The sequence below is a fragment of the Passer montanus genome, unplaced genomic scaffold (assembly GCF_014805655.1).
Source record: "Passer montanus isolate IOZ18808 unplaced genomic scaffold, ASM1480565v1 scaffold53, whole genome shotgun sequence".
Classification (NCBI taxonomy): domain Eukaryota; kingdom Metazoa; phylum Chordata; class Aves; order Passeriformes; family Passeridae; genus Passer; species Passer montanus.
In genome coordinates, this window is record NW_024370263.1 from 6,006,653 (window position 1) to 6,078,309 (window position 71,657).

The 71,657-nt window shown below is 42.8% G+C and overlaps 2 protein-coding genes across 3 annotated transcripts in view; one reads left to right on the forward strand and one right to left on the reverse strand.

Moving 5' to 3' along the window:
• The window catches only part of P2RX4 (purinergic receptor P2X 4), a 7,455-nt gene extending 6,598 nt beyond the window's left edge, over positions 1-857 (reverse strand). Inside the window, exons 1-2 of the mRNA XM_039724469.1 lie at positions 545-857; positions 1-10 (exon numbers count right to left, since the gene is read on the reverse strand). The exon at positions 1-10 is cut by the window's left edge and continues 138 nt beyond it. Of these exons, the coding sequence (XP_039580403.1) occupies positions 1-10; positions 545-675 (141 nt within the window). The 5' untranslated portion in view covers positions 676-857. The remainder of the gene's footprint in view (positions 11-544) is intronic.
• A 13,028-nt stretch (positions 858-13,885) lies between these two features.
• IFT81 (intraflagellar transport 81) lies at positions 13,886-51,279 on the forward strand. Of its 2 annotated transcripts, none has more exons than XM_039724822.1 (18): positions 13,886-14,108; positions 14,932-15,035; positions 16,185-16,365; positions 19,232-19,321; positions 20,378-20,443; positions 20,762-20,872; positions 22,092-22,176; positions 28,243-28,406; positions 30,574-30,669; positions 32,442-32,588; positions 40,052-40,201; positions 41,580-41,708; positions 42,812-42,901; positions 43,826-43,912; positions 45,192-45,263; positions 45,352-45,437; positions 48,969-49,014; positions 49,911-51,279. In XM_039724822.1, exons 1-18 carry the CDS (start codon positions 13,965-13,967, stop codon positions 50,091-50,093), a joined length of 2,031 nt encoding a protein of 676 aa, XP_039580756.1. In that variant the 5' UTR covers positions 13,886-13,964; the 3' UTR covers positions 50,094-51,279. The 2 variants fall into 2 exon arrangements, with proteins under 2 accessions (XP_039580756.1, XP_039580757.1); XM_039724823.1 differs by lacking the exon at positions 13,886-14,108 and adding an exon at positions 14,237-14,702.
• The last annotated feature ends 20,378 nt before the right edge of the window (positions 51,280-71,657 follow it).

Consider the following 71,657-nt stretch of genomic DNA (forward strand, 5'->3'; position numbering starts at 1 on the left):
AAAAACCCACCTGAAAGAGAAGGGTTTTTTTTATTGCAAGAAAGAATAAATAAACACCATAAACAAGTTCAGGTTGGAATTTCTCCTTTTCCCATATTACCTGAAAGGGCCATTCCAGACAGTTCCACAGCTTTTCCTTACAAAAGGGTCACAAGATTGGCAACCTCCTGTCTGATTTTTGGGGTGACATTTTTTTTTACTTTCAGACTGATTTTCAGGGTCTAATTTGCTTTTATACCCAGCCCTGCTTGGGGGAACGACAATCACCTCCTCAGACGTCCCACGCCTGAGGGGCCCTTGGGCCATTCACTTAAAAGCTGGACCTGATCCTTGCGGGGTCCTTTCCAACTCGGAACATTCTGTCCACAATCGCAGTTAAGCAGTGCCAGCAAGTCCGAGTCGCCGCTGGGTGAGCTCCGGGCTGCCCTCAGCCCGCGCCGCCCTCACGGAACGGGTCCCGCGGCCCCTGAGGGAGGGGCGGCTCCCGCCCTCAGCCCCGGGCCCCCTCAGGGCGGCCGGCCCGGACTCCCCTCCGCCCGCTCACCCGATCACGTAGGCGAGGATGCCGAGCTGCACCGCGCGGTTGATGAGCCCCACTTTGCGGCTCCGGATCAGCACGATGCGCGGGGTGTCGTACTCGAAGAGGAAGCTGTGCAGAGCCCCGCACAGCGCCATGGCGGCGGCGGCGCGGGGAGGCGGCCGGCACGGAGCCGTCCCCGGCCGCGGCAGCCGCGGCCCCACAGCGCCCCGAGCCGCCCGCCGGGCGCTGCCGCAGCCCCGGGGCCGCCGCAAATTGCCCGAGGGCACCGGCAGCCACGGACTTTTCACGGCTGTTTTCACAGAATCGCAGAATCCATTAGGTTGGAAAACACTTCTGAGGTCATCGAGGCGAAAGTATGACCGAGCACCACGTTGTCAAATAGGGCAGAGCACCGAGTGCCACGCCAGTCTTTACTTAACGCTTCCAGGCTCGGTGACTCCCACACCTCCCTGGGCGGCCCGTTGCAATATTTAATCACTCTTTCTGGGAATAAATTCTTCCTAATTCTTCCCAATGCCCAACCCAAACCTACCCTGGCACAGCTTAAATCAGTGCAAGGACCAAGCAACTGCCGGCAAAAGAGAGCAGAGCATTTTGAAGACTGTCACCTTTCCATCCACAGTGACCAAATTCTTATTTATCCTCTTGCAGAATTAATCTTTGCTATAAAAGCAAAGTTCATGTACCCTCCACCTTGTTCTGAGACACCCAACACAGTCCTTATTGTAGAAACATCACTATAACCCTCCTAAGAGCAGGTAAATCATCAAGAAGAGATGAAGTGAACTGACAATGAGGCAGTGGGAATTGCAGGCAGTACAAAGCTATCAAGACCCTTTAGTTCAGCTACATATTAGTAAAATGCTTAATTTTTTTACAAAACCAGCCAAAACAAAAGACCAAAATAAGTGGGGAAATGATAGGAATATGAGTGAATATTCAGTGTAAGTTTTAAAAGGAGAATTGGTTCATACACTAGAACAGAAATGTATAAATGCCTACAGTAGTGTTTTCCCACTCTAGATATATAAGATGCTGCCATATGAATATTAACACAATTAATGCATTTTTCAATTGGAGATATAAATACAAATGGCATAATCTGCTAGCAATATATCTTAAAATGTATGTAGGGAATGGAAATGGCAAACTGCTGGGTTAGCTCAGAAAGAACAAAGCTTCATTGAAAGGAGTGCAGAACACACCTGTTACAATCCTTCTCACCTTGTTTCTACAAAAATAGAACATGTCTAAATGGAACAAAAAGAGAAAACAGAAGAGGTGTTGGAGCACAGATTAATTTACCCTGAATTTGCTGCTCCTTGGATGTACTCTGGCTGTACACATCATAGCACGAAGCTGCTCACACAAGTTCAGGGGGAGGAGGTAGAGGAGGCAAGGCCTGCTTGAAGCTAAGAGCAAACAGGAGGGCAAAGCCCCACATTTTAATTCCAATAAGTATGTAAGAAATGCCCGAAAATATTTCACAAAAATGGTAAAAGTGCTTTTCATTGTAATTCCTTGGCTCAAGCTAGAAAGAACAATACAAAGAGAACCCACTGGGCCTTTCAGAAAATGCTTTTTGTCACTGGAATTGTCTAAAATGAGTGTGTTTGATCTGGCTGGACCATGAGGCCTTCAACAGTGAGTTGTGAAACTCATTCAGTGGCCTCTCCTAGAGCCTCACAATCCAGGGCTGCAGAAAGCTGACAAGGCTGGGGCAGAAAAAGGCTCAGCACATTTTTTAGGTGATACATCCTTTGGGCTTCCTTCCTTCAGGGTCATGCATTGAGGTGACTTCTGGCTTTCTTCAGGGTGCAGTCAGACAGCACCAGGTGCTGAAACCAATTCAGGTTGTGATGTTCTGCCCTTTTTTCCTTCAGCAAGAGCTGCTCATGGTGCTTCTGAGCTGGTTGGCATTTGCCACAGCAGCACCACTTTTGGCAGTCTGGGGAAGAGGCTCCTTGTCTAAGGGTTAGCCCCAGCTCATATTCTTCATTATGATGGTTCTCATGGGACTCTCCAGTACACATCGGCGCAGATTCTTCATTTTCATGGTTCTCATTGGACTCACCAATAAACATCATCTCAGATTCTTCATTTTCTTGGTTCTCTTTGGACTGGCTGGTGCAGCAGCTTGCCAGCAGCACAAAATTTCACCGGGTGGCTCTGCAACAATTCCCAACATAAATCGAAGAAAACAGCATTTGCTTCTTCATCCAACCACCGAGAATTTTCAACAGGGATCCTCACCATTGGGCTCTGCACTTGACACAGCACAATAGGGATAATGAGGATGGATCAGCAGGTCTGGAGGAGGATTGTTTTTGTGTGTTGCCATCACCCACCCCAGCGAAACCGAATCGACACCTCACGAGTTGCTTCAACACCGACGCACTCCCGCGGGCGCGTACCCACCACAGCTAAGCAGCAATTTTTAGTTGACTCAAGAAAACACATCCTCTGGTCACAGAGTGCCCAGGCTCTGATAGCTTTAAAAGCATGTTATTCCAGACGAGCTCTGAACTGCTGAGCACACTTCAGCATTCTGGACATCAGCATCTTCCATTCTCTGATCAGTAGAAAGTGGCAAGAATCATGGGAGCCTTATCCAACTTCCAGTTTCTTATTCTATCAAAACCCTGACTTTCCTGGTGCACAGCTCATATCAGCTTATGGATCAATAGGCAGTCATGGAGCACGAAGCAAAAGAGCCTTTAAATGTGACAATGAAAAGCTAGCAGTGCAGACAAAAATAATTATATTAAAATGAAAGACCTACTATACTACACAACGACACCAATATCCAAACTCTGATAATAACACCCATATGCTTTCTGTCTCAGACATGCTGGCAGGACTCAAAGTGCTGCATCGTTCTTGACTGACCTCTAAGCCCTGTTCACCTTCATATAAATAAATAATTTGAATAGGAATTTGCTTAGCTGAAGGGTCAGTTCCAGGAGTGGCAGATACTCATAGATCCTTCTATCATTGCTATTCAAAATTTGTTCTACAGTTGGTTGCCTGTTCAAGTAGCAAAAGAGGAAACTGTTTAAGAAGATATGCCAGGTGTAAAAGCTAGCAGCTCAGCCTTCTGCTTGCTACCATCTCCAGATACTCCGAAGATAGAGACACCTAAAGAAAAATTCATTTTCCTCCTTTCATTTTGGGTTCAGTCCCTGCTGCTCTGCTTTGCCATCTTGATGCCAACAAACCAGTGCAGAGCAAGCTTTTAATTGATTCCACTCTCTCCTGCACATCCTACTGCAAGCTAAGTTTGGGAGACTCTGAGTGGTTTAATCAGAGTTCCTGAGATCACACGATCATTGCTTCCCATTCACCAGTATATGATTTGTATTCTCTGAAGGCAGTGACTCACTCCATACACCACACTGGGACATGTTCTTCTATCTTCTTGCTTGCACAGACATGAAATGCCCTTTTTTTTGTGTTCAGTGGTTCCATAGATATTTTTATGGGCCAGCTTTTAGCCTGCAGGTCAGTCAGGTTTTATTTGAGAGTTTTCCTAACTCCTTCCAGGATCAGAGGTTTCTTCTAGCCCTCAGGGTAGAGGTTGTTTCCCATCTGCTCTTGGTGAAATAGAAAGAAGCCTCCTCTGTAGCAGCTTTGTGCCCAGAGCTGACCTGTTCAGAGCTGTCTTATCTCTGTCTAGAACCTGTGTTACATCTGCTCACTTTGTAAACATATGAATTTTTTTGTTTGTAGCTTCCAGATATATGTGGCCCTAACTGGGATCTGGGAATTAAGATGAATTCTTTACTCTTTGGATATTGCCACCAGCAAAATTTTATCTGTGTAGACAAAACCCTTTCACCCTATTTGAGTCACACATCTGTTGTGCCATAGTGATTTTACCCTAATATAAACCAGTATAGCTGAATAAGCAATTCTACTGACCACTGCATGGGAGAAATAATTTTGCTGAGAGGCTGTGTTTCCAAGCTTTCCTTATTTCCCTCGGTTCCTGGAGGATCAATAAGACTACAAAAATATAGAAACTTTCCATTTGTCACTCAGGCAGATGCAGTCCTGAATGCACATCCTTTTTGAGTAAATAATGCCAATTTCCACAATTTTTTCAGAGCACTACTACTTACTCTTCAGAAAGCATTGAGGAGTGTTTGCACTTACAAGGTGTAATTAAATTTCGGGAAGTGAATGTTACGCTTATTGGCACAGTGAAATCTTCAGAACTCCTCAGAACCTCAGGCCAAAAAAGAAACATCAAATTAACTAACTTCTTTTACTTAAATACATCAAAGTTATGCCACTATACTATTACCTGGGAAGCTGTCAGTGGGAGGAATATGTTGCTAAGAATAACAGGGAGTTAGGTGGCTCAGGAGAGCAAGAAAGATATGGGTGGTTTTCTTAGTTTTGGGCATCAATTGTTCTCTCTTTATTGCACTTGTTTGTGTGGGCCAAGCCTAAATCAAGTCTCTAATTACAGCTGAAATATGAACAGGAGGCTTCTGATATAAATCTTGCTATAGAATAGTAGTGAGAATTTACACCATTTGACAGCTGCTGATCTCTGTTCATGAACTGGCAGTTTCACTGCTGCTCCCCACAGCCATGTGGGCACTTACACCAGAGCTGCACCAGCTACTAAAAGGGTAAGGATCAGGAGAATTGGAATTTCCATCAAGACACCCATTCCAAGGAGGAAAACCAATCTTCCAAGCAGTCATCCTTGTAAAGGACAGTGCTCCTAAGCAGGAAATATTTTTCCTATCATTGCATTTTGAGCAATGCCTTGCACCAGAGATGTGTGATGACAAACAGCACATTAGCTGGATGATGTGTAGCTTCCATGAGGGACTTCTCATGTCTTCTAAACCAAATTAATGAATGAGATTTAATTGCAAACCAAATCAACCTTTGTGGATGCTACATGAGCAGGAAAGTCACTCAATAGTTCACTGTGTAACACTCAAGACATTAATTATGTGTGTTAATTTTTAAAGAACTAAAAATTAATGAACCTGTAACGGGAAACTGTTGATCATCATCCACTGGGGAGCATCTGGAACCTGATCCAAAGATTTTCTGAAAAAGGTGTTACAAAAACCAGTCCTTCAGCCAGCTAATCCAGCAACAGTGCCCTGCCTCAGGCAGAAATGAACAATCCAAAATAAAAAACCTTCTTGCCAACATGCAATTGTTCAGCTCCTGCCATAACTAACAGGAAGGAAAAGGAGGCCTCCTGTGTAGCTCATGAGATTTACCTTCCAAAGGAATTTGGTCAATGAAGACAATCATGGGTGTAACCAAAGCCCCACATTGCTACCTCAATATCTCAACCACATGGCAGAGCTTCCTGGGCTCTGACCTTGGTATTGTTCTGGTAGAAAATAAACACTCAGCTTGCTTTTTTAGTGATTCTTCCAGTTTTTATTCTTGCCAATGGAACTTGTGAAGGAACTTTATACATCAGAGGTTTGGACCAAACCCCTCATCCATTATTTTTGGTGCCTGTAGTGACCAACTCCTGGCATGTTAGAGGAAGGTTAGGGAACAAGGCAGAATGTGTCACCTGTGCAATGTAATTGAAAGCAAAACCTCCTCAGTAACATCCCAGCAGGAGCCTACACGGGGTGACATTTCAAAATGACTGGCAGTCACTGAAACCCTATAACAAACCCTTAGGATTTCATTAACTCAGGAAGCTCATGCATATCTTTCCCGGATACTGTATGAACAATTACAGCCTTCCTGTTGTTGGACAAAGCCTTTTTCAGACCATAACTCTGTCCACATGAGAAGGGAATGGAATTTGCTCTCAAGTGCTGAAAAACCTCAGCAGAAGGAGCTCTAGGAGGCATTGTGGGCACTGGAGGGGACCTGGCAGTGGAAAAACTGCTCTGTTTAAGCAGAAAACCCCAAATTAGGAAGAAGATGAGATAGAAAAGTAGAAACTTATATGTATCTTATATTTTATATATATGGGTTTGTAAATGAGCTAATGTAAGTGCTAATTGACATAGTTTCTTATGCATATATTTCAAAGCTGGCTGAGAGGAACTAAAATTCATTACAATTCACTTCTTTAGAGTATCAATTCCATAATTTCAATTGAAATAAAATAGTTTCTAATTTTTTTTTCATTCTTTGGCTGCTACAGACTAGAAAGAGAACATTTTTATCTTGGATATTGTACAGTCATGGGCTTACAACAAAAGAGGCCCTTCCATCCTACTCTGGGTCACAGCAGCATTGTTCCATGGAGTCTTTCTCCTAGAGTTTTCTTATCTCACTGTTTGAGATTGCCAGCATTGAGGCTTTCATGATCTGTGTAGGGAGGATGAAGAGATTGTTCTTTGGTCTGAGGAGGATCCCCAAACACCAGCCTGCAGCACAAAGCACAGACAACGAATCTACCCCATGGTGAAGTGAAAAAAAAACCTCAATGTGATAAATGAACCCACAGAGAACTTCCACATTTTCTTTGCAGAAGAAACCCCACATTAGGAAACTTTTTTCAAAAATTATTTCAGTTCCTGATTAAAGCTCTCTTACGTGGATGCATTTTTCCTTGACATTTGAATTAATGAGCCAAATGTCTCCAGTGAATTCAAGATGAGCCTGCGACACCTAAAGCTGTTTCTATGGCAGCTGCATGATGGCACAAAGGAGGCTATGGCTCCACTGCAGGATCATACAGAAGGGCAGCTTGGTAGAAGTCAATTATTTGGGTATTATTATGAGTGTTACTAGTGTGGCTGTGAAGGAAAGAACTGGTTTACATACATGAGGTCTGTAAGTGCCTAGGCAGAGGGAGTACCTTAAAATATCATGACATTGTCAATGTATCTTTCAACATAAAAACAAATGTAGATATGTCTTTCACTCACTTAAGGAGGTTTTCCATGGATTCCACAGGGAACCCCTGACCTTACAGGTTGTTAACAGTTGCATTATAATTCACACATCGTCCTGTTTGAATTCTGGTAAAGAAACAAGCTCTTACTCAAGAGTTTTCTGCCACTTAAAGACAGTTCCAACTTGTCCTCCTCCAATGTAAGACAGGGAACTTGACATTTCAGATTGTTGCAGCTTTCTATAGGAGGAAGCTGTAGAAGGAACTACCCAAACCATGGTCCTGCCACACCTCATCAATCCTTATTTAGCCCTTTGCTTGGGTCAACAGTGCTTGTCATTGTTTGGGCTGAGGGTGAAGTAATTTCCTTCACAATTTTATATGAAGTTTCATATCTGGGTCTGATGATAGATTGAGAAATCAAGGGTTTCAGCTAGAAGCTTAATTCAACAACATGAGCCAATTAAACAAGGATGTAAAAGTGGGCAGAAACCTGAATTCTGAATATTGAACTGACATTAACTGAAGACTTGCCTGCATTGGTACAGTGTATTCTGCTGTAACCCAGATCCTGTTGTTTTTGTGAGCCACTTCCTTCACACTGGCACTGAGCTGTTAACATCATCTTCTCCTGTCAGTCTGTGAGAAGTGGCTGAAAACTGTCTGGACAAAACAGAAAAGCCAAATAAGCCCATAAGAATAAAACTTGTCAGCTTCTTTGTACCATTCTTGAACAAAAGGCACTCCAAGATAAAAGTCAGATGGACATTTTTAAGTAGGTGAGAGAAGTTTTGAAACACATCAGCTGGATCAAACTCTGCCTTGGTTTCGCTTTCACAGCTTTTGGCTTTGAATTGATGTACACAAGAAGAGAATTTCTATTTTCCCATCCTAAATGACACAGACAGCGTGAGGTGACATCCTGATCCTTCAGAAGCCATTTGGGAATCAGCATTTATCTGCAACAAGCCTTGATGTCATCCAAAAACTTCCCACCATGCTGTGTTGCTGTGCATCTAGACTCTGACTTTTTCTGTCACAAATGGTAGTGTCCTGTCCACGTTGTTTTTCTTTAAAAGAGCTTAAAAAACACAGGCTTTAATTTTTCAGAGTAATTATTTTTGTGCCTCATGCTGATTGCTTCAAAAACCTTGGCCTAACATTTTCACTTTCTCATGAATTTAATGTGTTAAGGAGGAAGGACACCTCTGTTCCAAAGCTGACAGGAATGTCACCCAGCTCATCTAACTCATAAAAGCACTGTCAAGTTTGAAAAACTATTGTATGTTCAGAAGATACTTTCTGCATTACATAAAAGTGATATAAAAGGCTTGCTTTGAAAAACAAGCCACAAGCACTTGCACCAATTCAGGTTAACAACAGACTTTTCTGGATGGAGATAAAATAGAATGTGAAGAACAAAAATACAAAGCAACTGATCAATGTTCCTTTATTTATATCCTCTATTTTGACAGCATTTCAGCCTTTTCCTCCTGGAGAACAGTGCTTTGGGATAACAATGTTGTTGGAAAGTGGCAGTGGGAACCCAGCTCTGAGTGGCAGAAGGTGGGCACAGAACCTTAGTAAGGCCACTTGGATTTCCTGCAGACTTGATCCTTGGGGCGATTGGGATCAGCGTGCGCAATGTCCTGGCCTGCTGCCCTCCCAGGAGAATGAAACCAGCTCCACAAACCTCAGCAGACTTTGTTCAGCAAACTTATCACCGAGAACAGCCCTTGCTTGGCAGCACGGAGCAAAATTTGCCCTTTAGAGGCAATCAGTTATGGCACATTCCTAAAACATCTTATTGTTCTTGGAGTCTGCTGCAAGGGGTGACTGACCATTTCATCTGACCTTGAGCAGGAGGCTCTAAAGAGCAGGCTCTAATCTCAGAAACACTGCTGTGAACCTGAGACCAATCAGTGGAGTTATTTTGGATTTTTCAGACAAGAAACAAAACCAAGCAGCATGGCAAGGAACAAAACTGTGAGTGTTTTCTAGAGAAAGCTGAGTTAACTCTGCCCAACCAACCCCTCCTTGTTAAATAACATCCTCTGCCACACTCCCACCTTGGAGGATCCACAGCCACATCCACCCTCCAAGGTGGTCTAACACCACATCAATGGCCTTGTTGCTGCTATGGCATCATCTCCCCTCAGTAATGCCAGACTTTGCCAGTCTGAAGTTATGCTGGGACAACTGGGGCTACATGGATGGGAGCCAGCACCAGGCCAGCCTCCTTCTGGGCCTGACTCTCCATCCCCAGCACTTCACACCAGTGCAGAGAAGGTGTAACCCTTCTGGGCTGGGCAGGACACACAGCACCCACTCCACAGGGCGGGCAGTGCCAGGCAAGGCACAGGGCAGTGGGGTTCTGGGGTCACCAGTGGCCACAGAGATCTCCAGCTTCTTATCTCATATTGCTTGGGACACCATTCTGCCTGGTCTTAGACTGGTTTTATATCAGGTGCTGGGACCAAAAAGGAGTGATGAAGCCACTGCTCCTCTCAGCAGAGCCAGCTGGTGGCACATACCTTGGCTGTGCCTCTCCTGCTGCACAGCCCCACAAAGCTGCAGCTGCTCAGGGTGTCCTGAGCCAGCTGTGTGCCTCTGGCCCAGGGCAGGAGGGGTGTGAGGCCACCACTGACGCTGTGCACACGGAGGTGGGGCTGGAAACGTGCAGAGCTCTCAAGGTCTGACCTCCAAATCCAGAGTCTGAAAGACACAAGTTTGGATAAGAATCCATTAGACCCAGACTTAAAGGACCAGGATCCTCTCTCATGCAACAGAATACTCTCATAAAGGCACAAAACATACAAACCCTACAACAAAGATCTAATGTTTTTCTGCCAATCCTTTAGTACTTTAAATCACTTACAACTGGAGACATGACAAAACATCCAGAACCAGACAGACTTCTTGGCTGTTGGTATTGTCTTAAATGCCTCAGCTCACAGAACAAGCCACATTCTGCACAAACAGGCTTAATTTTTAAAGACGTCTGTGGCCACTCCTTAGGCTTTAGCTGACCACAGTACAGCTGCAAGTGGGAAGCAGAAACAGGCTGGGGATGCATTTAGGTACTAGAATAGCCATAAGGAAATTAATTTTTAATTTAACACAGTCAGACCTAAGTGTACATACAGCACAATATTTATAAGAACAGAAACAAACAAAGAGGAGGGGTCAGATTGCTTGAGCAAAGCAGTGTTGTCTCCTCTTCCTAAAAACTCTTGTTTTCACACTAACATCTTCCATCTGTTGGGGCGTGACCTCAGCAGCCCGGCCGGACGCGTCCATCCCCTTGTCCGTGGTGTTCCCAAATAAGGTGATCTCTCTTCGGGGAGCAGGATTCTCGTTCGCTCAGGTTTCTGCCCACCCGGATTTGCTGCTCTCTGTGCTCGAGCTCTGTCACAACTTTGCTCGGCAGCATCTGTACAGCAGTGGCTGCAAAGGGAGGAGAGGAGCAGTGTGCCTGCAGATCCAGAGAGCTCTGGATTGTTCATTTCCATTCTCTTTCCTCCACAAGTCACTTCTGCAGGATGTCTTTGCAATAAGCAGCTTCCACAAGCCATTCCCAAGCTAAATAAAAGACAAATTCTATCCAGAGAACTGGATGGAACTGTAGAGCTGAACTCTTGTAACAACTCTCACGTCAAACTTTCCTTCAAAATCCGTATCACTCTCCATGCAAACTAATTTGGAAAATGCCCCCAGAATTATAGAACAAATAAACTGGAACACTGGCCCTCGAGTCTGTAAGACCTGACTCAGATAGCACATCACCCAAAGTGAGATAACTTAAGACAAGTTAAGCATAAACAAATCTCAGCTGCTTCCTGTAATATTTACCCAAGGCTGCACTGGGAGTTTATAATCTCTTTCATGTCTGTGAAGATTCTCTTGTGATAAAGAGGTCAAGGCACTGAGCTAAGCCTTGATTGTTTTCTTGGAGGCAGTAATTTTGAATATTCAGACACCACTGCAAATGCCAAGCAGCATAGGGGCAGCCAGGGGGCTGCATGCATGGAGAGCACAAACCTGGTGGAAGAAAGGATCATGACAACATAAAACTTCAAGGATGACACGGGATCTCTCTCACTTTCCCCAGGTTGGGAAGACACACAAACTGGGCTCCAGTGTGTGATTTTGCTCCTGCCTCCAATGGCTTGACCTTTCAAACACAGCAAAAAGTTCAGCCAGGCGAGTTCTAACAATGTCTGGCCATGGAGATCTCCTTTCCCAGAGTCAGAACAATCAGACTTCATGGGTTTCCATCTCACCATCTCTTTTTCTTCTTATCTTGTCATTATCTAAAGTTTTCATCCTGCCTCTTCTTTCAGGTTACAGAGACATGAGAAGAGGGGAATGTTCCTTTCCTTCTGGGAAGGTGAGAGGGCGGGAAGTGTCTCAATAGAAAGCAAAATCTCAGAGCAGCAGCCTCCCAGTGCACCCAGCCCAGATCCCTCCACCCTCACCACAAGTGCCTTCCCCTCAGCACCGAGGAAGAAAGGATGAGTATCAGTGTTTACAGAAACAGTGTTTCTCCAGGATTAAGAGATGGGGAACTCACAGGCACCTCCATCAGAAATACCAATCTCATCTGCTCTCTCTGTGTTCTACGTGCTCAAAATACTCATCAGAGAAAACAGTAACTGATACCAGGAAAGCATGACAAAGGAAAGCAGATCTCTTCTGGGAACTCGTAGGTAAATACGATTCCTAAAGGTCAGTATATGGACTGAAAGCACAAAGGAAACATGATCTGGTTTTAAAGTTCAAATCCAGGAGTCAGGAGACTTGGATTATGTTCCTGGCTCTGCCACAGCTCTCATGCCCAACCACAAGGCACCCGTCCATCCCTTTTGTCACTTCATTTAACCAGTTAAGAGCTCAGACAGCAATCAGTGTCACTTCCCAGCCTTCCCGTGAAGACCAATACATTTTATGAAATTATTGTATGAAGCGTTTTCTGTTTCCCAGAAGGAAAAGAGGAGCTAATCTAAGTTAGTCGCAGTGCTTAGAATTGCAAAGTATTACATTTATGGTTGCTACTTACTGAGTCAAATTCTGCAGTGATTTACAACCTGTGCATTTCAATTGGCACCAATTTAACATGACTCACTGCATATTTTAATCCATCATCTGGGGACTCACATGGGATTCTAAGACTATCCAAGAACCTAATTGAAATAGCAAAGAGGCTCCAAAATCCAACTATTTCAGGCCTAAGCATGGCTTTTGAAGGATCTGCGAGAACAAACTCGCAGACTGAGAGATTCCATGAGCAAGCTTGACTTTAATTTATAGTCTGGTTCGAATTGTTTGGTGTTTCTGAAGCTGCTGTCCTTGTTTCTGATTTATACACTGTGTATTTATTGCTGCTTTGAGGCACGCTGACAACTGATGTTCAGCCTCCTCGAGGACATAAATTTGCCATTTTTCCCAGGTGAAGCCTGGGCCCAGGGCTGGCTGTTCCTGTTCCACACGGATCCTCTGTGCACCTTTCCATTTCAAAGGAATTAAGTAACCATTCACCTGACACGTACAGCAGCCACACTTGACATCCCTTTGTGCTGTCAGAGGCTGCCAGAAATCTTAATTGGGTAACTGCAGCAATCTGTTTGTACATCTCCTACACATGCGACAACAACCTCCCTCAGAAGGAGCCGCAGAGCCAAGTTTATCCTCCAGAGGCTGAATCTCGGACCTACTTCTACCGCTCCTCGCACTTGTTCCGTGAAGGAGCCCCACGAGAGACTTGTCCTGTGCCGTGTCCGCCCCCGCGCCCCTCAGCCGCCATTCCGGGGCTATTCGCGGCGGGAAGGGGACGGGACGAGGCTGCGGGCGCAGGGGGAAGGACTGACCGGGGCATGCTGTGGGGACACCGGGAGGGCTCCCAGTGCGGCGGGCTCGGCGCTGCGGCAGCCGGCTGTGAGGGCAGCGATCCACGATCCGCCACCGCAGCCCGGGGCCGGTCGCTGTCCCGGGGCCGGGGCCGGTCCCCTCACGGATAGGCCACGCCCCCTCACAGACAGGCCACGCCCCTCACGGCCAGACCACGCCCCCTTACAGCTCGACATCGCACCGCCGCCCGTGACCACGCCCCCTCCATGATAGACCACGCCCCCTCACCGCCCGGCCCGGTTCGCGCCGCTCGCCGGTAACGCCGGAAGTGACGCCACGCCCGTGTCCTGGCAACCGTCCCCGCGGTAACGGCGCGCGCGAGGCGCCGGTCGAGGCCTCCCCGCCAGAGCCCGACCGGGCCCGACCCCGCAGCCCCTCAGGGCCCGACCGGGCCCGATCCCGCAGCCCCTCAGGGCCCGACCCCGCAGCCCCTCAGGGCCCGACCCCGCAGTCCCTCAGGGCCCGACCGAACCCCGATCCCGCAGCCCCTCAGGGTCAGACCGGGCCCGACCCCGCAGCCCCTCAGGGCCAGACCGGGCCCGATCCCGCAGCCCCTCAGGGTCAGACCGGGCCCGACCCCGCAGCCCCTCAGGGCCCGGCCCGCCCCGCTCCCCGTGACCTTCCCCCGCCTCTGCTGCCTGTGCCCTGCCGAGGTTTCCCCGGGCCGCAGCTATGGGTGACCAAATGCAGCTCATTGTGGAGAAGCTCAACCAGGAGCCCTTCAGGAAGAGCTACAATCTGATCTCGTTTGACTCCCTGGAGCCGCTGCAGCTGCTGCAGCTGCTCAGTGACGTTCTGGGGGAGATTGACCCGAAGGTAAGGAGGGCACCCAGACCTCCTGAGGTGGCCTGACACTGGAATTTGCTTTTATTTAGGTCTGGCTCAGTATAATCACGTGGCGTGCTGGCTCACCAAAAGAAGCTTGTATGAATCTTCCAGGAAATAAATGTGCTGGCGAGAATCCTTCCTGCCTGCACGTCTGAGTGCTCTTGGCAAACCAGCAAAGGCTCCTTGGGCAGGGCAGCATCCCCGTTCCCCACAGGCTGTGACGATGTTTTCCCTGTGAAATTAAAGATCCTGGTTCACAATTGTGTCTGGTCAAAGTCAGGCTGTGCCCTGCAGGAGCTGATCAAGAGCTGAGCCTCACGACTGTGCTGTTGCAATGGAAATTGTATCTCACTCCTTGGAGGCTGCCAAAATGTGAGGTCAGAAGGGACCATTCACACACCTGGGTGTGGATACCTGTGCCAGGATGTCTGAATTCCGGGGTGGATGTGGTCAGTGTGACTGCACAGATGGGATCCCATGAGAAGATATTCCTGGAGTAAACTGACAGGAAAATCCACTAGAAGAGAATTGAAGTTTGGTGATTTCAGGGATGATCTGTACAGAGCATCTCACTATTGTCTGGTAGATTAAAAAAGTTAATTTTTTCAGTGTTGCCAGATAATTAACATCACTTGGGCAAACAAGTTTATAAAAACAATAAAAATATGATTGATGGTAGGAAAAAAGATTGTGTTATCCTAAAAATCAGTAATTAATTATTAAATAGATTGTTTTATAATAGTCAAAAGAATTTTGACTATATGAATAATAATAAAGAATAATTAGTTATTTCATTTTAAAACCCGTTCAGCATGCTGTCGACATCAGAGAGGAGCTGCCTGAACAAACAGCCAAAAGAATGCTGAATCTGCTGGGAATCCTCAAATACAAACCTCCAGGGACTCTGTCAGACCTGTGAGTACCTTCTTGCCTATGAATCATGTTAAAACTAATTTTTTGGGTTATAAGGACTGACCTTTAGTTCAGGTGAGTGCTGCTCCAATGTCCCCACGGATGCTGGGATGGGATCCCAGGTGTGGCTCCAGCCGGGCTCTGTCCCCATATCCCTGAGGATGTTTTGGGGTCCCAGCTGGGCGCTGTCCCCGTGTTCCTGAGGATGTTTTGAGGTCCCAGCCGGGCTCTGTCCCCATATCCCTGTGGATGTTTTGGGGTCCCAGCCGGGCTCTGTCCCCATATCCCTGTGGATGTTTTGGGGTCCAGCCGGGCTCTGTTCCCATATCCCTGAGGATGTTTTGGGGTCCCAGCCGGGCGCTGTCCCCGTGTCCCCGGGGCCGTTTCGGGGTGCCGGTGTGGCTCCCGGGGGGCTCTGCCTGCAGTGGCGGCTCCGGCCGGCAGAGGGCACCGCCCGGCCCGGCCCAGCCCCGGTCCGGTCCCGGTCTCTATCCCGGTCCCTCTCACCTGTGCCAGGTGATCCCAAATCCCGCGCTCCCCCCCGCTCTGCCGGCATCCCCCGAGGCTGTCACAGGAAAAGAGGAGCTGTCACTGCTGGCTTTATCCCTGTACTGTGTTACAGGGTTTTTATCTGACTCAAGGTAGAAGGATCAGGAGCCTGAACTGCAGACTTCCAGCTCAGAATGGGCTGGGTTGGAAGGGACTTTGAAGATCATTCCACCCCCCTTTCACCATCCCAGGTTGCTCAGAGCTCCATCCAACCTGGCGTTGGACACTTCCAGGGGTGGGACAGCCACAGCTGCTCTGGGCATCCTGTGCCAGGGCCTCAGCACCCTCACAGGGAAGCATTGCTTCTTAATTCAAAGCCCTCTGTCACTGCGAGGCCATTCCCATTGTCCTGGTAAAAAGTTCCTCTCCATCTCTATTTTGTGCTCCCTTCAGGTTCTGGAATGTGCAGATCCTTCAGCCTTATCTCTTCTAGGCTAATCAAACCCAAGCCTCATCATGAGCATTTTCTCTTCTAACAGCATTACAAAAACCATTAGGCAAGTGGAGAAGGAATGTCAAAACATTGCAGATTTTTTGTTCCAAGCCAGCATCATTCTTTTGTTGGAGATTTATTGGCATTTTCTCCTGGTTGCTTCCATACAGGAGTGCTTTCCGCCAAGGGCTGGTTACTGGAAGCAAAACTGTAATTCATCCTGTCTTGCACTGGCTTCTTCAGAGGACCAGTGAACTCAGGACAAGAGCTTACCTGGCACGATTCTTAGTGAAGCTGGAGGTGCCAGCAGAGTTCCTGCAGGATGACACTGTGGCTGACTTCAACAAGCAGGTACCGTTCCTCATGAATGCCAACACTGCACGTTAATTAAAGTGCCAGTGGGAGGAGGGATAAATGAATCAGGGAGTTAATGCTGGCATACGTGTTCAAGTGAGTTATGTTAAAAGCTTGTTGGAATCAAGGATAAGCAAAGATTCATAATAAAAAGTTGATGTCTTGACCACTTTTCTTCCAATAACCCTGAAATTATGTATTAATAAGTAGCATTGAATTAAAAGGCCTTAAGCCCATTAAGCACTGGGTGCCAGATAATGTTCAGAGCCATTTTGGCTTAGACAGACTTTTAGTTCTTAATTTTTGAGCAGGTTCGAGGGTTTTTATCTAAGAAATATGACCTGGATATTTTTAACTTTATAAAATTACCACTTCAAACAAGTCCAGAAAATGTTATGACCAAAAGTCGATGTCTCCTAATTGTCCATTAATTGTATTTTTAGCCATGATAGTCCTGTGATAGTATTTGATGCCTAATATTTGTATGAGCCTTACTCCACTTTTGCTTTAACCATTTATTTTTTTGTGAATAAAGAAAAGATTTCTTTTTCTCTGTGCTGACATTCCTACTTATTATGTTCCCACTTCTTTTGTGAGCATTAAATGTTGATTTTAGATAGTCAGACTAGGTGGGTTTGAAACGTAAAAACTTGAAGTGAACCAAAGTTTTGGCTTTATTATCTGAAGTACATATTTACTTATTTTTTTCCCAGTTTTCAGTGTCTTTTGTTCTGCTTAACCACAGTGGGTTTGAGTGTTTGTAAGAGGTAACTTGATCTGTTAACTCTGCATCACCAAAGCTGAACAGTCTGACTGAGACTTGACTAAGCCTTTTATTTTTTTGTTACCTCTAACAATATTGGATTTATACCTTGAAATAACTCAGCAGAAGTAGCAGAGAGAGAAAGGAATGCAGATTGTATGTTTTGTTCAGTATGTCACAGTCTTAATGTGTATAAATATCCACCTCCATAATTTCCATTACGTAAGATGTGTTCCTTTTTGGGATTACAGTAATAGAACCATCTCATTAAACTAATACTCTGCTGATTAATTCAAAACAGAAGCTGGGGTAATAGAATGCCTTACTGCAATATAACATGACAGTGCAAATATTTAGATACTAATGAATTAAACAATTAGCCTGAATTATTTAGGTAAGTCTTGCAATGGTGTCTTTTAAGGGAAATTTCAAAAATGAGAGTTCAGACACCTTTTAAGAGTCAAGCTTTATGGGTGTGTAGAATCAAGCTAAAATGAACTTTTGTGAATTACTTATAGAAGATACTCAGCAAACCTGCCACCTTCCCAGCCCTGTTGTGATTTAGACATTGCATTGCCTGCAATATATAATTTAAGAAATAAGCAACTTCAGGCATTAATCTCATTGTTCAGCCTTCAGTGATTTGCTCCCAGGTGCCAGAGATCTCTTTCCATATAGGAACCTGGGTGGTTTTTTGGTCATTTGAGTGTGTCCCTTATTTCAGGTGCATGTGGAGCACCCAAAGGGAAAAGTGAGTTTTTTGTTATGATCCGTCAAACTCTGCTCTGCCTTGTTTGAATCCTGCCAATGGCCTTGAAATTTCATGTTCCACAGGGAAAAGTCTTATGGAACTCCTCTTTTGACAGAGGTGGAGGCACACAAAGGAAAACTCCTGGACACCAGCAGTGGGAATGAGTTGCTCAGAGACCACCTGCTCATTTTCATTCTTGTTAAAGGACTTGAGAGTGCATAAGGGCTACCATGGAAGCCAGTTGGGTTTTACTCCTGCATTTTGTAACTTTTTCCTCCTCATCCAGTCAGTACCTTGCTTGTCACACCATTATTTGCCACTTAATCCAGCTCTTTGTGATTTTATCTTCTTCTCCTTGGCCATTTTATTGCTATTTTTTTGAATTCTTTCCAGCTTGTCAGTGTGTGCTTGCTGCTGAAAGAACCAGAGCTGAGCAGAGTGCTCTGGCTGCTGCTTCCCCAGGGCTGCAGAGAATGGAGGTGCTGCTTCACTGCTCAGGGCTCTGATGCCTTTGTTTGAACTGGCCTGTGCTGTTGCCATTTGGTATTCACCTTTCATATCAACTGCTCTTTCCAGGAAGTAAAAAAATGACTTGATACTCTTCTTTTAGATTTTTCCATCTCATTGAAGGGCTGTTTCTGTGGAGATAATCTTTCCTTCTACCACAGCTCGTGTTTCTCCGAGTTGAATCTAAATTTATTTCCTCTCCATATTTCTAAACTCTTGCTGTCCCCTGTTATTTCTCTACCCACACAGACTTTCACACTGCCTCTCAGTTTAAGATTCCTGGTGGGCAAAGTACTGGAGTGGAAGTAGCACACTGTCTCCTTGTCTCTGAGTGCTGAGCTGCATCTGTCAGTCTCGGGGATGTTGTGAGGGTTATGCAACGTGGCACAGCCATTTCTCACGTGTTCACTCAGCTCTGCTCTTGGGCCACTCTGGGAACTCAAGCCCCATTGCTTCCTTCAGAAGTGTTGTTAGGGCAACACTTCCTTTTGGGGCTGATTTATGTATGTGGTATACACAGATGTATAGTAAGAGAGAGTAATTTATTAATTTATCCCTCTCAGGTGACATTTTCCTGTTTTGCAAATACACTGTGTACTACAAAAGGAGAAAATACTGAGGAAATTATGAAGTTCTGATTGTCTCTTCAAATGGAAGATAATGCACTGTGATTTATTTCTGCTTTATAAGTTGACAGGCTTTTGCACTGAGAAAATGCCTTTTTATCTTGTTCTCATATATTTCTATGTCTACATTTACTGTCTTAGTAGTAAAACAGTGTGTTGATCTGAAAATCCTTAGACACAGAGCTCATTCTGCACAATTTCCATTTCATTTCACAGTATGAAGAACTCATGGAAACATTTAAAAACCTACATAAGGAGCACGAGCAGCTCAAAATATCTGGTTTATCAACTGCAGAAATAAGAAGGGTAAACAAACTCAACTTTTTCTCTTTAGTTGGTGTTTTGCATGTCAGTTCCATGTTTGTTGGCTTTGTGGACAGTGTGAAAGCCACAGAGGCCGGAGCTGGTGGGCACTGCAGCTGCCTCTTGAGCTGCTCTCTGTTGGCAAACACCAAGTCCTTGCTCATGTTCAGAGCTGAGATTTCTGGAGCAGATTGGGGAACAAGGCTGCCAAGACTCTTTGCAGCATGATTTCCAAATATTGGAGCTCCATTTCCTCTGAATGCAGGCTGATACAAAGCCTTTTGCTTTCCTGATAGCAGCTAATAATTCCAGAGGGTGTTGAATGAATTAAGAGCTTAAGTCAACAGAAATGATGAACCCACGTGGCTCAAGTGTTAAGTGGAGATATTTGCTCTGTTTCAGCAAAATAATTAAGCTTGTGTACAACTTTCCAGTGGACACAGAGAGAAGCCAAGCAAATGTTGAGATAAGGTCTACATTTGGAGAATTCATTTTCCTTTCTCTCATAACTATCAATCTGCAGAGTCCTGCTGTTGTAAAATAGGACTAAAGCAGAATAATGATAATCAGATACATGTTTCAGCACTAGAAAGTGTTTCTTTTAAGACAGTTCTAATACTAAGAAGTGGCAGCAGACATCTCTCATAAGCAACTTCATGCAAATTGGTCTGCAAGGAAGTGGGTAATGCTGGTGACATTAAGAACATATGTCAGACTGCATCAGATGTGGAATTCGTACTGATTCCTTCCTTGGTGGTTTCTGTTTGTTTGTTTTTATTTTAGAGAAATCCACCTGCTTTTATTTTAAATGTTCTCTGTAATGCTCAAGGATGCAGATGAAGAATGTTAGCATAAAGAGAGTGGGAACTGTGGGGGAAGTAAGAGAGAAGAGAGATTGGAATCCTGGATGTTTGATCATAGATCAATAAAATTATAACCGCCTCCATCTATTCAGAGAAGAATTCTGATTTTCATATTAATTTGAAGAGAACTTAGTCCAATCCAATATACATGGGGAATAAATTAATGTTTCTTTATGTGTTTTTCCCTGCTTTTTAGGACATCAGTGCAATGGAAGAGGAGAAAGATCAACTGGCCAAAAGAGTAGAGCGTCTTAAGAAGAGGGTAACAAGAGAAGTAACACTCCTACATTTCAGTGTCATAATCCTTGGCCTGCAACTCTGATTTTGGAATGCAAACAAGGATTAAGATAAACACACTGTATGTCTAGGAAGGAATCAAGTAACTAATTGACCTACAGGGAATCTCCCCAGGCGTTGATCCAGAGCTTTTAAGAATCTCGAGTCCGGTACTTTGCTGTCATTTCTGAGTAGTAACGTGTATGGAAGGGAAGTGCTAAGTGGGCTTGTGAGACATATGATCTCTTTAATGTATTTCTCAGCTATCTGACAGCAACATGCACTATTTATCCACTTGCTGTAGGTGGAGACAGTACAAAATCATCAACGGATGCTTGAAATAGCAAGACAGCTTCGCTTAGAGAAAGAGAGAGAAGAATCTCTGGCTCAACAGAAACAAGAACAGAAAAGTCAGGTACTGGCATAACAACACACCTGTAAAAGAGTTGTTCATGTTTGCTTGGGAATTTTAAAAATACATCAGGAACAGCAGTAGCTGGGTGAGCTTCTCCCAGTCCTAGAAAATTAAATCCCATTTAAAAGATCTATGTACATTTTAAGGGAAGAGGCTTGACCCTGCAAGTTTTGAACACCACACTGAAGGTACTTGGCTGCCTCAGCTGCCACTGACATCATCCTTTAGCATTCCCAGGAAATGTTCCATGACTTACTGCTGGAGCACCCAAAGGGAACTCTTCACATTTATGGTAGTGAGCAAATGTTTCCTTGGTTTGATTTCTATCTCTGCACGAAGGTTTCAGGGGCTGAGCAACACAGCAAATACCTTGTATTTTTCCTGGGTGGGGGACAATATGTATTCAGGAGCAACCCTGGGATTTAGGCCCCTGAATTTGGGAAAAATTATGTTCTGAGAAGCCCTGGGAACAGTTGTCATCCAAGTGTAAGGGTGGGTTTTATTCCTGTCCTGTGCTGTCAAAACAAGATACTTCTATAGAATCCAGTGCCATTTGTTACACTGTCTCACCAAATTCTGTAGCCTCAATTTCAAACTATTAAAATGGGGAGAGCCCTCAGATTTCTTCTATTGCAGCCTTTGTCTGGATGTGGGATCACTGGGAATCAGTGGCCTCTCAAGCTGTTTGCTGGAGTCTGAGTAAGACCATGACTAAAATGAATGTGATGTCCAGTTAATTCCAGTTTTACTACACGTCTCTAAGTCACAAAAATGCAAATCAGCTGGGGCTTGTTTGGCAGGAAGCTTTCCAGACTGCTCTTGGGATGGACAGTGGACTGCTGAGACAACTCAGCTGCATTGCAGGAGAAGGGGAGTTATCTGCTGCAATCCTGATTCCTGCTGCCTTTTGTTGTTGTGGTAATGCTCAAGCCACTCATATTTTTGGTTGAAAATTGTTGGATGAATTTCTGCCATCAGAGAAAATACCACTTGGGAGAACAAGAACACTCTTTTCAATTAACAGGAGGGAATATCAAGTAAACCCAGGCCAAGTGTTGAAAATTTGGTCTGGCACATGTCCCTTGTGAAACAGAAAATCACCAGGCATTAAAGCTGCCATGTTTTGTGTTTGGGGTTCTTTTGGGGCTCTGTTGGTTGAGTTGTTTGCACATGGATTTCCAAGGAATGACCCTGTGTGTGTCCAATTGTCTCTCCAAAGTTGTTCCACGCAGAGCAGAGGCTGCAGAGAGCCCAGGTGCAGCTGAAGGAGATGCAGCACGTGGTGGCAGATTCCAAACCAGAAAGTGAGTAGGGCTTTTCCTCTTCCATCCTAGGTTAGTGTGGTGCAAAACATACCATAGAATGGTGTATAAACTATTTCCAAAATGACAGACTCTGACTACTTCTTAATTTAAATTTAGTAAGCCAAGTCATTGTCCTCCTCTTTCAAGAACATTTACTGTTTCAGTTGCATCACACAACTGCTTTGGCAGCTCTTCTGAGGTAAAGGATTTTTCTCAGTCACCACCTCGTAGCATTGTTAATACTTTATAATTTTACTTTGATTTTTTAATGATTCTCATCTGCCACTGAACCACAAGTGGAACTAAAGGAGTATCTGAACCATCTCACAGGGACTTGCAGTGGATTTTATAACTGTTCCTTTTTTGCAGTAGCTATCAGAGAGTTTATACAGCAAAGCTGTGTCAACAATTCTATTTCAGTTCCTGGGTTTTTTTAAGGCCAATGGAAACTCGATGGGTTCAGTTCACAGAAGCAAAGGTAACATAATAAAAAGCCAGTAAATATGTCATTTAATCATTGAGATGAAAATAAAGTTAACATATTTAATTTCCTTATCTCGAGTCCTGCTTGCAGGGGAAAAAAACAAAAAGTATTTAGATGTTCCCAATCAAAGCTTGGAGTCATTACTTAAGAAAACTTGTGTTGAAATTTTGCCCAAACAAAGACCTCAGGACTCAGCTTTGTAATTGCTTTCCCCAGTTACAAAGGCACTGCCTGTAGCAGCAATTACAGAATGCCAACTGTGGGGTTTTTGAAATAATTGAAATTAGGTGACCACAGTGCACTGAATAGGTTCCACTTATTTTAAAAGCTTTGTTGGTCTACAAGGTAGCACAATTTATTTCATTTTGAAGATTCCCTTTGGCTGCAGTTTGGTACCTCAGCTGCCTCCTGCTCCCAGCCTTGTCTGCTGACAGTGCAACAGCTGGATTTTCACTGGAAGTCAGATCCTTCCCTTTAAAGGAAACTTCTTGCATTTTTAATGCTTCAGGTGCTTTTACTTCCTAAACAAGATAAAATGTTCAGAATTGTTGCTAACGAGCAGAAGCTTTGTTGTTTGTCTTACAGATTTGATTACTTCACTTTATAATTAATTTTATATTTAAAGAAATGTAAAGGAACTCTGAAGGAATGCAACTAGCACATATTCATGAGAGTTATTAGCATGCAATTAGCATCAGCCTGCTTGAGCTGTGCCAGGAGAATATGCCTTGTGGTTGGTAGGATTTCAACTCTTAGAAACATATTTAGAATTTATTTGTATTGTGTCATTAATTGTTATGAGCTGCTACAACCCAGCTGGAAGTGATGCTGCTGGTTCACAGAGCACTCCTTCCCTGCTTGTTCATTCCAGTCCTTCCCTGATTATTAACTCCTGTCTTTCCCTGTTTAATAACTTCAGTACTCAGGATATTGTTTAACTAGAGAAGGATTTGCTGCTGGTAGCACCAAGTAACATGAATTTTCATATTCTGGAGGGTTTTTTTGTGGTGTTTGTTGTATTGAATATGAAGAGTATTTTTATTAACACTGGGCTCTGGTCTGAATAAGCACAGCCCAGCTCACAGTTACTCTGCAGGACTGACACCATTTTGCTCTGCTGCACAAACACAAATTGATAACATGAAGAAACAAATCTAATCACTGAATTCTTGGTCTCTGTCCATTTTACAGGACATTACTGGTTACTTTATTGGCAGATACAGGAAGAAGTGAATGAGTAGCTTGAAAATACTGATTAAAAGAACATGTTAAAACGATCTGTTGATGGACAGTAAAATGTGTAATTTATAAACTTCATTAGGTTAATATGTAGAAATAGATTTAGAACACTGAGAACTTCAAAGATACTTGTCAAAGAGGAATTGCTTTGTGCAGATGCCTATTTTATTTCATTCTTGATGAAAACCAGAAATTTAGGAACCTATTACTTAAATATTCCATTTGATATAAAAAACTAATATTTTTCTCTTCCACACAATGATATTTTCCTAAAATTCAATGTTTAAATGATCTCCTCCAACACTGCAGACCACATTACAATTAAAGTTATAGAAGTATTTGGGAAAGGAGACTGGCTTAGCTGGAACTTTATTTAATCTTCAAATGATTTTATTCATTATAAAGTCACTGTCAATCGATGCAAGGTCGTGGTAAAGCACTCTTAAGATAATTTGATATCTGTGATGAGAATACAAGTCTGGTTGGTGAGATTGATGGTGTGGCTGTAGTTGATTTTTTTAAGGTCATTAACTCTTCTACCCCATTTTGAACAAACAAGGCAGCAAAAATTCAGTGTGGTCTCTGTTAAAATGATTAAAAGGAGTTTAGTGGAAGGTTTAAAGAAATGGAATGGATGTTTGGCATTTTTTTTGTTTGGTATTTACACTAGATTCCTGAAAGAAAATAGCAAAAATGATCACTGGTGAAATAAAAATAAGGAAATAGCTGAATAATGAGGAGACCCTTGATTCCAAGTGACCACAATCACTTGGGAAGCCAAGCTCGTGCCAGCAGTGTTTATTTTAAGGACTAGCCAAATTCCAGGCTGCTCCTCCAGGAATAATGTATATGCAATGTATTTATGGCACGTGGGGCTCTTTCCTAGGACGTGTCTGGGAAGAATTTGTGGCTCAGGTGTGGGAATGGGAGGGCTCAGCTCCCACTGCCACAGATGAGTGCAGTGAAAGCCTTCCCTGCTTTCATTGCTGGGAGAAATGCCACAAGAGAGTTTCTTTGCCTCTGGGTTTGGCTCTGGCACGTCCAGCCCTGCAGCCCCAGGCCAGCTCAACGTTCAAGAAGAGCACTGAGAGGTCAGAGAGGTTTCAAAGAGCTCTAAGGATAATTATACACATGAAAAGCAGATCTCAGAATCACAAATTCAGGAAGCTTTTGGTTTTTCAGGGATATGTGGAAGGGATGATGATCTGTCAGTGTTTGCACGTCCCAGGCCTCTGTTCAAGAGAGGGAAGGTGAAGTGGTGTCCTTGGAAGCTGTGGAGGAAATAATTTCAGCCCTCTCTTGTGGCTGCAGAAAGGGAAGGAAGGATTTGAAGCTGGAAGTCTGTTCTAGGTTTGGTCATGGCCTTCCCATGTGGTATTAAACCAGCTGTTGGCAGAGAGTCTATGAAATGAGTGTCCCTCTCCTTTCCCCCCCTTTTAAAAACTGAATTCCTGTTGCACATGGTTCTGGTTCTGCCCAGTTGGCAGCCTGTAGTGGGATTCTGAGCACAAAGTTAATCAAGATTTAGCTCCATTAACAGAATTGTGCAGAGAAAATTGCCTCTCTTCTACATGACTGAGCAAGCACGAATAAACTCTTTCTCCCATCCCTCTCTTTATAATAATAATAATAAAAAAATTTGAATGGAAAACATGAGGAGTGCTCTGAATAGCTCTCCACATGTAAATATGTGGTTGGCAGAAGCTTGCTAAAATAACCTGAGGGCACAGAGCCAGATTTCTGTGCTGCTTACGTGTGTAGATTTTGTAACCATAAGTCACAATGTTGAAACATTAAAAACAGAATTTATATGTGTAATGGAAAGATCTGAAGTATGCTGGCCTTTTTTCCTCTCTAGCCTGGGAATTTCAAAAGAATGCTTTTCACTGAAAAAAAACCCCAAATCAGGAGCTGTCCTGTGTTTTGGTTTTTAAGGTTCTGTTAAGCAGCAAAAGTAGCTCTTGGGTAGTTACTTCTCCATGTGTTGAGTTGTACAGGAGGAAAAATATATCCAGTATTCAGGAAAGAAATGAAATTACTCATGAGGGATGTTGACATCATGTCTTTCCCCATCAAGAAATCAAGTTTTAACTTGTTTTATTGCTCCATGAGGACTCAGCAGAACACAGAACCACTCAGGGGGCAACAGGGCTTGGTAGCAGCTCCGAGGTTATTTGAGAAATAAATCAGATTGTGATCAAGGTTATACCTATGAAGGCAAAAGGTCTCTGCTCTTATCAAAGCTCTTGTGGTTCTTTGCTAAGTTTCTTGTCATATCTACAACAAATCATTTAAGCATGTACATTTTTATCAGAAAACTGGAGCAGCACAAGACATGAAGTAGAGGTTACATATGCAGGTTTCTTTACTGCTAAAAACCTCCAGAAACTGATTTAATTAAATATCAATATTTCATATCAGAAGAGTGTAATTGCTATCACCTTGATTTCCACACCAAAGATCTTGGTTATAAGTGTCAGGCTGGGAGGGGTGCTCCAGTCAGTCCTGAGGTGAGAATTCAGCTCACAGGTCTGTGGGAAGCAGCTTTGCTGCGTTTGCAGAGCTGGGAGATTTCTAGTGAGACACTAAAAGGTGCTCCCTCCTGCCCAGCTCTGTCATGGGCTGAGGAAGACTGGAATTTCTGGAATTATTCTGGAGGAAAGAAGTGGGAAATCTCCCCCAGGAGGCCCCAGGGTGTTTCCCAGGTGCAGCTGCAGTGCCAAGTGCACGATGGCTGTTCCACAGGCAGAGGAACTCCACTCTCCCACTCCAGAACCAGACTGGGGCTCTTTGTTTGGATAAATGGCCCCTCCACCAAGGGGAAGAGGTCCTTGGATGTGTTGCTTTCCATAAACACAGAAATCAACAAGCTGGGAAAGAGGAACTCCCACTCACTTGTAGTTTGTCTTGACTTCCTTGGCAGTGCTGCTTTCCCCAGGGCCTGGTTTTTCTCCCAGTTCTGGAGGTTTTCTCAAGAGCTGATGGCTTATTTCCCTTCTGGCAGCTCTGCTGTCAGAGTGGGCTGGGAGCAGGGCTCAGGAGGATCTCTCAGGACACTGATTTAGAGGTAAATAGCAGCAGAAAAACGGGGGCCCCTTTTCCTGGGCTCTTTCACTTTGTTCTGACCTTTCCCTTTGGCAGTCAGGCCTCTTAGCCTGAGAACCAAAAGCTGTTTTCAGCTACATCCTTTCCAATCCCTGTTCCAGCAGCATCAGCTGCACTTTGGTATCTCTGTGCTCAACTTCTCTCTGCCTGTGCAGTAAATGAAAGAGATGGACATTTTGAACTTCTTGTTTTCCTTGGCATTTCATCACAATTCCATCTTCTCCCTAATATGGAGAGAACCAAAATCCCAACCATATCAAGTTGTTTGAAAATGAAAAAGAACCCTGGATCACCTAGATCATGAAAAATACTCTGGAATACCCATTCCCACTCCATCTGACATGCAGCTTCTGAATCTTGTAGTCCTTGGCACAGTTGTCTCAGGAATTAGTGCACTGCTTCTTGTCAGTGGAGACTGTGCAGTGTCATTTAAATAGATGTTTCCTTTTATTCTGTTGCATTTTTCTATCTGTGAATTGTTCTTATTTTGGGTTTATTTATAAATGATCTGTTAAGGAGCCTGAATTACTCTGCCTAGAAAGAGCCAAGTCCTCCTGAGCCTGGTGAGGTGTAGGTGCATCAGGCTGGTGTCCAGCAAAGCTTATAAATGGGGTTGCTTTTTTCTACTGGATTGTTATTTTCTGCATTCTCAGTCTATAAACTGTGCTGAGATTAAATGTTTGTTCTTTCAAGAAGAAATCTTTACAGGGAGACAATCTGTGTTCCAGCAATGCAAAGGACCCTTAAAGCAGGCATATTAAATTTTGCCCATTTTAATGCCTTTTTAAATGCCAGACAGAAAAAAAAAAGTTTTATTTTAAGCATAAATATCCAAGGACATAATAAATCTATCAATGAGCTAGGCCAAATTAAGATTTTTTTACAGATAAAGGTTCAATGGCTGTTTATGTCAGCAGTGTGTGTTGAATTCTGTATGTGACTCAGCTGGAGTTTCCTGTGAGAAGGGGTTTACTTGTTATTAATGAGAAGAATCTCTCAAGGAGCTGATAGTTACATGTTCAAGATAGAAGTGCATAATAAATCCTCTTATATTGTTTAAGATCCAGATTAAAAATTTAAATCAAGTAACTCCCCTTTTCTCTGAGCACTGAAGACTCAAATGTTATGCTGTTGTTATTGTAATCAGCTGCTAAATACTTTAATGTGTTGGGGAAATCAAACTTAATTATCTGCTACATTGCTTTTATAGACACTCACTGATTTAATTTGTTTTTAAGGTTTAATGAAGAAACTAGAAGAGGAGATAAATTTCAATTCCTACCTGGTAAATGAAAAAATACCCAGAGAGATGGAAAGTAAAAAGACTTCAGTGTATTTCTTACAAAAGGTGGTTGCAGAGCCAGCCATGACTCAAGCTGATCTCACTGCCCTGGAAAGTGAGGTGAGGGACCAAGGTCACCCTGCTTTTGTGTTCTGTGCCATGGCTGAGCTGCCTGGACCTGCACTGTTCTTATCCCAGAGAAAATGTTTCATTCCCAAAGCAGCATCCCTTCAGCTGTGAAACCAAAGGTGTCTCAATCCCTAAGTGCAAACTCTGGGAAGGTGTTGTTAAATACCCACAAAAGAGACACAAATAAACCAGCCCCAACCCCAACCATATCCTCAGGTGCTAGTGAGGAAGTTGTGTCAATGCAGCACTAAAGGGCTGATTTTCCTTCTCTTCAGATTTCACTTGTTTGGAGCTCTCCCTGCCACCGAGGGGTTTTATCCCAACACATCCAGGACATTCCCTGAGGGATGTGTCACAAGATGATGCCTTAACCCATGTGCAATGGCTCAGAACTCCTCAGTGTTTGCAAGAGCCCTGCATTGTTTGGTTTCGTTTTTAAGATCAAAGAAAATATAGGTATTAAATACTTGATTTACTTTTCCAGGCTTTTTCATAAGTTAAAAGCAAATAGTCTTAAAAAAGCCTTACTTGTCAGATATATTCAGAACGTGCAGAGGGGCTTGTTGCCACACAAGTACATTTATATATTAACTCAACGAAGTTTTCCTATTTGCATAATCCTAAATAAAAAATTAAATATGAAATATAATGTCCTAGAAGAATTTAGAGGAATGCTAATTATTAGTATTTCTATTGATGATAATGATGAAGATTTACACCAGTGTTAGAGGGAAGAAGAGCAGTTTCTTACCAGCTGGTGTTTAATACCCCTGGGATTTCCAACTCAGGCTTTGCCATGAAATGGAGATAATGAGGAAACAGAGTATCCATCTTAAGGGATGACAGCATTAATAAATGGCAGATTAGGGCTGAAATAATAAACCAGCTCTGTGATTCAGCCTCTGCTTTCCTAGATTAGTTCCTCTAATCAAAACAATATTTGTGGCTGCAGTTATGTCTTTCAGGCATGCTTGAAACTCTGTATTGTACATTTCTTTTCCAAGAGTGTTGTTTGGTTTATTGCAATACTTTAAAAAGCTTTAATTTTTCCCTCTTTCTCCATGATGTAACCTTTGATTTGTTATATTTTGGAAGTATCTTCTTCTTGAAAGATAATAAAAACATGTCATGCACTTGGCTGTAGTCACAGCATGGCCTTAGGCAGCTTTTTTTTTCTTAAGTAGGCTTTTTATTATCTCAGTGCCTTAAAAAGGAGCTGAAGTGCACCAAGCATGTTTCCACCATGCATTTTATAATATAAACCCAGGAATTTATTCACACAAGGGAATTCTTATGCCATTTTCAAATCCAAGCCTGTTCTAATAGAATAGAATTCACAGGAACAGGAGAGTTGTTTTGTTTTTTTTTCTCCAGGTGTTGGAGTATTTTTAGTGCTATTGAGCAATTCATTTGAGACTCTCAGTTTTCCAGGCACATGGATGTTGCTCCCAGGGTGCCAGGGTGCTGCCCAGCACTGTCCCTGTGTTCTGCTCTGACTCCCTGGGACTGCAGCACGTTTACACTGCTCCCTCTGCAGCAGCAGAGAAGGAAAGGAAGGTTGCTGTGGCTGTGTATTCCATGGCTGGGGGAGTCCCAGAGCACTGGAAAGCTGGAATCTGCACTCTGGGGTGGCTGAGAGCTCCAGAAGCTCAGCAGTTTGGGACTAAGGACAGCCAAGTGTACCTTGTGGCAGGAGGAGAAGGCACCACAGACCTGGAGTATGATGGTCTGTGACTTTACAAATTGTTGATGAAATCTTTATCACTTAACCTTTATTTGCTTCCCTTTGAACTTCTGTTAAATGGTTGGATGAAAGGGAATTTTAGTTCATGTCAATAAAATTACATTTTTCACTCAGTATGTGGCAATTTCTCTTTTCTGTACCAACTCATTGCATTTTCTCTCCACATGCACCAGTTTACTTCATTTTCAGGGCCAACTTCATGGTTCTGCCTTATCATAAAGGCACAGAACTGGAAATCCAAAAACAGCCTCTTCCTGGCCAATACTTAATGACTCACAGAGCTTTTTGGGTCTGTTTCTCTGTTTTAAAAAAAGGAACTGGCTGGATTGTAAATCTGGGCTGCAAAGCATTTAATTCTTGGAGAAGACAAAGACACCAAGCTCTGTTTCCTTAGTTTTGCACTCTGTCTTGCAGATAGAGGAAGTCAATGCACAAATGAATCAGCTGATTGAGAAAAGGATCATCACATATGAGCCAACTGATAGCAAATTCTCCATGTATCGCCAGCAGGTAAGAAGGAACAAAATGTGTTTTAAGCAGAAGCAGGAGAAAAAATCAGTCTCTGATTGGTTTACATGCTGATTTTTTCCTTTGGTTTATCTAGCATCATCAGTAGAAATACATAACAATGGAGGTCAGAAAGAAAATCAAGAGCTGGTGAACAGATGTAGGGCTGAGTCAAACATTGTTTTTAGTCCTGTCAGTGAATCTTTTGACTGCTGTCCTTGCAGCACAGCAGTTCTGGAAGGGGCATTTTGGAGGAGCTATTCTGGTAAAGTTCCAGCTGTGGATGGATTCTTACAAGGCAGCATGGGGGCTGCCTGCTGCAGCTCTGCCCCTTCCTTAGGAATGACCAAATGCCATTTTTCTCCTTAGCACCTCTTAAGAAGGAATTCTTTGATTTCTCATCCTGAGGCTGTAAAATAATCTTGCTATAAAATGGGCTGTCTGGTCCAGTCTTAGTAAGTTCCCAAGTTCTAAAAAGGATTTATGAACTCTCAGATTCTTGGAGCTTCCACAGGAACCTGAGTGATTCCTTTGCCAGGCTACCTGCACCACTGCTATTTTATGGCAGATCTTCAGTGTGGTGCTTATGGTGATGGCTTGAAAAATCAAAAAGCTTAAGTAAAATGTACCAGTGGGAGGGAAGAAATGGGGATAAGATAAGCACTGCAGTTCAGTCACAAATGCAAAGTGAAACTTGGTTTTGTTTTGGAAGAGATGCTCTTCCTGAGAGAGAATCCTGCTCTGGAATGTGCTGGGACCAAGGAGGCTCCACCTCAGGAGCTGAGGTTGCTGCTGGGAGATCAGAGCCTGGGCAGCTCTTTGCTTTCTTCTGCCAGGGCCTGGGTTCTGTTTCACAAAATAATCAGCTCTGTTGTCCCCTGGTTGTCACCACAGACACCTCGTGCAGCAGAGAGCTGAGCTCCCACCCCAGCACAATTCTGTTGGAGATTTATTTAGGGAGAAAGCTGGTCCTCTCAGCTGAGTGTGAGAAAGCTGCTGTGTTTTGGCTTCATTTTTTTGTAAGTTTTCCCTTTCACATGAAGAAACCAGCCATGCCTCAAATTCCTGTACCTGCATCTAAATGAATGTGTTGTGTTATTTTGGAGTATTTTTCAACAGGATACTTTGGCAAGAGAAAAATGCTTTTTTTTTTAATCCTTGAACTAATGTATACTTATGTAACCAAATCTGTTCTGGTCAAAACTCAGGTGCTATTAAATATTCAGTCTTGTATAAAATATTATTTTTAAGTGCTTTATCTTCTAGACTAAGAAAAAGAATTGTAATCAACACTATTTCTGTACTTTATTGCTTTATTCATCATCTTCTAGCTATTTGCCAAGATTTAGTGGCTTGGTTCTGCTTTAGTGTAACATATTTCTGTAGGTTGGAGTAGGTTGGAGTTATAAAAATCTGTATTATGACATTTGTGAAATCTTGGATAACTTTCCAGTTAAGCCATGTTGGTGTATCTTACATATGCACCAAGAGGGACTAAGCAGAAGAAATGGAGCAGCTAAAATGCCTGCCTTTTTCCTCAATGAAAATGAAAAAATGAGGTGAAGAAATGTAAATCTAAAATGTAAAATACATCAGCTCGAGTCTGGGCAGAAGGGCTGTGCTGGAAACCTCATCCATTCTGGAGAAAGTTGGGATGCTGCAGCCAACTTCACTGAGGTTGTGGTTTAACCTGCTGTATATAATTTATACATTTTATCTGAAAATCATTTTTCTCCTGATTAAACGAGGCAATTCTTACATTAATGATCTTGCAGGCTTCTATAATTTCCCGGAAGAAAGAAGCCAAGGCAGAAGAGCTTCAGGCTGCCAAGGAGGAGATGTCCAGCCTGGAGAAGCAGGTGGAGCAGAAGAACAGCCAGGCCCACGAGCTGGGAGGCTCTCTAGCCATGACTGAGGATGAGGTAGGGATTTGTAGCTATTTTCAAATGATTAATTTCTCTCACTCCCATTGTGCCTGATCCATTGCAAGGTATGCAAGGACTCAGTGTTGGGCTGGATTAACATTCCAGCCAAATAATGGCAATATCATCACATATCATCAGTGATGGTGAACAGCTAACCATAAAGGTCAATATGATTGTAAATAATGTAAAAAGTCTGTATGCTTACAAAGCATAATACCAGTGATTATCAGAGATGCAATTAGTCCTGTGGTATTGATTACCCACAAAAGTTTTTACTTAAAACCCAAATTTCCCAGACCCTCCTGAGGTTCAGCTGTGACTCTGACTTTGGCTGGCACAGACAGTGTGGCCCAGGCAGACAGAGGTTTGCAGCTGTACTGCTCAAAGCAGCTTTTTCTGCTTCAGAAATTTGTGAAGAATAAGGGAGCTGCAGTTTGGTACTGGTTTGCCAGCAAAATAAATGGACTTTTCTTCAGCCAGTAATTTTTTCCCAGTTGGGAAGAATCCTGCTAAGGGAACTTAGAGGCAGAGTCACTAAACTAAAGAGAATTTTATCTGCATCATTCTCTGAGTTAATATCATTCTCCCATGTATTGTCTTTGCACTGCCTTCATTTAGCACACACTCTTTGCTTGCCTGTTCTTTGTTTTTGTGCTTCTTTTACATACTACTAAATACAGGGAACGCCCTTTTTCAAAGGAACTCCCTTCCTAATCCCATAGGACGTGGCTGCTCCACAAAACCAGTTACTTTTAAAGGAGTCTGAAAGTGTGCATGAAGAGTTCAGGTGGGAGGAATGGCACAGAGATGTGGAAAATGAAGATGTTGGTTTCTCTTCCCATCACACACTGTCCCTTCCCCTCTGTAACAATAATAGGAACCACTGCCTTGGATTTCTCTCCACTCCAAGGTTTTCAGCTCCAGTGGGCACATTGCTGGAGTCTTTGACAAGTTTTTAAGCAAGAATTAAAGCAGAAAGCTGACAATTTGTGTTTTGTGACATGTGATGGAAAGAAGTGCTTAATTAATCAACAAGAATGTATTACCAAGACAGCAGCATATGTTTTACATTATCTGCACAGGCACTGTAAGGTAAGAAATAATTGTGCCTATTCTTCAGGAGACAAGAAACTGATCCATGGAAATTTGAGGAGAACTGGGTAGGAAGGAAACCTCACAACCTTGTGAAAGGCTCAGTAATGAAAAACTCAAGTTAACTGTCTGACACAAGGAAGTGGCTCAAGACAGAAAAAGGACAAGATCTGTTTTGGACATGGCCTGCATTCCTTTTGTTCAAATATGTTCTGCTTTTGATTTTTAAAATATTTTCAAGTCTTAATTTTGCAGAGAGAAGGACAAATGAGCAATTTGGAAAAAAAGGCTGGCTTAAACTCAGAAGTGTTTGTCTTTTAATAAGAAGCATTTCCTGGTTTGTAAAATACTTTCTGCAAGGAAATGTGTATTGGCAAGGAAGCCAATCTATAAATCCATGTCCTGTTCATGTTTATTACTTCCTTAGGTGAAGTGCAGTGGCACTCACAGGCACCAGTGCAAAGCAGTAAAAAGGGTGTTTCCTGTGCCTAAAGACTAGGAAAGGATTTGAATTCTTGATGGTTTTTGGTCACTTCTGTTTCAAAGGTCATGTTTTCCTCATCTGGAAGGTGGAGACAGTGATGTTTAATTCTTTGTAAATGTCTGCTGCCAGAAGTGCTGCACAGGGCCTTGGTGCTGTAGATTCTGATCTCCTCCAAGTCCATGGCAAAGGCACAGAGGCAGTCCTGCCTCAGAGGGGTGAGAGGAGCCAGGGCTGAGAGGAGCCAGGGCTGGCAGGGAAGAGGTGATGAAGCAGAAGTGGCATGAGCAGGTTCTCCCTCCCAGTGAGGGTCTGGGTTCCTCACTCCCAGCCAGCCTCCTGCTGCAGGTTTGTTTCTGGCATGTTCTGCTTCAGGATTTGTGTTTTCTGGTTCAGTGCTCCAGCTTTGAGGCAGAAGCAAAGGAAGTGTTGATTAATGTGGTGGTGAGTCAGTGCTGCAGTTCATGGGGACAGGAGTTTGTCCATTCAGCCTTCACTTCACACTCTGACAGCCAAGAGCTTCCTTACACTTTCCTCTTCCAGTGACATGTTTGACATTTAGTTCCTCCATTTTTAAAAAGGCAGAAAGAGGGGTTTTAACAAATAACTTTGCTGTCTTAAATTTCAATGGATTTTTTTAATCCTATCAAAGTGCTACAGTTAAATCAAAGCATTGTTTTTCTCCTATACCCAGCATTTCTCATCTTTGCCTTGTCTCACTTTGCTCTGTCCTCTTGCATCCCATGGCACTCTCAGGACTTGGCAATGGAAGAATCAGCACCTTCCTAACTCATGCTCCCAAAGCAGCATTTGCATCTCCAGTTGAGGTGGTTTTAGCCCTTCCTTCACCAAAAGGTCAGGCCTGGCTTAGGTTTTTAGGTGCTGGTGTTTTGCTTTCTCCACAGTCATGAAAAGCATTCCACTGGCTTTGAGAGGTTGTACACCTGGATAGAACTCAGCAGAAACAGCAGGGAATAACCAAATCATTTACATCAAACACAAAAAAGTAGGAATAAATTGTCTTTGGGGATTATGAAGTCTTTTTAAGTACTTCAATCAAAGTGCAGTGAGCAGGGGGCACAGTTGGCAGCTCCTCACTGCAGCTGTCAGATCCTGAAAATCAGGGAATCACATGTTGACACTTGGAATGCTGGATGGTTCAATTACAAGTGATTCTAGGTAAAGCTGGGATATTTTTAGCCCTTTACACAAGCCATTGTACTTTCCAGAGCTCAGCACAGGGCCCCAAGAATGCTGAGTTTCCCAAGGACTCAGAGTTGTCTCAGAGCTGCAGGAGTGGGAATAGTCTGGTTTTGAGAACAGGGCATGGGAGCTCCTCTCACTTTGTTCACAGGTGGTGAGGTTTGCACATGCATTTACTTCAGGAGTTTCATCTTTTTTGCATATAAATGCTCATCCATGCCTACTGCTCCTAGGAAAACAAGACAAATGTTTCCATTTGCAGATAGAAAAAGCAGCGTCAGAGCAAAGATATTGCCATTTTCCTCAAGAACTGTTGATCTACCTGAATCTGCCAGGTTTTTGCTGTGGAAGTTCCCTGTCACCTGAACCAAACACATGCAGAGATTCAGGAAATCTCCCAGAGCTGAGCATTCCCTCAGCACCCCCTGCCATGGATAAATCCTGGATCTCACTGACCTGTGAATCTTCCCTGCGCACTGAAAAAGGGTTTTCATGATAAATATTTGGATTGATTCAAAGTATAGGCAATGGCTGCTTTAATACTTCTTGCCTGACCTGAAGCAAGCACTCCTGGAAAATGCTAAGGAAGAGTTTTCCTGGCTGAGCTGTGCCATGTGCAGCCTGTAGGATATTTTCATTTTATTAGACTGAGGTTCTTCTGCTCTTATCTTTTAGAAGGTAATCCTTCTATGTCTGAGTTATTGACTCTGTCCAAAACTGGCTGTACTAGCGTGAATTTAGAGCCTCTTAGGAAAAAAATATGGAAAACCTGTCGTGTTCAGGAACTTTTCCTAGTTGAATTGTAATACTTTGGACAATCTGTATCCCATTAATTAGTCATTAGTCTAGTTAGAAATTAAAACATCTGTTCCTCACTTTTTAATGAAAATATAGTCAGCTAAGGTTTTCTGCAATTATTGTGCTTATGCAAATAATTTTCTTAAGTATTTTTTTTATTTGGAACCTTGTAATGTGTTTCATAAAAACCCACTTTTTTGCAATTAATACTTTATTTTCTGTAATATTTTTGTATGAAGAATATTTTGATTATAATAACAGTGAAATTGCTGCATTAATCCAGAAAGTACTGTTTTAAAAGATTTGACTCCAAAGTGAGCAATTTATCTGGGATTTGTTCTTTGGAGAAAACAAGTTTTATCCATTTTCTCCTTTAATGACAATCTTGGAATAAGAAGCCTTGTGAAAACTTCTCCTGGGGCAAATGTGGGGTTAAAGGAGGTGAGGTGAGGAGCTTGTAGTGAACAGCCAAGGCTGCAAAGGGGAGCTGGTCCCAGTTCTGACCACAGAGGTCACCAGGCTGATGTCCTTTCCTGCAGGGGGATAACCTGCCAGGCTCTGGATGCCCCTGGAGAAGCCATTTCTACATCCTTGACTGGATTTTTATTTAGAATTGTTAAGATAATTTCTGCATTAAGTGTGGAGAGACTGAATCTAGTGATATCAACCTGTTCCAGGTTCTAATAAATGGAGCAGCATGAAGTAGGTGCATTGCTGGCTTCTTCCAATAAAAATGGAGCATGATCCAGGAAATCTGCCCAGGGATGGTGCATGCCTGTGTTATATGAGAAATTAAAGTCCTGTTTTCATTCACTGTGTTCCATAATCTACATTCCATGCTTGTTATGTTACAGTCACCCATAAAAACAGGCAAGTGAAAGGGCAGAATCTTTGCTGGCTTTCCCTTGGGTGCTTTTTGTGTCTCCAGGGCTCTGGCTGGGCTGACACGGGCTCCAGGCTGGTTTGCTCCCACTGCTCCCTTGGTGCCAGCACTTGGTTCCCATCCAGTCCTTTCATCCCAAAGCTGAAATAACTGCTGGTGTTCAGTTGCTTGAGAAAGAAAAGCTGCTGGACATGGCCTTGACTGGAACATCATGGATGGGCAGATCCATGGGAAGCCCAGGATGAGCCTGGAGCTTGGACACAGCGAGCAGCTGCCTTGGTCTGTGGGAAAATGCTGCTGCTCAGCACTGGATTCCTTTGGTTACTTCACTTGAAAGTGATGTGGCCCAGCAATGGTATTTCTCTGTCAACTATTCCAATTATTGAAAGGACCTTTCACCTCAGTAAAATGCAGTGTTTTGTGGCACTGATTTCTCATGTACACATGAGGTGGATAAAGCCTCAGAAGCAATGCTCACACAGATGAAAACATTGCTATTTTATATGGTCTTTTAATTTTTGGAAGCCTTTGGAATGACTCTGAGCTTTTAGGCTGAAGAAGCCTAATTTTGCTGTAAGATCTCTATGTGGATAAAGCCTCAGAAGCAATGCTCACACAGATGAAAACATTGCTATTTTATACGTTCTTTTCATTTTTGGAAGCCTGTGGAAAGACTCAGCTTTTAGGCTGAAGAAGCCAAATTCTGCTGTAAGACCCCTACAAGCTGCTGATTTAAGTAGAGTCAAATGTAAGAGCTCCAGCTCAGAACTTGGCCCTGGATCTAAAGGAGCCTTCAGTCAGTAAGATTTTGAGGAGCTAATCTGTGCTGCCCTTGGAGTAAATCAGGTCCTTTGAACATTTTGCCAAATTATTGATTGATTTTCTACACAAATGATCACTTTCCTAGTGTTGTTTATATCTGCTTTACCTTGTTTGCTGCAATAAAAGCTGTGTGAAATGTTATAGTTTGCTTTAAAAAGCCAGAGGTTGTGCTGACATGAACCTCCTGAAAAGAACAGATTTCAGTTGTCACTGTGAACAACTTGTAGTTCATTTGGGATGAAATTTGTATTATATAGTCCTAAGTTAATCAACTAATAATAGAACAGTGGTGGAATTGGTTCGTTAATCAACAAGATCCTTTGACTTTCATTGTGAAATACATTATGCTTTGAATATTGAATATGCAAAAACCCTACCTCCCACTCGAGCTATTTTCAAGACCTTAAAAGTGAAGAGAATAATAGTTTGCTTTTCATCCTGGGATGCACTGACAGAAGATCGTTCAGATTTGATAGCTCTGTGTGGCCACATATTAAGTTGAATCCTTTACCTCATTCTTTATTATATTCCACTGGTCAAATGAAATGTCCCAAGGATCAAGACAGATGGCTGTGCTTGCCTTAGATTTTCCTCAGCTGGTTGGAGAGATTGTATTTATACCTTTGTAATCACTTGGAAATCACAGAAAGCTTGGTATTGTCTAAGCAATTAAAGAAAAAAAAAAGTCTTTTGTATTAACAAAGAGGATGTGATTGAATTTGCTATGAAAAGGAATGAATTTGGTGCTCCTGTATTAAATGTGGCAGTAATGCAGCAGAGAGGGTGACAGGGGCTCAGGTGACCTTGTGTATCCTTGTCCTGGGTAGTAGCAGGATGTAGGATGTTATCCCAAAGCCTCACAGAGGCCAATCTGCATAGAGCACATTGAGTAATTTGTGGGTTTGTTCTTTCACCAAAAACGTTTATAGCTTTTGGCTTTAAAAATAGTTCTGGAGCGTAGCAAGAGAGAGGCAGCTTTGGCCTAGATATTGCACAGGATGGCAGATGAACAGGGTTGATTTCATTGTGGGCAGTTTGCCCAGGACACTTTTTATAGAACATACAGTTACTCTGGGGGTTCTTAGCCTTTGGTCACACTGGGGGTTTGGGTTTATTCTGTAGAAGGGAGAGGGATAATTTCACAAAAAGAAAAATTAATGTAAAATTTGAAATTTAAGTTATTTTATGTTTGAATTTCAAAGCTGTATCAGTGGGAGTGGGATTAATTTTCCTCCTGGGGCTGCCTGGTCTGTGCTCCCTGCACACACTCAACGCCTCCTCAGCCAGGAGCATTCTGAAGCCTGTTCTTACATCATTTACTCTCATCATTTTTATTTGCTTTGCATCTCTGGATCTGAATGCATTTTTTGAGCTGTGACTGGCATTTACCTTGTAGCTCTCATGTAAAATCCAAGAATAAGACCTGAGACTGCACAACAGATGGAAAACATTAAAGCACAGAAAAATCTTACCTGTTTGTTCCAGGCCCTGGTGCTTGTGTTACAAATTGAACACACACAGGTCCAGGTGTGAATTAGCTAAGGCTGTTGGACTGTAAGGATTTTTATTATTTTACTCAATCTTTAATAAAAATATAAATTCTCCATTGCTTTAGATTTTGAGTGAAATAGATACTCTCTGTTTCTGTGTAAGGACCCTGCTTTTATTTTCCTGGGTTTAAAAACTTAGCCAGCAATATCATCCAGGTCTGCTGGAGTCAGGGAAAGAGAACAACAAGTTTTAACTACTGAGAACATTTGAAAAACAAAAAAAAAAAATCTTTTCCCATGTCCTCTTCCCTTCCAATTCTGCTGCTGGCTATTACCATGTTTTGGTCTGCAGGGCTGGGGCTCTGTTACAAGTGCAAATTACTGTTGCATTAAGTTTTCATTATCCATGACTCCCATAACGTTTTGCAAGGAGTAGTTACTTTTCCAGCTGTCAAATGGTGGTGAGCAGAAGGGAGTGATCTCAGGCCTGCAAAGGAGTGAGCTGGGACAGAAAGCAGAGGATCTCTTTCCTTGATCTCCCTCAGTGAACGAACACAGAGCTGAAAATAAATAGACCCTGGGAATCCTGAATTCCAGCCCTCTGTTCTAACCACACTTTGGACGTGCAGGACAAAGAGGATAATGACATTTTCTGCTGTGGTAAGGCCCTGTTGCTGCTCTCTCCCCCCAGTTCAAGCAGTACGTGAGCAAGCTGCGGAGCAAGAACACGTTTTACAAGAAGAGGAGGCAGGAGGTGGCAGAAATCACGGCCGAGTACGGGATCCTGCAGAGGACAGAGGAGCTCCTGCGGCAGCGCCACGAGGCCACCCTGCAGCAGCTGGTAACCTCAGCCCCTGCTGCCAGCCCTCCCTGCCCTGGGAGCAGCCCCAGCCCACCAGGGATGCTGCTGGCATTATCCTAATGTGTATCACCTTGTGCTGCTCCCTGGGAGCAGCCCCAGCATCCCAGGGATGCTGCTGGCATTATCCTAATGTGTGTCACCCTGTGCTGCTCCCTGGGAGCAGCCTGAGCATCCCAGGGATGCTGCTGGCATTATCCTAATGTGTATCAACCTGTGCTGCTCCTGCCCTGGGAACAGCCTCAGCATCCCAGGGATACTGCTGGCATTATTCTAATCACCTTGGGTATCACCTTGTGCTGCTCCCCTGCCTTGGGAACAGCCCCAGCATCCCAGGGATGCTGCTGGCATTATCCTAATCACCTTGGGTATCACCCTGTGCTGCTCCTGCCCTGGGAGCAGCCCCAGCATCCCAGGGATGCTGCTGGCACTATCCTAATGTGTATCACCCCCAGCTCCTGCTGCTCCCCTGAAGGAGCCTTTGGGGTAGAAAAGGGATTTTTGGCTGTTAACTCTGAGCCTTTGGGGTAGAAAAGGGATTTTTGGCTGTTAACTCTGAGCCTTTGGGGTAGAAAAGGGATTTTTAGCTGTTGACTCTGAGGCTGCTGTACTTTGTGTCCATCAGGACTGGTCTGCAGCTTGTTTTTAGACTGAGGGGCCTGACCCTGCTTTTTAAAGTGGATGGTGAATCTGTATAAATGCTGCTTAGGGCAAGGCTGGATGCTTAAATTACTTTTTGGTATCCACAGATGTAGTGAGGGCTTAGAGAATGACCAGCAGCAAATAAGATCCAAGTTACTGCTGTAAAATATATAGGAATAGTATTTAAAGGAAGAGCAGGCAAGCACCCACAATATTTAGAAGAAAATGTGTTTAAATTTAGAACTGGAGAATCTTCCCTAAGCCAGAACAGCAGCAGAAGGATTTCTGCTCTGGATAACTGTAAGCATCCCAAATGCAGGAACACTCTGTGGTATCTTCTTCCAATCCCTGTATTCTTGTTACCAAAATACAAAATAACTTGCTGCATCTTCTGATTAAGTAGACAGATTTTACACATTGAACTTCTTCGGAGCTTGACCTCCAGCCCACTTTGCTCTGTGGAAACTCTCTGTTGACTTCACTGAGTGTTGGATGACCAAAAATTGTATTTACAGAGGGTTTTTATTGTCCTGCTGTTCATGCACGAGATAAAATATACTTTTCTGGAAGCTAGATTAATTATAATTAATTGATTAATAAAATAAATTAATAACAGTACTTACCCTTTTCACTTCTTCACAGTATTTGGCTCCACGAAGGAATTTGCTGTTTCTTGGTTGATGGACTCATATCCAGCATTTATTGTTTGTGTCTGCAGCAAGCAATCGAGGAGAAGAAAGGAATCTCTGGATACAGCTACACCCAGGAGGAGCTGGAAAGAGTCTCTGCAGTGAAGAGTGAAATGGATGAAGTGAAAGGCCAGACATTAGATAACATGTCTGAAATGGTGATTTTTGTCTTAAACTATTGCATTTCCTCAGTTTGAGTATGTGGTTCTTCAGCATATAAAGCCCAATTTAATGTTTTTGTTTGGGTTTATAATTTTCCTTTAATCTGTGTTTATACATATATATATAAAAATATTTCTAACAAATACATCTGCAAAGATAATCTTGACAACGTTTACTAAAATGTGAATTTCTTTTCTTTAAAATGCTACAAATAAATCCTTCTTTTATCCCCTTCAGAAACTTAAGGGATATCAAATCTTGTCTTTGATATTTTTACTTTTTTTTTCAGAAGTGGTTTCATATTTGTTCTTATTTGACACATTATTTGAAAGAGACAAATGGTTTGAATCTGTAATGGAGATTTTTTTTTCTAAAATGTTGGTAAATCACTGGAGTTAAGCTTGTTGAAAAGATACTTAATATGCTTAAAGAGCTAAATAGCTTGTCTTTTTCTTTATAGCCTGATTTTCAATTGCCCTTAGAACTGTCATGTTTTAATTTACCTGCCCACATAGCCATAGAAGCAAGAAAGAACTTGAATTTCTAATTTAAAAATATTATAAGAGAGCGAAAAGCAAAATAGCATCTTTTTAACTCATTAAGGCACTTTTGAAATACAATGGTGTAACTAAAATAGAATTACTCTCAAACAGAAAGGTGGATGCAATTGGAATTTTCAGTCTAAATATATCAAAGTGACTCAGTTTTAGCATTTTCAAGCTTTATTTAACCTGTGCAAGTGTATTTGTTTTCTTAAGGATTTCTTCCTTTCTCTGAGCCCCCTCTGTGCATCCCCTTCATCTCCCCTCCTCCTTCAGCTCTTTGGTGGGCACAAGGGCAGTGCCCTGGACTGCTGTGGGATGTCCTCAGCTGGAACAATGGGAGCAGAATTTGCCTCATTTATGGGAATGACCCCACTGCCAGATGAGCTTTTCCCCTTTCTTAATCAGGCCTGAACTTTAATTCTATAATTAAGGTTTTATCACACATTTTTTCTCACTGTATTTTGATTTACTTCCCTTTCTTGTCACATTCCTAATTACATAAATGTACAATTAGGGTTATAGAGTTAATGAATATTATTTTGTCCCTTTCTCAGGTGAAGAAACTGAATGCCATGGTGGCAGAGAAGAAGGCAAGCCTTGCTCCTGTCATCAAAGAGCTGAGGCAGCTGCGTCAGAACTGCCAGGTTTGTAGAAACACTCCTCTCTTTCTGTGTAAGCCCAGTCCAACCCACAAATAAATCCAATTTTCAGATCTCTGAAGGGCTGTACAAGGACATGATCAACTCTGAGGGAAAGCTGGAAATAGCAGAATGTGTCAACAGCATTTGCAGCAAGCAACCTGCTAAAGGTTGGGATTTGTAAAAGCTGACAGTGCAGGCACAGAATTCAGTCCTTTATAGCAATTTAAAAAATTACTACATCAGGGAAAAATGTGAAAAGTCATAGTTCAAACCCAAAGCAAAGTTAGTTTCAGATTAGTTGCAAAGCTATTTCTGTATTCCAGCACTGGTGATCCCAACCAACACTGTCTTTCTGAGTGGATTGCAGATAACTTCTCATCCAAGTGTTGGCTACATTGATCTAATTCCTGCTTCAGTCTGTGGCACTGACAAATTTGTCCATTTGTTCTCAAAATTTTATAGAGAGCTGGGGAAAAAAAAGGCTTTTGGGTGTACAGCTGCCATAAGTTGGCTCATTACCATGGAATGAAATAAATTAATGCATTTATCTATCAGTGAAATTTCCAGAAAACCTACTTTTAATGGTTCCATTCAAAGTGTCAGCAGATGAAATCCAGCAAAGGGGTTGAAATCTGGCTTTTCCTAGGGAACACTTATAGTGATCCTTTCTTAATGCCTATTTTTATAATTGTTTGTTCTTTCTTCTTGCAAACACAGCCTTGTTACCCTGGCAGGGAGGGAGCAGAGGGAATTTCCTTCTCTCTGATCCCCAGGATGTGGGGGGTTGGTGGCTTCCCTGCATAACCACAGCCATGTGCCAGCCAGGGTCACACTCCAGGAGCTGGGGCTGGCGTGTGAGGAGCCTCAGTGTCACATGGCAGCCAAAGGAAGATTTCATTGATGTGCCCTTTTGCCCTTTTCACCAAGGAATTAAGTCAGGAATGTGATGAGAAGAAGATCCAGTATGACAGTTGTGCGGCCGGGCTGGAGACGAACCGCTCGGCGCTGGAGCAGGTGAGCTGGGGCTGGCTCCTGCACGGGCACTGCTGGGCTGCAGTGCCTCCCTGCCCTCCCTCAGGGTGAGGAAAGTACAAATGCAGTCAGTGGGACCCCCAGGTGATGCCTGGAGCTGCTCTGGGGGGTGGCTGCAGTCACACAGGTCCTGGACCCACAGTGCTTCATGCAGCTCTGAACAGCAAGGATGTGAGTCTGCCAGAAATGCTGCTGCCCTGGACAGTGTCTGTTAGTCTGTTAAAATAAAGATTAATTGATCAAGACAAATCTTTATATGTAGTTAGCAGTTTCACTGCATTAGCAACAAATTTAGTGGATAATTAATGACTGAAACTGCTTGTGAGGAGACTTCATTAAATGGGACTGTCTTGAATTCCTGCTTTGTCTCACTCCATCACTCCTGTGAATTTTGACTGGGCTTGGTTTATCAAGGCCTCACTCTCAGAAGAATATACTGCAAGGTAAATAGGGGGTTTAAAGTGTGGGTGGATATACAGGCAGTTATTTTCCTGTTCTAAAAGTTCCTTCTTACCAGATGGACCTGGTATGAAATGGACCTTCCAAAGGAACTATTTTACAACAACAATCAAGGCTTTTCTTCTTGGCACACAACTCCCAGTCATTTTCTAGCACGTGGTGACAATCACAGCCACTGACTGAGCTGGACATGAGCTGAACTGTAGAATTGAGTTTCCAGCTGATGGTCTGGAAATCACACAGTGACAGAGCTCTGGAATTGCAAATGCTGTGCAGCCTGGAATGTGTGCAGGAATTCCATTGGATCATGAGGTTTTTTGGGAATGGACCATTTAGAGATGGGAGCAACCCACTATCTCCAGACTCCTCCATATAATTATTGATTGGTGATTAACATACATGTCTGTAGCTTCTAACATGCACTTTGCAGATGTGTTCCAGGAAATGCTTGTTCACAGCTGTGCCTGGCACTTCAGATGTGCTGAGGAACAGGAGACTTGGCAGCAGTGCTGAAGTGTCTGTTACAAGTCAGGCATTAATAAAAACCTGTTAACAGCCATTTTGCATCTCTGACTGTGACTGAAACTGCAAATCTAAAACCACTCAGTTGCCTTTCACTCTAGAAGAGACTTGAGAGAAGCCCAAGTGTTATAAACATTTGAGAAATTATCAGGTCAGGATTATTACTATTATTATTATTATTACTAATATTATAAACTCTCATTGTTTATATGGCAACATAGGGCATCTCCTGGGAGCTTTCAGTCACCATGTGCTTTGGAATCTTGCTCTTTTCCCACAGGAAGTGAAAGGGCTTCTTGAGGAGTGTGCCCAGGAAGAGAGCAACTACCGTTACATTAACTGCATGAAAAGGGTGAGAGCACCAACTGTTCACTGTGAAATGAAATGGCAATTATAATATACACACCCATAAATGTATTTAATGGTGTATTTCTTCACAGAGCCTGGAGGTCCAGCTGCAGCGTGCCAGGGAGGAAATGAAGGCCTACGTGTCCCCAGACCCACAGGAGCGGCGCAGGGCGGTTCGGTGAGCGGGCAGGGCTCTCTGCCCTGGGCAGGGCTCTCTCCCCTGGGCAGGGCTCTCTGCCCTGGGCAGGGCTCTCTCCCCTGGGCAGGATTCTCTCCCCTCAGGGTCACCTGAAAGAGATTCACAAACTGAGGCTGAAGTCAGGAATTTTCTCATTGGCATTTGGGCCGGAGGAGTTCACCTGATAAATTTAGAAACACTATGATAATCTAAAAATAAGCATCTCGGATTCCAGCCTATAGTGCTGTGAACGTACAGCTTCTGTCAGACATACCAGGAGATCTGCCCCTCCCACTGGAGATTCTCAGCCCAGGACAGGCTTTAAACTCTGACGATGGTTCTGCACCATCCCATGAACCTCCACCCTTACCCTCAGTTTCACTGACTCCACTAAAAAGCCACTTCCTTCATCCCATGACTCTTTTCAGGACCCCTTGCCTTTGACTGGCAGCAAGAGAAACAGGAAATACTATAAATTGAGCTGCTGATTATTTTTGGTGTAGTTTTCTATTTTAAATAGAAATTTTTCCTGCCAAAGATGGAAATGTTTTCTGAGAATGAGATATTTCGGATTCATTATCTGTGCTAAGAAGTCTAAATGTTACCCTGTCATAGAGATTTTTTACACTTAACTAAGTGTAACTTAACTAAATATTTTTGTGAAAGTATCCTGTTGAAAATTTTGTGTATGTTCAATCTTCTAATACAACGTAAAAGCTGAAACAAAATTCAGGCAACAGTCAACAAACTGTTTCAAAATTAAGCATCAGGAAAAATCTAAAACTATTATAATTTCCAGTTGGTAAAAGTGTCAAAATACCCAGGGCTTAGTCTTCATAATTAGCATTTCAAAGTTTCAGAATATTGCATGAAATAGAAATTCTGTTTTCCAGAAAAGTAAATCTTAGATCCTTGTTGTCAGTAAAATAGTCCAGTTGGTGTCAGTAGTTTTACAAGGTGGTCTTTGCTTTCCCACCACAGTATTTCCCAGCGATGAACACATTTATCAAAACAGTTCTAAAATTCATGTTTGCTCAGTTTTATGGCCATTGATAGGGAAATGTGTCAGACAGTGAGAAACCCCAGGGATTGTCTCAGGAGGATCCATCAGACCTTTCCTGAAGCCCCTTGCACTGGTAGCAGTGGAGCTGCATCTCCTTGGCCTAGAATGGGAGGCAGAGATCACCAGGAAGGGAAGGACCAGAGTAACACCCATCCCAGAGACCTTCTGCAAGGATGTGAGGCGTGGCAGTGTTCAAACACTGTGTAGGAGAGAGTGTAGGAAAGTAAGAGTGAGCAAAGAATCAAAACTACAAACGCTGGGGAGGGACAAGAGAAGGAAGAGGAGAGAGAAGTGATGGAGGCTGAGAGGGCTCTTGCTCCATCTCACAAAATAATGAAAGGCTGTAGGAAATACACATTTATTTAATGAAGGAAAGATGAAACAGCACAATAAAGCAGAAGGCTGAACAGATAAAACCTTGGTGATGAAGTGAATATTCATGAAGTGAGGAGCTGAGGCAGCAGGGTCAGAGAGCAGGGAGTGGGGCTCAGGTTGGTTCACTCCTACTCAAATCCTTGGGAACTGAAGATCCAGGATGTGGGAATCACAGGAGCAGCTGTCAGAGCCCAGTGCTGGGATGGAGCACGAGCCCAGCCATGCAATCCCAGGTATGGGCAGGGAATGTGAGCAGGCTGGTAGCCCTCTGTGCTGTCCCCATTTCACTTCCCCACTGTGGAAATTATCCTCCCTCAGGGACCAGCCACAGTCCTGACCTTGCCAAGAGGTCACAGAGCTGTCTCATTTCAGTGAGTTACAGCAAAGTTCAGTTGAGAGATCTTAGCAAAATATAAAATGAGACAATGACATTTTTCTCTAGACATCCCTTTAGAACCTGAATGTATTTTTCAGCAAGGGCTGGAATGTAAACGGAGTAAAAATGAACCATAAATAGAATGGCACTTTCCTAACAACGTATTGAACAAAAAATGTCTTAATTCAGACCCTCTTTATTGAATATAAACTCTCTGTTCCGTGGAGTCACTTGTTAGGAATGTGAAAAGTTAATTTTCTTTTCTAAAAATAAAAAGTTGTAGGGTTTTAACAAAGTTATTAAGTTACATTCTTTCCAGTCATCATTATAAATAGTAAAGAAAAACTTACTAGGAAAGACATAAAATCTTCTGATGATTACTTTGAAAACTCTACTTTTAAAAAAAGAGGGTGTTCTGGAGGCCAAATGTGTGAGAACATGTGCTGTGTGCCAGGGCAAAGAAGCAGCTTCAGCCTCACCTCCAGCTGGGTGAGGATTTCTGGGATCAGTGGGACAGCACAGCACCTGGAGCAGCCTCAGCACAGCTCTGATCTGCTCTGGCTGGGATTGTCCAAGAGCAAGAGATCCTAAAGTGCTCAGCTCCATTCCTGTGGAGGCAGGACCAGCTGGCCCCAGGCCCCAGTGCTCCAGTCAAAGTCCTGCAGTACTTGGGAGAAAGGGAAGGAGTAAGGGAACACAGAGTTTTGGGTCCACCCAGCTGCTCTCACACTCCAGGAAACCTTCAGGCTCTGGCATCATGAAGGGGGACATTTCTTTCTGGAAATTAGGATTTCTGTACTCAGAGGTCATCTACCCTGAGCACTTTGGAAAGCTCTTTAAATGAGCTGGGTTATTTGGAATTCCATCAGCTGATTCTCACACCAGAAAAATGTAATAATTACACACAAAATAGAATTGATTTTTTTCCAAGTGGCTCAGTGCACAGTTTTTTTTCTATTGTCACATTTCAGAAAAGCTAAGGGTAAGTCCCTGTGCTGTCTGTGCACAGTGCTGTTGTGGTGTGCATATTTTACTGCCAGGGGTCTTGTGTCAGCTTTGGGTATGGCAGAGTGATGAGGCCACCTGGTACAGGCAGAGGTGGCCAGCCAGGGCCTTCCATGCTGAAAGTCAGCATTGACATTCTCAGCCTGTACCTGGGCCCAAAATGTGAGGGCTGTTTTCTGGGAGAGAAAAATGGGTTATTTAATTACAGTTATTTGAGCACTGCCACTGCACTCACTGGCCTTGTCAGGCTGAAATGTCATTCCCCCTCATCCCTGGGTTCTCCCACTCCTTCCACCCCTGCATTCACAGCAGTTAAGGGCTGTGGGTCTGTAAATTCTGACACTTGTACGAGTGAGGCTGTGGCTCCCCTTGGGATGGCACCAGGATAAATTAATTACAAGAAGGATCAGGATCTCATCTGCATAGCCTCACTGTTGCCCCCAAGCTGGAAGGAGCAGTGATCGTGCCTGCTTCAAAAATGTAAGAGACCTTAGCCAGGATCACTTTTCCCAGCTGCACAGCTGAGACAGGGAGATCTGATCCTTCATATCAAGGATTCATTTTGTCCAATGACAAAAAGGTTTCTTAGTGTTTCCTCTTCTGTCTCATTTATGAACCTCCCAATACTTCCATCATTTTCCATGTTTGCATCATTGTTCTGTCCTGTTACATAGAACCAAAATATGATAAAATAATTTTATGTTTCCTTTAGAGAACAATATACACGAATAATCCTTGAGCAAGAAAACCTTGGGAAGGTAAGAATGAGGCTTTTACCTTCTACAGCCATTGTACAGTTTGTATTTTTGTGGGGCTGTGGTCAGTCTTTTATAAAAAGCATTGTGCAGCCTACAAAGAAAATTCCATCACTGCTGGCATTGGTAATTAATACCCTGGAAAAGGATCCTGCTCCCTCCTCAGGGCTTGATTTCCTGCAGGGCATAGCATGAGCTGCTGTAAGGGATAGGCAAATGTGACAGCACATTCCCTGAAAACCATTTGGATAAGACCCTGAAACAGGGGCACAACGAACTGTGCCAGCTCAGATTTTCTGTTGTATATAAAGCAACCTGTTGAAGACAATAAATTCTGAGCCTGTCACCCTTATCACTGCTGCTAAAGGCCAGGGGATCAGTGGTGTCAGACAAAGGCAGTTGTCCAGTTTTAATCTTGTCTGAAGCTCAGATCAGCAGGGACAAGGCTGGGCTTAGCAAGTCACACCAAACAAGTTTTATTACTTTCCTTTTCTTAGTCAGTCTGAGTGATTTTTACAGGTCTGAGCTGCCTCTCTTAATAATCAGGAGGGGGTTTAATTGTAAAACATTGATTTTGTGTTAGAGTATCATGCTATGAATCCATTGCAGGTTGTACCTTGATACTGCAAGAGCTCTGCATGGAAATGATGTCAGATTTTTAGCATAAGTTCTCAAATAGATAAGACTAAACAGTTAAAAACCATGGAAATAGTTGTCAATCCATACAAAGATCTAAGTCCCAGGTGTTAATGCCTTTAGCACTTGCAGGGAGTGTTATCAGAGTGAACAAAACAATATTTCCATAGCATATAAAAATCTCTGATTCCAAGCTGCTTATGTGAGCAACTTTTGTGGTGTAGAGCTGTTGCAGAAATCTGATATTTCTGTATGTTTAACAGAAACTACGAGAGAAACAGAAAGTTGTACGGGAAAGTCACGGGCCGAATATGAAGCAAATGCAAATGTGGCAGGACTTTGAGAAATTAATGGAATGTAAGAGAGAATGTTTTCTGAAACAACAAAATCAAGCAGCCATTGGTCAGATCATTCAGGAAGGAGGTAAAGATAGGCTTGTGTTATGAATTCTTCCTCCTGATGCCCACATGAAGTGGAGGACTCTGGTTAAATACTGTTGCTTTCATCAATGCTACAATTTTTGTACATGGTTTGGTTTTGGTGCATAAACAGAGGGAGCAAAGAACCCCTCTGGAATCTTTGCTCCAGTGTCTCAGTGCCAGTGTGCCATGGTTGGAAGCTGTTGGGAGGGCTGCACTGGGGTGAACCTGCTCTTAAATCCATGTTTTATGAGGCCAGGAATGGCACGAATCTGTAGGGAGATCAAAGGGAACCAAATCCTTCTGCAGGGTCACAGCAAACTCCTGTAATTGCTCTGCCTCTCATTCTCTATCGATAAGGTTACATTTTTGCAAGGCCTGAGAGTCTTGATGCTGTATAATTGTGGCCCTCCTGGCTTGGCCCTGTTGTCCCCATTGTCCTTACCCAGCCAGGGTGGCAGCAGAGCTCTTGGCCCAGCCCCAGCACTCCTGGCCATTCTTTCCTTGCACGGTTGAGCTCAGCTGATTGCCTGGAGAACAATCACTTGGATGCTGAGCTTTTTCCATTATCTTTTCTGTTATTGTTGTTTTTAACAGAAGCTTTTTCCTTGCACATTTACCCCCTGTATATTTTCTGAGAGTGAAAATGCAAAGGGAGCTCAGCTGAAGCTTTCCCCAGGGAGGAGTTTTGAGCTGTTTTGTCTGCACAGTGCAATTCCAAAGGGATTACACACACAGAGAGGGTCATCCCGGGGCTGGAGGTTATCCATGGATGTAGATATGGCCCAGGGGTTCTTGCATCTGGCCTGGAGTGCAGCCCTGAGCTGGGAGCCTCAGGCAGCTGTCCCTGTCCTCAGAGGTGCCCAGGGCTGAGCCTGGGGCACAGGGATGCAGTGAGGGCTGAGAGTGTCCCTGTCACCATTCCAGATGAGCAGCACAGAGATAATTCTGTGGGACCAGAACTCCTGCTCTTCTCCTTTGGCTTACTGCATTCCTAGATAGATTGGTGGGGTTTTTTATAGTTTTTCCTGCCTGAAGTAGAGTGTCTTTTTTCAGGATATAAAAAAATGAATTTTGCTTTCTTTGATACCTAACTATGAGATATTCTGCTGGTTTCTATATCCAGAGAATATGGTAATTATAGAGTTCCTGGTTTGCCTTTGCATTAAATATATTTGTTAACAGGACTAAAATAAAAGCTGGCAAAACTACATTTTGACTGTATGGTATTCTTATTTTTTACATTTTTTAGGTGAAAGAAGGAAATTTTTGGTGGCTGGGCCACAGGAAAAATGGGTTCTTTAATGACATTTATTTGAGAAGCTTCCAAAGGGCTCACAGTGGGTCTCAGATCCACAGATCCCAGGACATCCTCATGCCAGCCCTCCCACGCTGCCAAATAGCTGGAGATAGCTTTCCCAACAGCTGCACACTGACCCCACTCTGCCAGGCCAGGGAGAAGAGCAGGGTGCCCCTGGCACAGGGTGCAAGGAAGGCACAGGTGGAGCTGTGCCACCACCCCCTGCCTCCAGGAGCTGAGTGCTGCAGGATTCCCTGAGGCAGGGAAGGAATCTCTGGCAGGGGGAAGCTCAGGAAAGGCCAGGCTGTGAGGGGTGGGCACAGCCATCTCCAGAGACACCTGGGTGCCCTGTGCCATCATTCCCACACAGCACCTGCCCAGGGAGCAGAGCTGCAGAAGCCATGGCAGAGCCATTCCTGCACTTCCAGCGGAGGCCTGCGCTGAAGGCTTGACAGCAATAGTAAAATAACACAGACAAGGAGATGTGAGACATGCTGGAAACGTGGGATAATCACCAAAAATGGACATTTAGGTTACTTAGGAACCAGCCTCTGGTTCAGAGTCACCAGACAGGGCAGAGAGAAGGGGGATTTCATAGACTGGAAGTCAAAACTTTTAACCAGACCTTAGAAATCCTATTTGACTGGGCCATTTACACAAAGATGTATGAGAGGGATTAGCCTGCTGCTCAGGAAAAAGCAGTGCCTTGGAAATTCACAGCAGTGATGTGGAGTAAGACTGAGTACAATCATTTTCTGGTTTTCTGTTCAGTTACCCTAAAAATAGTTCATCTTTCTTCCTTATAAAAACAGTTTATTGCTAGTTACTCAAAGATGACGTGATTGTTGTTCTGATCTGATTAGTGCTCTGTCATTTGTGCTGCACCAAGAAAGGGCACACATTATACACAGCAGCAGCAGCAGCAAAATGACTTTCTGAGATGAAGCAAAAAATCATAATAACTGTTATCAAAGGAAAATTGGAAAAAGTCAAACACTATTTTTAGCTTTTTATACAAGTGGACATTCAATAAATGCAGCTTTAATGGATTCTGTTCACTGGCTTTTTCATCTAGTTCAGGATTTGATGGAAGCATTCAAAAATCTTGGAATTTCACAGTTTTATCTTCCTATCTTGCAACCAAAAAAGCTAACTTCTCCATTTTTTACTTTGTTATTATTAATAGCCTGGCTGGTTAATAAGATTAAACATTTTAAATGGCAAAATACTTGCATTTCTATTGGGAAGCTCCAAATAAATCAAAAATTTAGATAAATTTGGGGCAGCAGCACTTACCAAATTTGTCCCAGCTGGAACACCAATCTGAGCAGTCACATGAGCAGCAGCTCACTTTCCAAAGGCTTCTCCTTATTCCTTTCCAGAAGTGGATGAGGAGGCATCCCAGCTATAAAACTGCTGTAATATTTTGCAGCTTTGGGGGATTTAGTGGTGTTGATTTCAGCTGTCCTTGGAGCTACAGGAAGATCCACATGGACCTGAGAGATGAAATAGTTCCAGACATCAGAAACAGGCATGAGAGAGCAGCACATCCACTGTTTTGTGGGAGCAGCCATTTACCATCTGGGTATCAGATAATTTGGTTTATGTTAGAGGTACCATTTTACTTCCATTTGAACTATAATAACTAAAATGGATGTTATAAAACTTCCTTTGCTACCCAAATCTAGGACTGCTTATTTTCATCTCTTTACTCTCATGGAGATTACCACTGAGGATGTTACATGCATATAGGTGCCCACAGCCATGAAGGTTATTGTGTTTAAATATTTCAGTTTTCAGAGCTTTCTTCACAAGACTTCCCTGCAGTGTGATGCTGCTGTCAGTTACAGAACAGGCTGCAGCAGAGGTGTCAGCAGTGCCTGGAGATGGCCATGGATCCTGTAGTACCCATGGAATCAATATGGGATCTTGCTCAGGAGCTGGAGGTGCAGCTCAGAGCTTGGATCAGTGCCTGGAGATGGCCATGGATCCTGTAGTACCCATGGAATCAATATGGGATCTTGCTCAGGAGCTGGAGGTGCAGCTCAGAGCTTGGATCAGTGCCTGGAGATGGATCCTGTAGCACCTGTGGAATCAATATGGGACCTTGCTCAGGAGCTCAGAGCTGGAGCTTGGATCAGTGCCCGGTGTCAGGCCCAGGTGCTCACTCCCTGGTGACTGTCCCCAGAGAGCCATGGGTGCAGAGCCATGGATCCCCTCTCACAGTGCTTGGCCAGCCTGGAGCCAGCTCCCCAGGGAGGCAGATGGTAGGGGACTGGAGCTCTGTCACCTGCAGTGTCCCCTTGGGGTAAGGCTGTGACACAGCGGGGCGTGGGACACTCCTGCATCACCCTGGCTGGGACAAGGGCAGCTCTGGCTTCTCTCTGGCCCTGTTTGCTCAGAGCCCGGTGTTATCACTCCCGGCAGGAGGTTCCTGCCCAGGTTAACCCTTCAGCTGCCTCGCTGCAGTGCACTGTACGGGACTGACATCCCACGGCCGTGCCAGCCTTCCAGCAAGGAAGTGTTCCACGAATCAACAACTTTACCACAAGGTCCCACCTGTGTGGCAACACCCACGTGGGGAGTTGTTTTCTAACAATCAGAATCTGACCTATTTCCAGCTTGTTTAAAGAGTTCTTTAAATTCTCTCTGAATTTAAAGTGGGCTCTCCAAGCTCCCGAGGCAATCTGTGTTATTCCAAGGGCAGTGGGTGAAAAGGGCATTTTTCACACTGATTTCCCTGATTCCCGTGGTGGTGTCACCCTGGGTGAGCTGCTCTGGGGACTTGGAGAGGGAGCAAACATGTCCCAAATAATCAGCAGGAACTGGGAGACAAACCTGACTTTCACAAGCCCTGACTTCAGTGGGAGTTTTGCCAAAACAAGGTCTGCTGGATTTAGCTCTGTTCTTCATCCTGACAGAACAAGCAGGAATTAAAGGGCCCATCATCAGATTTATAGCACACTGAAAGTAAAAATAACAGTAATTATCTAAAATAACGCCTTTCAGCCAACACAAATCAATGTTCCATTGGACATGTTCTAATTTATAACAAAAATTAAATGTTTGTGGAAGATTTTCTCAGCACAAACAATTGAAATAACAAGTCTTGAGCAAAGTGGTTTGATTTTTTGTAGACATTTATGAGAGGCTGTTGCACAAATCCAGTGCTGAAATATTGAGTGTTTATCATTTGATTAAAACTGTATTTTTTACTTTGTATTTAAAGGCATTCCTTATATTTATTATTAAAAAGTGTATTTTTGCCCTTTTTTTGCCATTCCATTCTGCATAGTAATGAAAAAACTCCGTTTTTGCTAATTAGGATACACACATCCAGAATTTGCTGAAAGCCAGGAGCTGGAGTTTTTTTCCTGCAAATGGATCTACTTAAGCCAATGTCTATTTTCCTGCTTCAGTTCAGTCTCTTAATACACAATAAGATGTCATGTTAAAGCTTCTAAATTTTATTGCAACTGCTCAAGTTCTAAACCCACTCATTTATACAATAAGCACTTAATTAAGTCTCCTTTTGAAATAGGATAAAGCCCAAACCTGCACTTTTTGCTAACAGCAGGAAAAATGCAGTTGACAGGAATATAGGAAATGGGATCTTACCAGCTATCAAAGCGAAATTCCTTTCTCTCTCCCTACTTATTTTTCCTGGAATGGAATAGAAAATGTGCTTTGCTCTTTGGGAGCAACAACAACAAAACCATAAAGAATTACATCACATACAAATAATGACCAAGTAAGGGAAATAATGAAGGAACCAATCTCCCAATTTCTTTATACATTTTACAACTGGTTCATACTGAAAAACCCTAAAAGCCATTAAGATTCTCTGCAATTAAAATTTGGGGGGGGTGTTAATGTTTGGGTTTTTGAAACTGGATTATTCTTTTTTAAACAGCAGTTGAAACTCTAAGGTTATAAAGAATTAATAATTCAGCAGTTTACTTGGTTTACACTACCACAGCATTTTCTAGTGAGTAAACCAGGGTTTAGGCATTTCTTTGCAGTTATTATACAAGTTTTAGAGCCATTAGTGAAGAATTACCAAGATCAAAAAGGGCTGATTAATTACTTTGGAATTCTAAAAATAGAAACATTTAAAAGGAAAATCACATTAAAATCGTACATTTTTTTAAATCAACTGCTATTTCAGTGATGCAGTGCCCTAAAGCAGCTTTCTGTGGACTGCAGCATTAAACCCTTGGAGGTTTTATAAAGAATTTATAAAACACTGTCCCCATCTCCTCGTTGTGTGCTTGGAGCCTGCCATGTTTTTATAGCGCGTTAAAAAGCAAACAGAGCTATCAGAGCACTGCAAGTCACCCACAGACAGCCTGCTCCACCAACATTTTACACTGGTGTTACATCTTCTGGCCCAAAGGGTTCCTCTCCTTGGTTTTCCCTTCCCGTGGGCTCAGGGAGCAGCGAGGGAGGCAGTTCATGTTCCTGGGGCAGCGAGGGAAATTGGGCAGGGCCAGGAGCCGGGCAGTGCCAGCATCACCCTGACATTAAATCCTCCAGAAAACATCTCCCAGCAGGCTCCAACAGCGAGGTGCAGCGTGCCTCACTCACAGTGGGCTCTTGCTCCTTTTGTGGTTTTTATTTACTATGCTGCACTTCAGTATTTCTATGGGAAATGCACCACTTTAAACTCTCATACCATGAAAGTTCTTTTCTGCTCCTTGGTTTAACTGAAGAGAGATCATAAAACACAAAGAGAGGGAAAGAGGGAACTCATATACTGGAAAAAGCACTATAAATATTTTCCTGGGGTCATGGACACAACCTTGTATCACTTCACCCAGTGTTGTGGAAAGAATTAGACAACCCTTTCATGAAATATCTAAAAGGTGTTTACAATTCAATCCCAAATTAACGTGGCTTTTTCTCTAAAGAAAACATCCCCTAATTCTTAATTCTGTTATCAAATTTATTTTCAGCCTTTGAGGGGATTCACTTGCCAGTGACTTGGCAGTGTCAGACAAATGTTTGACTTTTATTCTGACACTTGTTGAAGAATTTGATTGAAACTATATATGTCTAGATAACACCCAACAAAGTGCCCCTCTTGCGTTTGTTTCGAGATATTTTTGGAAACAACAGAGGCGACCTTGGACAGAGCTGCTTTTCCAATTTAGGAATTCATTTGGTCTAAGAGAGTAAAATTATACTCTTTAATCCTTTCATGTACCCACAAACAAGACAGTTTAACTTTATGCTACTGCAGAATTGTTTTTCTGTACCTTCTTGGTGGTGTTGATCTGTTTAGGATAAGAATTAGTTTGGGTAATCAACAGCTACTTTCAAATGTACATATAAATAGTTTCTGATGTATCACATGCCCCTTAAAAATATTGTGTAATCCAAAATCTCAGCAGCCCTTTATGTAACACCTTTGCTCCTCTAGAACCAGTGCCAATAAAAGGTGTTTGCCTTTGCCTTTGCTTAGAAAAATGGGATTTCAAGGCAGAGCTCACAGAGACTTGATGTAAAATCTAAATGGGGAGTGGAAGGGGCTGGGATGGAGCTGACACCTGTCCTCTCCAGCACAAAGGGTGTTTGTCAGGCTCCCGGTGGAAAAGCCAAGGTCTGGAGCCAGGTCCTCTCTCCCTGAATTTTCTCTCCTGACTTGGGTTTGCCAGCTGTGCAATTGTCTCTGCAAGGTTTTATTGCATCTAATCACTTAGGATGTGTTAAATAGTTTGCACTTAATTTTCTATACAATCAATATATTTTAATTCAATTGTATTGCTCTGCTACAGACCTCCTGCACTCAGGGACAAAATGGGATTAGTTTGTGGCAATGATAATGCAGTTTCCCTGCTGGAAACAAAAGGAGAACTGACAGAGTAAATGTTCTTGTCATTTATCCTGTACAAGATTTGCTCCCTTCAATATTAATGTTGTCCAGTGTTACCTAATGATCATATCCAAGGAATAACATGGAAACTAAATCTAGACATGCCAGTGGGATTTATCTGGGATAAGTGGCATATGCTTGGGAGTATATTGTTTATATTAATTTGATCACACTCCGTGTCAATGCACACTTTTATAGCTCTGTTACACTCTGACTCTGACTGATGGCTCAAGTTCTAACTCCAGAATATCCAGTTCCCTGATTTTATGGCATTGTCATGTCAAGTATTTGTGGCTAGATTAAGAGAAGCGACTCTGATCCTGTGAATCCGTGTGACTACATTGGCACATCCACAAATCAGGTTAAAATGAACTATTTGGTGCAGAAACTCCATCACAGAATCTCAAATTAATTGACAAACAACTCCTATTAAATTCTGCTGGCCATGTAGCCAGATCAACAAGTTGCTGCATTAATGTTATTTTCTGGATGAACAAACCCCCCTGTGGAACTGAGCAGAAACAAAGCAGGAATGCAGTCCCTGTCTCTGGGCATGCCCAGGATTCCCAACCTGATGTCCCTGTGAAACCTCCTGAGGCTGATCCTGAATATTGTTGTTGAGGCCCCCAAGCCCCCATCCAGCCCAGGGATGGATTGCTGGAACACAAAGGAATGACATCTCCAACGTCACCGAATTTCCCAGCGCACGAGTCAGTGTCCTCACTCGGAGTATCCTCAGCTGACCCTGCCACTGCCTGAAAAGCAATTCAGGAGTGAAATCTCTGGACATTTGAGATGTGAGAATTCATTGAAAAGTGTAATGGAAAGGTCAGAACAGATAAAAACCAAACAAATATGATACAGACAGAGATAAAGGTAGTTCCTGAAGGAGCTTTTAATTATATTGCAACGAGAAACTTCAAACATAAAAATCATCACAACTCCTTCATGGATCTAATGGAGTCAACAAAATGAAATGTGAGATTTTTCTCCTACCCTGAGATTTTTTAGTATTGCCAGAGAAGATAAGATCAGGAGAAGCCCTGTGTGCATGTGTGCACACAAGGTTGGGTCTCACTTAGAAACCAGAATACAACCTGGAATTTGTGGGCTTGTTCTTTGCACATTTCAGTTTTTAACAAGTGTCTACTTTGTCCTGTAGCTGAAATATTAATTATATAACCTGACACTGAAATAACTGGGAATTCTATTTTTTCTTAGAGGAAATGAAGCTATTTTTAATATAGTATTATATTATTGGAGTATTGTTCAATGTGGTCTTGAAAAATTGTAAAGATGCAAGAATGTGAAAGAGCTGCCAGAGAAAAACTGGCTGGCTTGGAGCATGGTAAGGGATGGGAGAGTTTGGGTTTCTGGTTTACTGCCCCAGGCAGCTCTGGAAAAGCTGCTCCTTCTGCTTGTCTGTCTCCTCCTCAGTGTGCTGGAACTGGCTGGATTGGCCCTCCAACAGAAGAGCAGCAGATTTCTCACTATGCACTAAATCTTGCTTTTACATATGAGAACAACTGCAGGGTAACCTCAGTTAATGAATAACCCAATCAATGGTGAAAGCTCCTATTTAGTGTGATAAATTTGGCCTTAAACAAAAACTTTCGTTGATACAAGCATATACAACAGGGGAATAAAAAACATTTTCCCCCATGAGAAATTCAGTGTTGAGAGAAAGAAAGATAATTAAATATTCATATCATTTCATGAAAAAAGGTCACGTTTAAAAAACCACCACAACTTTAAAATACATAGTCAAAATTTCATGAGAAAATTTAGACTTTTTTGGGGGAAAAAATACCAAACCCAGATTCTTCAGTCAATCAAAAAATTAAAACAAATTCAAAATGCTTTGATGTAGATGTTCTCCTTATACCATGTTACTGAGTCTATTACTACTGAGTAGCTCATTTGGAATCAGATGAACTCATCACAGGCTCAGCAATGTTTCCTGTATTATGTCCCACAAGGAGAGACATGAATACTGGAGTTTCATAATAAAGGAAATTTCTTTGATACAGCAGCTGCATCAGAGCCAATTTCACCTGCAAACACACAGTGCTAATGCAATTTATCTTTATTTGAAACAATCCATATGGGTACATCCAGTTTTTATAAAAGGGCATTCAACAGAGAGGTTTGCAATGTTGTGGCTTCCCTGGTGCATAAATATTGAATCCCCAAACACAACATTAGCTAATTAAGTTGGGGGTGATTATTGGCTGGAGGAAAAGAGCACATTAAGTGAGCATGGGTTAGGCCTGCCCTCTCACTGCACACACTGTGGTTGCTCCCTGAGTGCAAGGAGGATGTGGGTTTCCAGATTAACCCCAGCAGTAATTCACACCTGGAATCTAAAAGGAAGCCAAAATAAAAATTGGATGGAGCTTCTTAAGTTGCAGGGTGCTGCATAGACTGTGTGGAACTTCAGCCAAAGCTTCCTCAAAACAAGAATCCCTCCAGAAAAATGGTGGTGAGAGCTCTGCTTTCAGCTGAAGTTGTTCCTTGGCACAACCAACACAGTCCATGGAACAGTCAGGAAAACCCAGGAGAAGAGGTGGGACTGCCCTGCTCTGTGGCACCTCAGTCTAAACCAGCCTGGGATTATGGTGACATTGTTTTTTTTCAGTGGTGCTGGCACAACTCTGTGGGACTGCATGGTCAGGCTTATCACAATCTCTTGGTGAAAGATGATTATTAACTCAGTTGTTCAGTTTGTGGCCACAAAACAACTGAGAGCAGAACTGGAGGGGTGGAGAGCTGCAGGTGAGGAGCTGGGAGCAAGGGACATGAAGAACAAGGGCTGGAGCTTCCTAAACTACCTTCTTCCTCAAAAAAACCCCCCAACTTCTGCAGAGCTGCACCTCTGGCTGCAGTCCCTGTTGTCCTCAATGTACTTCAGGGACAGTATGAAGACAAATTAGAAAAATAATAACTGTTTTATTAAAAAGCTCCCAAGCCAAGGTGAAATCTTCCCTTCATCAAAACCTGCTCCCCTAATGGATGTTGAGTGATCACAAAGTTAAACAGCAGAAAACAAGACAGAATTTTATCACTTAAGAAATGCCTACCAGGCAATCAGTGCTGGGAAGGCAGGAAATTAATACTCATAACTTCTGGTTACTCTGGCAGCAGGGTCGTGCTCCTCTCCTCCGTGTGAGTCTCAGAAAATGAAATACCAAGATACAGAATGATCACCTGGGTTTTTGATTTTCCAGGGAATGCTTTTTCCTGCATCAACTCATTGTCCTCCCCTCTGAGAATGTATGCATCTGTTAAAGTGGAACATATAGTTCTGGAAATGTGTCGCCTACACGATGGATAAATCAGACTGAGCCTCTCTCCTGATGTAATGTCTTGGACAGATCCCTCCTGAGCTCCTCCACAGGAATTTGGAACAAACAAAGGGAAATCAGACTGCCCTAATTAGTGCACCCCATCATTTACACTGACTTCATGAATTTATTTAGTGCCACAATAACTCCCAGACACACTGAACATGGTCTGGGTATTGATAGGTAATATGAGGTAACAAACAAGACTGGGATGATTTTAAAAATGCTTATGCAAGAAACTGTGGAAAACATCAAAATATTGCAATCCAGTTGTGGGTAATTATGTAATTCAAGTAGACAATATTTTTCAATCTCTTAAGCAATGAAAATTTAAAATATGCAATAAACCCTACATTGCCATGTGTCTTGTTTATGGTCAGTTTAAGGATTGCAGACTGTGCCAGTCTGGTTTGGGCTTTGCCTTTGCCAAATTGAGAGAGAAGCTGTAAAGGAAACATTCCTAACAGTATTTTTCAGAGTAAATGCCTTCATTCTGAGCTTTATTAAAAACACACATAACCAATGCAAATGTAATAATAACATACCTCATTGCCAGCACTTCATGCAATATCATTAAGATATGCACAAAAATGCCCTATAAAATCAAGATGTCTGCTTACAGGAATTGTCAGGCTCTCCTTAAGATTAACAGGATGACAATTTCTAGGGGAATAATCCACTCCTGCTCTCAGTATAACCCTGTGCACTGGATGGACTAACCTCTTTTGAGTCAATCAAGTCACACCTACCTGGGATAAGAGTCCGACCCAAATAATCCATAATTAGATCCTCAGCTGCCAGCACTATCAATCTCCTGAGGCCTGGGGTGGCCTGAGCTGCCCTCGTTCTCCAGCTGCATTTCAGGGAACAGGATTCATTCCTGAAAGAAAAGATAAATTTTTCAGGCACGTGGAATACTAAAATAATGTTGTTGGACATTCATTGTCTTGGAGTATCTTAATTTGTTGCCATTAACATCTAATCAAGAACCAGGTGATGACCTTGCCAAGCAGAACAGCAATTTTGTTGTTGCTTATGCAACTGGGGGCTGCTTGATGCCTTTTAATGCACCTTGAAGGGAAATTCAGATGCTGTTCAAACAGATTTAAGGTCTTCATATCATGTTCAATCTGCCAAAATCATTACCCAAAAGTTCAGCTGCACACATCCTGTACACAAATTCATTTTTGGAAAGCCAAAAACTGGATCAATACTGAAGTTATAAAATAATTTATTTCTCTATTATTCTCATATATTGGGTGTTTAATATCTCTTACCTTTCAAGAACATGATATTCTTGGGATAATTCAAATTGATACTCTCTGTTTCTAGCACTATTTTTTCAGTGGTCATTACATAAACGTAGTGGTCACATGTGGCTTTGAAATTCCACAATGATATCACTTAAAACAAGAATAAATATTTCCATTTTAGCAGCTTATGATGTAATTAATTGAAAAATGTTGCATGCAAAGATTTTAATTTTATATAGAATCCCTTATTCACATCACAGCCCTTATGACACTTAAATCTGTTTGAAAAAGAAATCTTATTGGTATCAGGTACAAATAAAACTCATTCCTTTTCAAAGCCATCTGGATTAAATCCTTTCAAGCACTAACTCACTGAGGCACACAGAATCCTTCCAAAGGATCAGAAGGCCCTCACACAAACTGCAGGGACTTTTTCCTCATTTCTATGGCATATGTTGTATCAGAAATCACAGTTAAAAGAAATTTCATGCTCAAAATGGAAATCTTTTCTCACATGTACTGCAGCCAGAAATTCCTGTGATGGCAGAATTAAATTTGGCGTTGTTCTCAAATGGTAAGGAAGCTACAATATGGAACAATTACCTTTTTTTTATTCCTAACTACAGAAATTGTTACTTTCTCTGAACATTTATAATCATCTTAAAGACTCATCAGTAGCTGTCAAAGAAGTCCATTGTCTCTGCCCAGAATTTCTTTTGAATTTTTTAGAGGAATTTGCATATGTGCTGATCTAGAAGAAATAATTAATCCCTTTTTTATGTAAAATGCAATGAGTGCAGCAGATGGGAAGTGATTTTCACTTACAAACACATGTAAGCAGCATCTTAACCTCAGCTGAGATTGTTTTTGCCACAACACAGAAAGGTGGACTGCTACCAGGGGGCCACAACAAACACATAAATTAAATTCCAGACTGGTCAGTCTGGGGAGAAAACAATTTTGGTGATTTCAGTGTCTATCTTCTGCCAATATTTTTATTTTCTTTCTCTAAAAATACCCCTAGAGGAAAGAATCTCACTGCATGTAACTTCTTTCTGTTGAGTCATTTGGTTTGTTTATGAATCCTATGTAGAGGTGCAGTTTTCCAAAACGCCTCCTGCATGCAGAACAACTCCCCTCTGAACAGACTCTACCTGAGCATCAGGGAAACAAATAAACCTGTAGCTGAGGACATTTCAAGGACAAGGAAAATTACTGTTGAGAGGAGAATTATCTGATTTGCTTCATGTTTATTTTTACTTATCTCCAGCAATCTGCTCTCCAACAGAAGATGCTTATTTGCAGAGGAGAAAACTGTCTCCTTCTTGGACTGATGCCCAAGTGGAGCAATGGTGCCACTGAGGACAAGAAGTACACCCTGAGCAGGGATTAACTCATGTGCCAGTGACCAGTGTTAGAGAAGCAATGGCTTGTGTCATGTATGGCAACTAGCTGAGGATAAACTCTTCATTTCTTCCCATCACACTTCTTCCCCACTAGGCTAAGTCTGCCTTCCACCCTGGAGGTGGATATTCCCAAGTAAAATATTCTACATGTAAAATTTTAGAATTAATTATTCCCAAAGAACTCGCGTAGGGAAGCTCTAGGGTACAGCTCTGTTAATTTATTTTACACATGCCTGCTGCCAAGTTAGGGGGTTTTACAATTTCACAAGAAGTCTTCCTTTGAGGAACTGCTTAGAAAAACTTGTTCAGTCCTGGTGTCCTGTGATAAAGGAATACTCCAGGTTACCAGCTGAAGTGAACCTGACTGCAGCAGCCTGGTGGGTGCACAGGTTAAGAAGCAGAAAAGGCCTGTTAAATTTTTTTGCTGCAACTGAACCACTAAGAAAAGTGAAAAAGGGAAAAAATTAAGGCTCAGCCTTTCCATCTGCTTAAGGCTCAACCCTTATTTTTAGTTTATTTCTCATGCAGTGACTTTGTCTTGCAAACTCTTCCATGCGAGGCATTAACTAAGGCTGAGTTACTGGTGTGCCAGTGATGGTATCCAGTAGTTACTGAATATAAACCTGGGTGTTTGTGTGCTCTGAGTCTTTGCCTCAGTAATATCTTTAAATATAATAGTCTCTGCCTGTTGGCTTGTTTTCTCCCAGGGAGGGTGACAGAACATTTTGTGTTCTCTTATCTTCAATAGCAATGAAACAGGAGGAGCTCCACAATGCGAAACCAAATCTACTGCTATTAATACAACATCCAGCCACAGAGAAGAGATTTGTTTATTTACCAAAGCTAGAGATGCCTCTCTCTGACCTTTCTTGTGCTTGTGTGCTCTAGCTGGGAATAGATTCCTCAGAACTGGGTGCTCTTTTAAAAATATACAGTAAAAACCATACACACAACACCCCCGAAACAGAGCCCAGGCTGCAGCCCAAACTGCATGAAGTGACACACAGCTTTGGGGAGTCAGAATCAGCCTAACTAGGGCACAGTCCATATTTTGATTCCTCTGCTAGAGCACAGAGTCAGCCAGCTCTCCAAAGCCCACTCGCCCTCCTCGCTGCCTCTCAGCGACACGTTCTCACTGTAACCATACATGGGCCCATTTCTGTCTGAGGCCCAGCAGCTCCCTGCAGCCCAAGAAACCTGCCAGGAGGGAGCTTCTCCTTCTCTGCAGAATTAAAAAGTGCTTCACACTGGAAGGTACTTGGTTTAAAAAAACCCCAGACAAAACAGAGATTCTTTTCCTGAATTTGCCCTGCTTCACCTGGGCTTTAAACCGGTGAGAATCATCACATACACAAATCAAACATTTTTTAAACTATCTTTTTCAAAGTTAGTTGTGTTTAGTGACTGCCTGGACAACTTAAAATAGTATCTGGAAGAGTTAAATCTTGCATTAGCATTAGGGATTGAACCTGGTTTAACCTCACAGACTCAGGATTTTTTTGCTAAGCTGGTGCATCTCTGGCATAGCAAGAGCCCGGCGTTCTCCACAGCTCCCTTTGGTGATCCTTGCTGGACAGCCTTGCACTGAAGTTCCTCAGCTTTCTGCTCCTCAGAGGCAGCAGCCCTGCACCACAGCTGGCAAAAAGGAGTGTGGGTTGGCTCCTCAGCCCCTGAGTTCTCCAGCTCAGCACATTAATTTAACTTTCCCCTAATTTTGGTACCTGCTCCCTGACTGGTATTTTTGTCTAAGCAGACTAATAATGACTTACAGAAGCAGATCTGGGAGTAGGAACAGGAAACAAGGAGCTGGCCCTACATGTCTTGATTCAAAAGTAATAATCATTAAACCATTTATAAAAGGGAAACAACAGTTTGCCATGTCCTCCTCCAAGAGTTATGGCAGAAGGCAGCACCCAGGCCCTTGGTTTGACAATGTCAATCACCTGTAGAATTAGAAATAAGAGCCAAGTGTCCAAAACAGGGTATCTGTAACGACTGGGCAAAATTATCTATAAATAAAACCTTCCAAATATTCTCAACCATACATCAGTCTAGAAGGCCAAAAACCTGTCTTTCATTACTCCAGAAACTACTTAACACTTCTGAAGGAACTGGTTTAGGAGTGATGCATCCCCTCATGCTCTGACCAACTTCACACTTCATTTTTTATCTAAATCTAAGTAACAGGCTTTGGGGACCTTGTCTGTATTCCTTCCTACTCAAGTCTGTTCCATCTGCCTGATCCCCTTGGTGACTTTATAATACTTCTTTTGTGTCACCACAACTCCTGCTGCCTCCCAGCCAAACTTCCCACACCGATCTGCACTCCCTCTTCTGCATCTCCACTGGCTGGATCTGCAAGTGCAAGGAGAAGGGCTTGTTTGTGTGCACCCAATTTACTGTGACCACTTCCACAATTCAGGCAGAGAACTCTGCACACACAGCAAAGCTCTTCTCCGGAGAAGGGCTTGTTTGTGTGCACCCAATTTACTGTGACCACTTCCACAATTCAGGTTCAGGCAGAGAACTCTGCACGCACAGCAAAGCTCTTCTCCATGGAAAAATGTCAAAAAGCAGGAATTAGGGGAAAGTTCTGTGAGGAAGCTGTGAAAGGGTCCCTCACCCTGGCTGATTCACAGCTGGGGCTTCTCCCTGGCAGCTGAGGCTGGTGATGTGAGAGGTTAGGCAAGAGTGGGAGCAGATTCCTGTGGGGCTTCACCAGCCAAATTCCTATCTAGCAAAAGGTTGCTACAGCAACTCTGAGCCTCCTGAGATACAGAAATTATTGTAATGGTGCTGAAATGCCTCCCCACTGCTCTGAGACAGGATAAGGAAAATCCTTGCCTTTGATACAGAATGTTGCCCACTGCCACAGTTCACATCAGCTCTGTACAACACCAGGTTTCCTGCACTTGCCCAGGAGCTCATGGCTACTCTTCCCTTTCCCTCATTGACATGCAAATGCAGAAATAAACCTAAACATCAGACAACACGAACTACAGTTCCAAAACCTTTTTTTCCCATGGAGACCGTAAGAGAAAAACCAAATCATATGGCAGAAGTTAATATACTGCTGAGTGGGCTGAACAGAATTTAGCAACCTGTACAAAGCCAAAATATGTATTTTCCAGAGTGGAGTTTGTGGTTTTCGAAAACCACATAGATAGAAAAAAGCATAAACAAACCAAAGCAGGACAATACCCCTCAGAGCTTCTCAATGACTCAATGTCAGCAGGTTTTTGGCTGCCCCCAGCCTGTGCTTGTTTTCCTCTGGCATCTGTCCCGCTCACAGGTCGTTCAGTCCACTGGACTATGTAATAAATACCAGACAGGGATGATGCTTTAGACAGAACAGGAACACTTGTGACTGAAACAGGTCCTGAATCTAGAATGGGGTGCCCTGAGGACAACGGGGACATAGAAAGAGCAAGTGGTGTACACTGTAAGTGGAAAAATTTTCACAGAACTTCTCCCATTTCCCTCCTTCTCACTTTTCAGCAACCCAGTTTGGTCTAGAAGCCAAAAATGAAAGCAGCAGAATTGCTGATCTGAAGTAGTACCTGTGCTTACCTGAAATAACTGGATGACATTTAAAATTATTTCTTTAAAAACAGGAGCCATAACTTTTGTACGGATGCCCAGTTTTAACCTGAGCATTACATTTTGGCCACAACAAAAAAAGACTCAATTTCTCTGGGTATAAATCCAGTCAAATCCATGCAGTTACCTCCTGGCTGAATCTGGCCAACATGCCTAAAACCCCCTTGGGATGGTTCAATTCCAAGCATTGCACTAATCCAATCTCCTGCAGCTGCTGAATGCTGTGATATTTGGTGTCAGCACACGGCATCTGAGACTTTTTGACACAAGCTTGGTGCCATTAATAGAGTATTTCATTGCTTTTTCACTTTTCACCAGGTCTGTGAGCTTTTGGATTAGCACTGAAAAGCTTCAGAACAAACCCTTCTTTCAGTGTGACAAAATATCTTGCTCAAGTCAGAGAAAATTTTTCTTTTTTATTTCTCTCAGTTTAGTGTCTACTGTGAAGATGATTTTCAGAGATCAAGAAAAGCATATAATGTTTAAAACAAAACATTTGTTAACTTAGGATTTCCTGGATATTTCTGCTTTCTTATTTATACTAGGTCCTGGACCTTGTGAAATCACTGTTTAACTTTCAGTATTATTTATGGAAGCAAGCCTGTTGCTGTTTCCAGATCTCACAGAGAACTTTCAGTTTGCAGTTTCAGTACCAGGTGTATAGTCCTGGTTGAAATGAATCAAGTAAAAAAGCAATATAAAATAAGTATTTAACCCTCTCACACCCTGGCTGGGTCTTCACAGGTAGGATGTTTTTCTACCTCTATGTTCTCTCATTGGAGCCAGGCTCCTGAGCCCTCAACCCTCCTCTTCTATGACAATTTGGAATTTGGGAATGCCTTTTCAGTGCAGCAGAGGTAAGCACTAATTTTGGGGCTTTTCTGTAGTGCACAGAGAGAGATTTGAAATATTGCCCCCCATGGTTATACATATAAAATACCAAAGCATGGAAAGAGATTCTAGGAAATGAACAAATTTTATGAGGCTTTGCATGCTGTCACTATTGATCAAAACTCTTCAATCCACAGCAGAAAGAGGCAGACAAGGCATAATGATTCAGTGCACTGGATGTGTGATAAATCATTATCAACTTCTGTGCTGTCAGTGTGACTGCTCTGCCTTAACAGCCACGAGGGAAAAATCAGCTTCAAGTGGGACCCTCCTGGGCACATGGCCCTGGATTTGCAGGCTGCAGCACTGTGTGTGTCCCTCACAGCTGCAGAAACTGAGTGCACAGAGATTTAAAACTTGAGCAAATCAGAAATCAGCATTTTACACTCATTTGCATGGGTAGAAGTGACTGTGCATATGGGAAACTCACGTGGCTGCTCCAAGCAAGGCTGGAAATGGTTGCACAATGAGGACTATAATGGAAATGATGACAGCAATAATAAGTAACTCATTTAAAACTCTGCTCAGGTGCTGCCTTACCTTGCAGTCCTCTTGCTGACACCTGTAGCTTTGTGCCACATGACAAAAGACACACGGGATCGTTGCTCAGGCTCCAGCACTGGGGAAATCCACTCAGGAGACTCCTGGGATCACACACAGAGGTTGCAGTGGGATGGTGGTAGAAGGATGGAATATTGTTGTTTTCCAGTGCTGCTGTTTTTCTTTCAAACCTGGGGAAATGCATCCCTCAGTCTTCATTTAAAAGAGAAAATATTAGGACTTCAAAATCAAGCATGCAGTGAAATTAGAAAATTTCAATGTTAGAAAAAGAAGCCAGGAATCTTGTAATTAAAGATTCCTTCAGGGCATATGCATGGAAAGGCAACCTTTATTCTGGCATTTTCTAACTTCAGTGTACTTGCAAATTATGCATATTTTGGCAAAGATTTTGTATCTGTAAAATGTATATATTATATATAGAACTGAATTAATCTCTGATATATTTTTGCCTCATAAATACAGTTTCCTGTTTCCATGCTAGAATCTACAGCATTAACATATTCACATGCCAGTTGCTGGATTTAGTCTTGATAATCCAAAGGCTAAGACTGGATGTGCTCAGCCACTCCAAATTTCAGTCTTATCTAGCATTTTTCCTGAGTCACCCAGATAAATTATCTCAATGTCCTGGTAAAGTGACTTCTCTTGTCCAGGGGCTCTGGAGAGCTCCAATTTTTTTTTTCCCACATCTGACACACAATTATGAGTTCAAATGCTAAGACTGATGAACAGAATTTTTCTTCTATTTCACTGATTTAATTTTTGAGAATGTGTAATGTTGTACCAAGAATTTCTAAATAAAAGTAGTTTTAAAAACACTATGTTAGCAAGAGTGTGGCAAATTTACTTCAGTGTGCAAAAAGCCACATAAAGAAAAAGCAACACAATGAATCTGAAAATAATTTTCCTGTAGAATTGGAAAAGTGGAAGAAAGGCTGGAGGAGAGACACACTAATTCATCTTCTTGTAAATCATATGAGAATGTGACATATTCATTTGTACTTGAACAGAGTATTTCATTTTCCAGGAAAAAAAAGTTTTCTATAATTTTTTTCCCATAAATTAAAGAAATGAGCTAACAAATTATAAAAGAAAAAAAGAACATATTTAACTTCTATTGCACTCAAATATTGAATTATACACATGGCTCCTTTTCATTCATGTCCTCTTTCTGTAATAGAAATGTTCTGCAAAAGCAGCAGAACTGCTCTTTGCTGCTGCCTTCAAGTGGAAGTTTCTCTGTGTATTATGCAAACATTGGGGTCCCATTTAATCAGTGAAAACTGAGGCACTCAGAGCCAGGCACTGAGGCCTCTGCTGGACCCAGGAACTGAGCACAGAGCCTCCAGCACTGCACCTGCACACCCATCTTCCCTCCTTCCCTCCCTACTGCCTGGGGACACTTGCAGGGACAAAAAGGCAGGCAGGGCAGCAAGCAGCCTCCGACAGGCTCAGAGATCTGATGTGCCCATGGAAACACCCCAGATGCCAGAGCACAAACCACACTGGGATCAGGAAATCCTGACTGCCTCCAGGGAGGGGTTAATGAAGGATAAGTGTGTACACTTGCTGTTTGGTGCTCAAATAGCACTTCCTTATGACAGTATGCATTACTTAATCTGCAAAGGTCAATGGATTGCTCTTTAGTTCCTTCCAAATGCCTGTGCAATGAACTTTGTCATTTTTCATACACATTTCTCAGCAAAGAACTGGTGGTACAGGTTTGAGGCTTAAAATGCCTCTTCAGCTGCAAACAACTCTCACTGCACTGCATTTCCACACTCCTCACACAGCTTTAGAACTGTCAGAGTCACTAAGCAGAGACTCCCCTGTAGCCTCACTCTCCATTGTTGCACAAGCTAAACAATAAGAAGTACAATTATTCATTTCCTTTTAATCCTCTTGCAGTATAAATGATCAGCCAAAGTGTTAAATGTGCAACACAAGTGAAAAGAGATGTAGGAAAACTGAGTTATGTCATCATCCTGCAGTGTGGCTGTGGTTAACAGCAGCTTGGAGCAGCAACTTACCCTGCATTAGATCACTTTAAAAAAGAGGTGGAAGTATTGCAGGTCAACAGCTTGTCCAAACTGCAGAAATGGTATAGAATGGTATGAATGAGCACAGCCCTAATCCTGGGAGCTAAACCACACAGCTGCTGCTCCCCTCTCCCCACGTGCTGCTCCACTGGAACAGCGTGCTGCTGTGGACAGGCAGACCCCAGGTTTGGGATAATTCTGACCCAGTGTGGATGGTTGGAATAGCACTGGAAATCTCCACACAGCACCAGGACAGCAGGGTTTAACTTAGCAGGTAGTGGAATGCACAAGCACAGCACAGAGACAAGACTGGGGAATTAGGCTGCTGGCAAGTAGCAGCTGAAAGCTGATTGAACACAACAGATTGGGCTCTCAGAGTGGACAGATAGGCAGCAGCTATTTAAATGGAGTATTAACAGTTTTGCTCTTAATTATTTCCAAACCTTCCAGCTAATGCAAGCTCAGCATGGCATGTATTTTGGCCTCAATTAATTATTTGTTGTTTCTGTGTGAATCCAGCTAAAAGAAGGCTGAGTGGTTTGTTGAGAATTTCTGCCTCTTTAAAATCATTCTCTTAAGTGCTTGGCTTACTTCTGCAAGCAGCTGTCATGCAAGTAACCGAATCTATGCCTCACAAAAATGGCCACTTTCTCCATTTCAAGTGGAATTTCTTTCTGAAATGACACTGCCCTGCAAGCCAACAAATGGTCACCATTCTGCTCAGTGGCAGGTGGAAGGCCATGAAACTCCAGAGCTAAATGTGGAAACTCTACGCCTTCAGAAAAGGGAGATTCCTGCCTTGCCTATCTTGCATCTTACTTTGTGGTCTGGGAGGAGCTGACATTGAGGCATTTCTATGTCTGGAACAGCTTTTTCTAGAATTTTCTGGAAGTATTTATTAGGAAATTTTCTCTCAGATCCTTGCATAGTTAGTCATGTGAAAGCCACAACAGCTGGTTTACACATCAAAGAATAAACAATTACTAATAAAAATGTCAAACCTCTCCTAAACATTTCTGAAATAAGAAAATGATCTTCCTAAATATGTTTGAACAGACTGCTTTAATGCAGCTCTTTCCAAAAGAGGTCTCTTTTCATATCTGTACTTTCTATACATCCTCCTTAATACACATTTTGTATAAAATTCCTGAGACCTCTCATCAATACTAATCCAATATGGATCCAGACACACAATAGCACTTGTGACAGATGGGACAGAATGTCCTACATGACATTTATTCAGCTTGTGAGAGGACAGCCATATAAAGCTTATGGCAGGATAAAGTAAAAAAGGTTCATGGATCCAACACATGGTCCAGTGT

Bases quoted from the DNA above. Each gene is read 5' to 3' on its own strand.
- IFT81 (XM_039724822.1), top strand. From the start codon at position 13,965: ATGGGTGACCAAATGCAGCTCATTGTGGAGAAGCTCAACCAGGAGCCC. The intron at 14,109-14,931 runs GTAAGGAGGGCA...AAACCCGTTCAG, and splicing joins TGGGGGAGATTGACCCGAAG to CATGCTGTCGACATCAGAGA. The intron at 32,589-40,051 runs GTAGGGATTTGT...CTCTCCCCCCAG, and splicing joins TAGCCATGACTGAGGATGAG to TTCAAGCAGTACGTGAGCAA.